The sequence below is a fragment of the Pyrus communis genome, chromosome 5 (genome assembly GCF_963583255.1).
Source record: "Pyrus communis chromosome 5, drPyrComm1.1, whole genome shotgun sequence".
Lineage (NCBI taxonomy): Eukaryota > Viridiplantae > Streptophyta > Magnoliopsida > Rosales > Rosaceae > Pyrus > Pyrus communis.
Window position 1 is genome coordinate 17,713,449 of NC_084807.1, and position 72,089 is coordinate 17,785,537.

Below are 72,089 nucleotides of genomic sequence, written 5' to 3' on the forward strand. Positions count from 1 at the left end.
GTGTTTAATGAATAATAATTCATCCACCAAAGATCTCATGAAAGTCGCATATGGGATTGGATCAATCAACATGAGCCATAGCCCAGTACGAGTGATGCAGGTTTCTTTACAATATTTAAGGAATAATGTTTTAAATTTTTTAAAAGTTTGTTTAAGGGTTTTGATTTTGAAAGTGCAATATTTATGAATATTAATTTCTGGGTTAGTATATTTTATGGCTGTTGGGTTTCTTGGCTTTTCCTGTATTTTGTGAGTTTGTGGGTTCTATGGTTGGGGTCAAATATTTCTTGGATTTGGCTTCAATTTTTCCAGAAAACTATACATTGTATGCACACAAGATGCATAAAGGAGGTCAAATTTGGGTTTGTGCTCAATTATTGTAGTCTAATTTTGATGTAATGTGATGAACAACGACACAGAATCACATCCTATACGATTCGAACCTACGACATCTGGTTTTGGAGACTTAAGCATGCTTTGTTCATGCTTTGTGTTGTGCATCTTTTCATTTAAGAAAGCAAACATTGTTAATGATACCAAAAACTTCTCCCTTTTCCATTTACTAACAAAAAGTACATGACAACTAAATTTGAAGAAAAGTAAATGAAAAGAAACAAATCTAGTCCTTATTAAAAAACATATCACAAAAAATGTTCACTTCTTGATGCCATCTACATGAATTGCAGTTATTGAATTTGTCATGGCACCTGAAATCCCAATAGGGTCAGAATGAAATGACCTTGTGCACTTCCACAGTTGCTGCATGCTTTGATTGCATCACTGTCCTCGTGAAGTTTTATTATTCTACCTCTAACTTCCCTGTCCACCTGAACTAACCAAAAAAACCACCCAGCTCTTTCTCTGCACTCCATTATGCTCACCAATTTCTGATGCTTGAGAGAATGTAGAAGGCTAAGGCCTCTATCTTTTTCATCCCCCCCCGGCACACCAAGATTGCATCGTAGATGTACGTTGATGCTTGATGACCCTTGGAGATCGCCGTCTTCAAAGGCTCAATTCCGAGTTCGGAATTATAGTATCGAAAGTACCAGCGCATCCCTTGGGTGTATAAGGCCTTAGGATTGTTGCACTCCGTGCACCGTTCCAAGAACTTGTACTCTTCTTCATGTCTCATCTGTGAAGTCAGCGGGTCGACCTTTTCAAATCTTCGAATGCTGATGTGTTCGAAGATGCAGTCATGTTGGGCGAGTTAGTTGAACTTCATGCACACCATTTTTGCTGAATATAGGGAACGAAAGGAACGAGAAGCAACCTTGGTGAGTATTTCCAGAAGAAGCTCGTCTAAAAGAGATTGTATGAAAGTTAGGGTCGTTGTGCCTTTCTTCATTGCTCTGCCTTTCTTCATAGTTCTGCTCTTCTTCACGTTCTGCAACTGAATGAGGTGGTTTGTGCTTGGACAAGCATGAATAAATACACCACTTTTCATGCAACCCAAAAGTCATTCATGCACAATTTTGTAATTAATTATCACAATTTCCTAATTATGCCTACTTTTTAAAGCTTCTTGTTTGTGTATGCACAATAACCAACTAGATGAGGTGGTTAAGACTTCACAACAGGCATTTTAGTAATTTTGGTTTGTGCATAGCCAGTTTGTCCTATTTCTGTCCCAAGATTAAGAAATGTCGTATTTTTGGGTATTTCCCAAATAAATATCACTAGACCATAATACTGAGTGACATTTGAAATAAAGTAAAAACAAACCTTTAGTTCCACATTGAAATAAAGTAAAAACAAACCTTTAGTTCCACAAGACGGGAAACAAGACCTATAATAACTTAGAAACAAACACAAAATTCTTAATTACATCCATCTAAAAAATAATTTCCCTTTTCTATTTCACTATTTGTTTTTTCAAGCATTTAGAAAGCAAGGCTTAGGAATTAGGACTATCATCAAATAATCCAACTTTTGCACTATACGGTGGCTGTTAATATGGTACCATCGATGTTCTGAACATTTGACCGTCAGCTCATGTTGATATTCGAAGAGGTGAGTTTTAGAACAACGAAAGTTATTTTCTATTTCAATCTCAAGTTCCAAGCATTAGTCATTTTCCTGGTTGCATTGCAACAATCAGTCATTTTCCACGCATTAGACATTTTCCAAGCATTAGACATTTTCCCGGTCTTGCAACAATCAGTCATTTTCCTGGTTGCATTGTCCAGGAGGCGCGTTCCTTCCTCTAATTTTGCCGCTTGGACGACATTGTTGAGCTTCAGTGACCAAGCAAATTGCTGAAAGCAAAATTACTAATAGAACAATGGACTCCATGGAAAAGAAAATCTTCATTTTCTCTCTATTTCTTTAAGTCTCTCTAGTTGTGCTAGCTGTGGGATATGCTTGATTTGATGCATAAAAGCATTTGAGGGTGGGTATTTATAGAAACTTCCCAACCAAATTATCCATGGATGTTTGTAGAAAGACAAAATTACATTCTGTCAAAGACGTAAGCTACTAGCATTTTTCTTAAATAAAAAATAAATGAAGAGGAAAACATTTTTAAAAATGTTTGACACCTCATCAACATAACGGCAAACAAGACTAATTTTAAAATGGATTCTACCCAATCATTCTAAGTTTCCGATACTTTTTTCATTTTGTAGACGTGAGTTGGACTAGTTGGCTAGGGTATTATCTCTCTTGCACCAAAGTTTAAATCTCCTTCGTAAAAATTAAAGTTGCTTAGAATATCACCTTATAAAAAAGGCAAAAATAAAAAGAGGAATGTTTTAACTACTCAAATGTCATCGACAAAAAGTTCGAATCCCAGACAATTGAAATACGTTGATATTGACAATAAATGGACACGATTGTAAGTCTTGGCTTATCTGAGCTAGAGTAATATTTTTTTTTTGTGTAATACAATTGGCGTTGCTGCTTGTTGTCTTTTGGTATTGGTGATGTGATCTTTGCCCTCTGCGCAAACCACTGGGACTTGTTTGCAATTTTAAAAATTGGCAAATTGTTGACTCTAACCATGGATTAATGTTCATGACCATGACGAATATGAGAAATAAAATACTACATATACCTTTTATTGCCTCCCATTTTGGGAAGGATTGAAATAGATAACTTTTTTTCTTGAATAATCCATTTCTACCTTCAAATTGGCCACAAATTTTGATTTCTTCTTTCGATATACCTTGAAAATAATAAGTTATCCATTCCTTCTCAACCATCCATACCAAACAAGGCCTTGGTCATTCTCCTTTCCCCAATATGCTTGTCACTAAGCTCAGCAATGTTGTCGTCCTAGCAGCAGAATTAGAGGAAGGAAAGCCCGTCCTGGACAATGCAACCAGGAGAATGATTCCGATTGCTGTAAGGCTGGCAAAATGTACCCAACCTTCACATGTTCTCCACCATTTTTTTTTTCCTTTTAATAACTTCAGTTTGACCTTTTTCAATTAGTTAAAAAGATGTTTTACCGATGGATATATATAAAGGGAATTATTTCAATTTCATTTCTTTTGCTTTTATTTCAACTCTTGTCGTCAAATTTTATTCAAGAAGCTATTGAATTTCATATATGTAGCTGATATTTACCCTCTGTCCAACGCCTAATATGTCTCAGTTAATTAAAGGATTTGTTTCAAGTGTAAGTTTAGAATTCCATTAGGCTATTGCTTGGACCCTAAGTAAAAAGTCAAAATATAAAACTAAATTCCTGCACATGCTGCTACACATAAATAAGAAAGCATCTCAATAAATTTGAGTGATCAAAAGCACAGAAGATCTTGGTTTACTTTGATCTTGGCGATGTTGACTCCAAGTTAATGATTCATTTTGTGTTTTAATATGCATGGACATGCAGGTTAACACTTAAAGCGGCTCATCTCTATATGATAGCTTTATATCATAGAGACGGAACTCAATTCCGTCTTTATATAATCGATTAGGAGGCATGATAAGAAAAAATAGTAAACAGACAAGTTTAGTCTACTTTTGTTTTATATCTTCACACAAACAAAATAAGATGATAGAAGATTTAGTATACATGCTCAGATAAACCAAAGTCAATGCTCTATATATTGGCTTCTATGATATACACATAACATATTACAAGTAAATTTCATAAACATAAACAAGAAGCAACAAGCAACATGATAGATTAAGCCCAACGTAGCTAAGCGTTGGACCATGTGATATCTAGGCCACCCCAATTGTCCTCGGACACGCCCAAGGCTTTCCAGACAGCCTTTGAGGCATCAACAATGTTATTAGGGCAAGGAGGCTGATAGTCATGGTCTGCATCACATCCCACAGTAGAGTCACACTCATCTACCATGGCCACCACACTACGCCCGTTGCTATTAATTCTGACGTGGTTATGACACCTACTTCAGTTGTTATACCATCCAGTCGACAATGCCACCGCTGGTGTGTTGTCATTATGGTAATGGTTGTCACATTCTGAAGGACCGCCACCATCACCATTTTTCTCAAAGCTGTTAAGAGTAAGGTAAGCCTTGGTGCTCCCGCCAGACAACTGCGGTGAACATGTGTAGGTTGTGTACATTTTGTTAACCTTACAACAATCAGAGTCATTTTCCTGGAGGGGCCTTTCTTCCTCTAATTTTCCTGCTTGGACGACATTGTTGAGCCTCAGTGACCAAGCAAACTGCTGAAAAGAGAACGACTAACAGGACAATGGACCTCTTTGAAAAAATGCTCTTTATTTTCCCTTAATTTGTTGTGGTAGATAGCTTTGTGTGGGATATGCTTGATGCATTACAGCAATTGGGGGTGGTATACATAGCAAACTACTCACCAAAAAAATACTAAACACTAGACAACGTATCTTTTGCTTACATTCCATCTGCGTTAGGCCACTGGCCTGAATAAATTTTATGAGAAGGGTAAATCCAACTGTCGTACTACTCAACTATGCTACGACATTCCAAACAGAAAAATTTATGCCAAGGATCAAAATCATAAACTTCCATTGGAATAGTTTATATGCGAAAGAGGTCTTATTATTATATGGGACTGCCTTGGACAGACGATTTGTTTAAACTTGAAAAAGACGTCGTACTAGTTTATAGTTCATACAGAACAGGAAGCAGCCAATTTTAGTATACATAAATATGCCAATTTTAAGATTAAACTTCGATCATACTGTGTAATATGAACTTGTAAATCAAATATTTGTACTCAGCATACAGCAGGCCGTGACAGAAATCTTAAAAGCAACTCTTGACATGCCAAAACAGAGGACCCAAAGGATGATTAGTGCCAGCAGCTTGCAACACCAAATTGTGAGTGCAGATTCTAATTCCACCATTAATATTACTTTGTCAATCCTTAATCTTCTGTCAATTGTAAGTCCAAATAAAGTCCCCATAGTTCAGCAATAAGAATCTCACCTGTGTCAAAATTGGCGCAAAATTCAGAAATCCATTTATCATCAAAATCTCTTAAAACACCACCTGCTCCAATATAATTGTTATTTTCCCTTTTTGCAACCATAAAATTAAGCTTAAATCAATCTGAAGGAGGAGCTTCCCAATGGAGCAAAGATTCAATCCTATAGGGTTTATCAATCTTGTGAGTAATAGCTTTTAACCATTTACGAAGATAAGAAAACAAGTAGGAATAACAGTGTTAGGCTCATCAGTCATTACAAAATCTTGCTCAAAAACAAATTTATTTCGTCAATACCAAATCAACCAACTTGCTCAAAAACAAATTTATTTCGCCAATACCAAATAAACCCACAAGCAACAGAAAAAACTAACATTCACTCTGACCACCCAATGTGAGTGATTTAGTAGTGAGATTAAATGAAATCAATGATGAAAATTAATGTGGTCTGACCGTTGATTATACATTTCCTAATTAAAAAATAAATAAAAAAATTTATTTGTACCAAGATATCAACTCTTTTTTGCTAATGCCGTGTTTTTGCTTTGTTTTCGATCCTTCATACAAGGAAACTCAGTTCAAAACATCTTCCTTGCGATGACAAGAAAGCAGTTTGACTATGTTTCCAATTAAATTGAACTCTCTAACACTAATGAATACAGCACATATGTTATTTTATAATTAATCGCCGTTGACATTCTAGCTGTTGAAAAGTTAAAATCGTATGTGGGAATCACATCGTATATGTCACCTAAAATTGACTACTTGTTTGCTTACTCCTACTGAGGAAACTTGTAGGTTTTATTGTTTCAACTTTCATATATTTGTCATGGCATCTCGCCATCGGCAGGCTCAGCACTCTCACCGCCATCTGATTCAGTTGTATATATGACGAAGCACAGTAAAGAGGACATAGCAAATGTCACCTTCTGATGAAAATTTAAAATCGTATACGTGGTTTTTCATTGGGATGGAATGTGTGAAAGGAACTATTGGCCGTCATGAATTTTATACCGATTTAGCATAAACAAAATGATTAGTGAATTAGAAAAATCGCCAAAAAATATAAATTTTATAGAAAAACACTTCAAAGTCAAATATTGGAGAAAAATATCCCTCGTCTATCCAATGGTCATGTACCATAATTGGTTGTTGCTTGTGAAATTCATTTTGCGTTATATAATTAGGTTTTTCTCTACAGAGTTTAAAGTGTTTTTCTCTAAATTGTGATATTATTGCATGTGAAAAGCCCTAAAATAAGAATATAACCTTTGAAGTGTTTTTACCATTGGGACTTTTCTGACTATCCTATCAATACGGGTACTATTAATCCATTGTGACTTTTCTGACTATCCTATCACCACGGGTACTATTAATCCAATTAATCCAATTATTTATTCATTCAAAGATATCATATAAGTAGACGATTCACCATTCATATTTTACTTGATACCTACACGATTGATTTATTTGAAAGTGGGTACCAAGAAGCAAGAGGTTTTCAATTGGCTACTTCTACAACATCAAGTTCAATATCCATGTATTCTTCTATATATTATTAAAACGAAAATAAATTACATTAATTGGACGGAAATCAAAAGATCCGATTTTTATTACTAAACTTAGAACTGCATTTTGGAAGCCTAAAAAATTATTTTTGGTCTTAAATGTGTGAGCCTCATGGTTTATCATGAGTTCTGTTTGATTCGTAATTCTCTTCGAAATCAACATATAATAGGCCGAATTCTAACACTAGTATATATGGAGCAAAAAATAATCAAGAAAATTATGGAGGCGGCACATGTACTTTTGGGTAAAAATGACAAAATTACTCTCGAGACAAACCGGGATTCCCACGCGCATGCAACGGGCAATAACGGCTTAATCAAGTAAGAGTCAAAGGTGATAAAAAAGAGTCAAAGGTGATCAAAATGGTATTTATATTCAAAACCCTCTCATCACTCCTCATCAAATCCTCACTCAAAAGGTAACTCCCAGTTTTCCTATTCAATTTGGGATTAATTGCCAAGTTAATTGCAAGATATTATTTCACATAATATCTTGCAATTACACCCACAATTTGACCATATGTGGCCAACCCCTATTCTCAAAATAGGGCCGGTCACTCCCTTATAAATAACCATGTTTTTCCACTAAAATGCGAGGCCATTCTTTCCCCAAAAAATTCCTATACATTTTCTCTCTCAAATTCTAACTTTAGCATTGGAGATTCTTCGACCAAAGCCTCCCCCATTCATCGTGGGCACGTGAAGCTTTTGGCCTTAATCTTAGGTGTTATTATTTTGTAGGTGCATTTTCATTAAAGGAGAAGATGGCGGAAATTTGCATTCACAAATTGGTTTCATTGAGAATTTAATTCACACGCTTGAAGAAGATTTTCGCATTCAAAGTTTCTCATTTCTTGTTCGTTCGTAAATTTTTCATACTTTCTTATTCCTAGAATTTTTTTTAATTCTTTGAATATAGGTAAGGGAAAAAATATAATGACAGGAAATTTGGAAACCATGACGAACAGAACTTCCTACGTTCAAAGATCTGGATCAAATGATGGAGGACGAGACGTAGCCCTACCACGACGATCCACGAGGCTCAATGCGATGGCAAAAAGAGCAACTTTGCCACCACGAAGCACCACCACCATGGCAGCCACGGGGACCACTGTGGCAGTGGGGAGTGAACCAGCTTTATGGCAGTAGAACCATCAGGCCACGACCTAAAAGGTGTAAACCTTGGAGGCAGCACAGCTTGCTGCCACTTCAGCAACCTAGGCCTAGACTCCAGCAGTAGCCTGGCAAGCCTAGGCCCACACCACAGAGCAGCGCCAAGCCCAAGCCTACGTTACACAACAGCCAGCCCAAGCCACACCGAAGAGAAATGAGGCCTAGTGCACGCGCGCTTCAGCGACCTAGCCCACGTTAGCGATCCGGCCCGCTCCCTCAACCTAACCCGTTTCCATGGTCCAGCCCACTCCCGTGGCCCACTAAGCAATCCGAACCAGTGTAAGACCGGTTCAACTATCCCAGCTTCAGATTTCAGGATCGACAATTGAACCGGGGGTATTTTCACCTCATTTCTCCGCAGATTTGACATATTCCAACTCAAACCTCACGCTCAGAGTCTATTACACTTCCACTACTGAAAGAGACATACACCATCCAAGTTTCTCAACCCCAAATGGCAAACAACACTTGTCTTGACAAGTCATAGAGTTGACAAACGCCCTCGTGCATCAGACTACTTTGTGAATTAGCTTTTGCAACGTATCGAGATGCAGCGTGCCCTAGACGAGGTGTCCCAAAGTAGGACAAGGACAGACGACGAATCTCTCCAGTAGTGTCCCAGCAAGCAACCACTCGACCAGTCACGAACCAAGCGTTCTGGCAGTGTACACTCTCGAATGGGCCCTCAAGATAGCGTATACTCTCTTCTTTGTGCGCAGAGGAGCGTGTACTCTAGGTTAAGCCCACGGACGAGCATACATTCACTGTTGGGGCTAGACTCCGATAATCAAAATGAGCAACCTTCCAGGCGAAATGTTCATTCGCGTCTAAGCCCACCAGGGGCATCTTTCACCTCACATCGAAGTAGGTAACACGACGGAACAAATGCACCGCAGTCGCAAATAGACGAGCTAAGCATATGAAAGAGAAGCCTAGACCAACATGTCACGATCGGGTGCAGTGGAGCTTAGAGGAAAATTTAGGAAGAAGTTGAGAGGCTCCTAATTGAATGATTACGCGACTTCCAGCGCAACGAAGCTACTAACAAGGCGCTCCAACAAGACATGGCCAACATAAGCGAGTCACCTTTCATTGACAAGATCGAGCAGACAGAACTATCCCACATAGATTGTCAGATATAAATATTACTTATGTTCTGACAAACACAGCAGCTTAACCTAATGATGTGTAGGGGCATATGAGTATCAAAATGAATATCAGCCTAACTACCAAGAATCGGGGGCAGGTCTTGTTCTCAACACTCTAGACAATACAGTACTGAAGTAGCACATCACTAGTAGCCGAGCATCACGGACCTAGTGGTCCAATTCCTCCTGCTGTGCATAACCTAGCCCCAGCTAAACCCAACTTTGTGCTCACAACCGTGCCTACCTACTTCATGGTTCCCGACAACTTTTGATTTGTCACCATGGCTTCTAACTATGCCGATCTTGAGATGTGGCTCGCGCCTACCAAGCCCATGACACTCCAAACTTCAAAGCATCCAATGACGGAGCAGAAGAAAATGCTTTATTAGCACTCCTGCTAGTGAATGACTTAGCGGTGAAGAAGCTTGCAGTCTATTTAGATTCTTAGCTGATGACCAACCAAGCCTCAAAATGGCACACAACGAAACATCTAATGATAGTGCTGAAGAAAGTCTGGCAGCAGCTTACCGCGCTTCCTACGTACACATTTACACTGGTTTCATAAGCAGTTCGAAGTCTCAAGAAGATTGCCGAACAAGACCTCACAGGTTGAGGATTATTTCAGTTATCTAGCAATCTAATTTTCCTCAGCTGCGCTCATAATAACTTCTATGCTCTCTAGTGTGAGAGGGTAAAATAATTCCCCGACACCCATATGGGTCTGCTCTCCAGTACAAGAAGATAAACTAATTGTTTTCCAGTGCAAAAGGGTAAACTAAATCCCTGACACCCATCTGGGTTTGCTCTTTAGTGCAAGAGGATAAACTAATTGCTCTCCAGTGCGAGAGGGTAAACTAATTCCCCGACACCCATCTAGGTCTGCTCTCCAGTGTAAGAGGATAAACTAATTGCTCTCTAGTGCGAGAAGGCCACACAACTCAAAAAATCGAATACTCGAAGACCAGCTAAGTAGTAAATGGTTAGGGGGCAGCATCCACTTCGCACTCAACAGTTCACTCATCTGACACTTCATCCTTAGCAGCTCCATCCTTGATTGCTCCATCTACAGCAGCTAAGAATTCAAATTCAAGCATTTTCCTCATTCTTGGCAAGCAGCCTAGATGTGGCAGCCCAAACCATAGCCCATGCCACGCCACTTCCTTGGCCCATGCCGAGCCAGCCCTTGGCTTTAGTCAAGCTAAGCAACACAAGTTGTGGCCCTTGCCACACCATTTCCTCGGCTCATGCCAAATCGACTTCTGGCCCTTGCCAATCGACGTGTGGCACCATCCCGACAACTGCCTCGTGGTAGCATCACCCAAGAAGAAGATAAAGAAAATTAATTTTTTTACATTGGTGCAGATAAGACAAAGAAATCAAAGAAAGACGGTTCTTTGTACGGGCAAGCAAATAAGAGTGCTAGGGAAGGGGGAGCAAATATCCTCTAGCTTTCTCTGTTTCTTTTAGGGATAAATAATTGCTCTTCGAAGTTGATTTAATCCCCTACTGAAGGTAGGCTTAAATAGGCTTTAAAGGCGATTTATTTCCCTTTCATAGAAGAATCTAATTCCAAGTCCAAGTAGGAATCAGCATCAAAGTTAGAGATTTCTACACCTGCTGCACTTTCCTACGAGTAGCCTAACAAGTGTCAGGGCATTTTTGGAGCCAAAAATAATCAAGAAAATTATGGAGGCAACACATGTTCTTTTGGGTGAAAATGACAAAATTACTCTCAAGGCGCACCGGGATTCCCACGCGCATGCAATGGACAATAACGACTCAATCAAAGAAGAGTCAAAGGTGATCAAAATGGTATTTATTCAACCCTCTCATTACTCCTCATCAAATCCTCACTCAAAAGGTAACTCCCAATTGTCCTATTCAATTTGGGATTAATTGCCAAGTTAATTGCAATATATTATTTCACATAATATCATACAATTACACCCATAATTTGACCATATGTGGCCGGCCCCTATTCTCCAAATAGGGTTGGTCACTCCCCTATAAATAGCCATGTTTTCCCACTAAAATGCAAGGCCATTCTCTCCTAAAAAAATTCCTAAACATTTTCTCTCTCAAATTCTAACTTTGGCATCGGAGATTCTTCGGCCAAAGGCCCCTCCCTCCAATTCATCGTGGGCGCGTGAGGCTTTTGGCCTTAATCTTAGGTGTTATTATTTTGCAAGTGCATTTTCATCAAAGGAGAAAACAGCGAAAATTTGCATCCATAGTATATTTCTTGCTACTTTTTTATAGCCATATCGATTGAATGCGATATTTCCCAACTTTAATTCTTCTTTTCTGAAATTTGAAACATTTTATTTTCTTCATCGTGCTTTGTTGGAATTGACCAATATCTTGTCCTACATCATACTCCTCCACTTGAAAGGAACTCGACCTGTGTTTGTCTGCAAACGATCTTGATAACTAGTAGACAACTCCCTTGTTAAGCAAATAAATTCTTTAACTCAAGAAGCAAAAATTTCAGTGTACTTAGGTGGAATAATCATGAAGTTAATTCCATACAAATTAAAATATGCCAAAAATAACTGATTTATTAGATTGATGATTCTCCAAGGTCATAACAGTTTCCGAATCACTCATACCTTAAATTTCTTGAGCCTCCACTTATGAAGGGTCTTCTTCAATGAGACTGTCAACAAGCAAAATTTCTTGTTCTTTTTCTTCCACCTTGGACATCCACCGTTTTTTGGCATATAATGAAATATTAGTCTCCGTCATTTTAGCTTGTTTTCTAATAGTTGCTTGATCTGTCTTTTCCAGTTACAATTTGTAGAAATCAGAAAAAATTTCTTTACCACTTAGTCGCTTCAACCAATACCAAGTTTGAACGGGAATTTTTCCTTGTTGTCGCCTAAACTCTTGCAATTGATCACACAATAAACGCATATCACCTTGTTGTCGTTTACTATTTTGGTTTTAAGATTTATACACTTTTTATCATGGTCTCTTAGGGAAAAAAATTTAAACAAAATTGTGAAGTCCTTTACACTCGAGGCAAAGAAAATAATTTAGACCGAACCAATCCTAGTCATGGCACAATCTCTTGGTCCATAAATTGATTAAATGCACAAAACACAATCTAGCACTCAATCACTCTATCTGTTGGAAGCATCAAATAATAAAACGCTTGCCTTTTCTCTCAAGCCCTTTTTTTTTTTTTTTTTTTTTTTTTTTTTGGGGAAACATCTCAACCCTTTTTTTAGCACTGTGAGCAAAAACGGATTCAGGGAAAATAGTTCATAGAGTAGACCTCATAAGCTGCATATTTTGGCATCCAACATAATTTTTGGCACATTTTGCACATCTGTCTGTCCAAGGTTAAGCGGTGTAAGGAATCCAAGGATCTTTCTACCTAGTATTAATTTTTATTTTTTTTAATTGATGGATCTTTTAGTATTTCACATTGATAATCCTTATGTATTGGAATCACCTAAGCCCTCTAACACAGATTGGATACCGAACGAATTAACAATAAGTACAAAACTGATACTTAATTCTTGTATGTGGTGATATTCTTTAAAAAGCAGATACGGTCAGCAGATAATCATTTTGAATGTTTAAGAAGTATACTTTACAAAGTCAAAGAGTATAAAGAATTTGGTAATTTAGCCAAATGTCAATAAAAATTTTACTATTAAGCCATATATCAATGACATACTTTTGTTTTGAACTTAATCAATGATATATTTGTACTAATTCGATATAGGTCAATGATGAATGCCACATAGGCTTTAAGTCATTATAAATAGTTAGAATTTGAATATTTTATTATTCACTCTCTCTTTCTCTCTCTATAAATGTTATATGAGCTTAAACTATTATAAATATAGATTTAGATCATCTCTTGATCAATTTGTGGAGATCTTCCGGCCGATGGATCTCATTCATTGATACAAATCCAACGGCCAAAATCTCTTATCCTTCTCTTTCTCCCTCACTTCGAAGCTCTCAACCTCGAACCACCAACTCCTCAAATTCCAAATTAAATTCAACCCTACCTCAAAATCAACTCCACCACTACCACAACTCACCCAACCCATAACCACCAATTGCAAGCCCCTCACCTTACCATCTCCAAAATCAGCCCCACCACCACCACATCCCACGATTGCAAGTCCCTTGACCTTAAAATCTCAACCGATGTTAATGAAACAACAAAGAGAGGGGTCGTCCAAACCAATGTCTTTTGGTTGTAGAGATCTTTTTCATATACGGAAGAATAAGAGTGAGAGAAATCTCAAAGATGAAGAAGAAGAAAGAGATGACAAATAAAAAACTAAAACAGTAAGGGATAGTGAAAAAATAAATCAGACTTAGAGCACAGATGACATGCAATTGAATTTGGGGTTTGTTAACAACGATGGGGTGTGGGGTGAGAGGGAGAAATAGGAGTTGAGGGGGAAGAGAGGCAGGGGAAGAGGATATGGCCGTTGGATTTCTATTCCTATAGAACTGATCTTGAGAGGATCTGAATCCAATAAATAGTTAGAATATGTATATTCTATCACTCTCTCTCGCCCTACGTTTACATGAAAGAGTCTACTCAAGTAAAAAAAAAGGGAACCAGAAAACAGACACTGCATTGCAATGTTCGAATCCAAATGTAAAAAATAGAACCAAGTAACGGACACTGCATTCTAGTGTTTGAATCCAATTGTAATTAAAAAAATAAAAAATAAAAAAAACAAAAACAAAAAAACAAAAAAAGCGGACACTGCATTGCAGTGTTGAATCCAATTGTAAAAAAAAACAAAACTAGGAAACGGACACTGCATTACAGTGTATGAATCTAAATGTAAAAAACAAAGATAGGAAACGGACATTGCATTACAGTGTCTGAATCTAAATGTAAAATTGGGAGTCGTGTGACGTGTGAAGTGTAGGAGACATGTGAGTGATGGAAAAAATAGAACTAGGAAACGAACATTGCAACGCAATGTCTGAATCCAAATGCACAAAGGAACATGTAGGAGGCATGTGAGTGATGAAAAAAACGAAACCAATAAATGGACGCTGCAACTCAGTGTCTGAATCCAAATGTAAAAAATAGAGTCAGGAAACAGACACTGCATTGTCTGATCCATACTGACTTATTCCAAATATAAAACTATAAGAAAGAGAGTGTTAGTTGAAGTGGATGCCAAATGTAGTTGCAGATTTTGTAATTTTTATTTATTTTAAATGCATTTAAGTATCACAATATATGATTGACCTATTTATGATTAACATAACTATTGTTGATCTATTATTAATATTTTAACTTCTTACTGATTTTTCACAAAATCACCCTAAAAAATTTCATATATGACAAAAATGCATATATTCTGGTCTGATGCGCAATTGAGTGGTTTCCTCCAGTTTTCCAATAAAAATTAGTGTGAAAGGTTCAATGCTTTTGTTGGCCTAGCTCATACCTAATGACGCTACTGTGTTAAAAAGTGTGAAGCTGTACAACATGTTGTACTATCATCATCTCTCCTGTTTCTTCTTTCGTAGTATTCCAAGTTTTTGGGGGGATAAAGTTCACTTGAAATAGTGAAATGAGTAATCTTCTTTTGTCATATATTTGACATTGTATTTTTGTCTCTCTTTTTGGTGTCAATTGGATATTATTTTGTTAAACTATCAAATTTAACAATATGCATTAATAGACTAAATAACCAATCGTTTTTAATTTGACAGTATGACAATATATAATCTCAACATGACATTAATATTCAACTTCTGAATTATAACCATACATCATCCACGTTTAAATCTTATTTTGCATCTATATTTAGTCCCAAGTTTAATTAGAAGCCCTCTCAAGATCCAAAAAGATTTTCTTTCTAGCTATTTCTTTAGTCCATATCGTTTACTTTTAGTATCTTTTTGGGTAATTGATAAAAAACTACCTCAACTATTGGTTTGATGACACTTTCATACCTCATATGTTAAAAATGACAATGTCAAACCTCATCTTACGAATTTGTGCCAATATCAGACCTCCGTCAGTTTTTCTGTTACTTTTTCTGTTAAATGCTGACGTGGCCAGAGATGGGACCCACTCACTAGTCCAACTGGATTAAAAAAAATAAAATATATTTTTCATAATTAAATATTCAAAAATTAAAAAACTAAACTAATAAAAAAGGCCTAGGGATGCGGGCCTTCCTTTCTTCCACCCGCACCAACCCTTCTTTCTCTCTTTTCTTTATCTTCTCCCGCAGCTCTCTCCCACTCTAACTCCCTCTTCTCTCTGCAACCATCAGCGCTGAGGAGGAGAGCAGCGGAGAGAGGGAGGAGAAGAAGGGTCTAAAGGCGAAGAAAGTGGAGGTGGGAAGGAGATGAGGGTTTTGACGACCGAGAGGAGGTGGAAATCAAGAGGTCGAGAGGAAGAGAGAGGTCGGAGGAGGGACTAAGTGGAGAGAAGGTAGGAGGGTGATGGGTGTGTTGACACACCCCGACCGAGATCAGGGCGTGCTGGCCGTCACACGGAGGTGACGTAGCCATGTGCACGTGCGGAAGCTAAAGAAAGTAATGTAAAAGTACAAATAATTTAAAAACTAGCATACAAAGTACTAAGACAAGTGCTAGCATAAGTGAAACGCTAAGTTCAGAGCATAAAGTCTACAGCAGTCCAAAGAAAATGATACGACAATAGTACACCCGAAGGTGACCCTACAATGGTGAGTATCTGTCAGAAATGCCGGCACGCCCTTTGGGAAAACCACCGAACCTGCTAGACCACTAGAACCTGGAGGGGTGCAAAACAAAAGCGTGAGTGGGCAAAACAAAGCTCTTTGAAAACCATTTAGCAAAATACATTCTAACCCCTCGCCATAAAACCTGTATACTTCCCAGAAAATAAACATATATACGTATGTATAAATATGCCAAACATGCTTAAGGGTATATCAATCATGCTCAAGAATGTGCCATGTCAAAGCCTCATAATGATATGCAAGTGCTCAAGTATAAATCACATCCATAGCATAACATCTGGCAGCCGGAGTCACCTAACGTGACCTGTACGGCTGCATTTAGAGCTCAAATCTCAAATTCAATAACTGAACCTGCCCACGAGTCGGAACCACCTAAAGTGGTCTGTACGACAGGCCTGGGTGTAATACATATGTACGCTCTAGTGCTACGATCACGTGAAGGCTGTGCGAATACTCGCGGGTCACCTACGAGTCGGAACCACCTAATGTGGTCTGTACGACAGGACTGTGTACCTAACTTGGATCCAAGTTGAGCGTGTGGTGCGGGAGGTGAACATCACGTGAAGGACTGTGCCCTACTCTGGGCGGGAGCACTAACACCGGGGGTGCAGGTTATGAGCTCTTTAAGCATCTCAATCTACTACTGAACAATAATCACGAATACCACTTACCTGGCACTTACCTGCGCTTCCACAGCACCAAATACGCATATATATATATGCATGCCACTACTAATGCATGTGATGATGCATAAATGATAAGAATATGGTGCATGGCATAACATAAATAACCCTTTTTAAACATTTTCTGGGAATATAAATGTATATAGGTATATACGGAAAACCAAAAGCCCACTCACTGGTATGTGGAAGGGTCGTAGCCCCCCTGCCTCGAGTGTGCACGCTCGTCCTCGGGATACGAATCACCTATATGCGAAATAACTACGAAAATGTTAATTTAAAAGCACATAACCAACTTCTCGTAATAACTTCTCATACATTGCTCAAAATGGACAATTGAATATACCAACGTGCTCTACACAACCTCAGGATCACAACCATATTTTTAGAAAAATTTTCCTCCGCCGCACGCGCCCCCATGCGCCGGCCAAGGCACGGCCACACGCGCAGGCACGTGCGGTGCACACGGACGGCGTCAACTGACGCCGTTAGGAATATTCCGTCAGTTTTGACAGATTCTATTAACGGCGTCAGGAATATTCCGTCAGATTTGACGGAATATTCCGTCACCTTCTCCGGCGAGTCTCCGGTGCCGTCGCCGGCGCCGGAAAACTGGGAAAATTTCAAACTTAGTTTTCTCACTCGTTTCTCAACCAATTTTCATGATTTTTGAACCAAAATGAAGCTTAGGACTAGTAGAATCACGATATACCACTTTTAAAGGCTAAAAACCACGCGATCATACCTGTCTTCAAACTTAAAAAACCGGCCAACTTTGAACTAAGCTATCCCGACGTCCAAATTTGTCCAACGAAGCACTCCGAGGCTCCTTGGGACCTCACTAAGACACCTATGAGCTTCAAAAGTCCAAAAACATGCTAGATTAAGTTTGCATGAATAGTGTTCAAATCGGATTACCTTGAATCGACGTGAAAACGAATGATTTCTCACCTGAAAATAGTATGGTTGCACTCGCACGAGCTTCACGAGTTCGAAGGTGTCCTTAGTTTCCTCGATCTGGGATGGTTTGAGGGGTTTTGGGTTTGTCCGTACAAGTTTGAAGGAAGAAGAAGAATAATAGAGGACTTGGGGGGGAGAGAGAGAGAGACAGGGAAGAGACAGAGGGAGAGGGAAACACGGGAGAGAGAGACAGTGTGTGTGAGTGTGTGTGTGTGGTCCAACACATGCCACTCCACACAAAACAACCAATAACGTGACCAAAAACGAACTAGGGGGCAAAGTCGTAATTTCACACGTACGTTAATAAGAATTTTGGGACGGGATGTCACATGTGTAGGAGGGGAAGGGGATCTGGGTGTGGGTTTGGTATTTTTTTTTTTTTTTTTTTTTTTTTTTGGTGTGGGATTTAGGTGTGGGCTTTGTTTTTTTGGTTTCTTCATTGGGGTGGTGAAGATGGACGAAGAAAGGCGACGATGGGGTGGTGAAGGAAGGTTGGATATGGAGGGACTAGGGGAGGGATGGATCGCATTGGGAGGTGGTGGTGAGGGAAGGCTGAGTGCAAGTGGGGAGAAGGACGAAGAAGGGAGACCACATCCCAGAAAGAGGAGAAAGAAATGAGAGAGAGAGGGTGGTGGAGGAAGGTTGGGGGGATGGTGAAGGGTTTGGTGGCTATCGAAGAGAAGAAGAAAAAGGGTTGGTGTGCATGGAAGGGAAGGCCGGATCCCTTAGGCCATTTTTTAGATTTTTTAGTTTTTTAATTTTTTTAATTTTTGAATATTTAATTATTAAAAATATATTTAATTATTTTTTAATCCAGTTGCATTAGTGAGTGGGTTCCATCTCTGGCCACGTCAGCATTTAATAGAAAAAGTATCAGAAAAACTGACGGAGGTCTGACATTGGCACAAATTCATAAGATGAGGTATGACATTGTTATTTTTAAAAGATGAGGTATGAAAGTGTCGTTAGACCAATAATTGAGGTAGTTTTTTCTATTGTAAATAATCAGATATTGAATCAACCAAGAAATACAGAAGAAACAATAAATACTTGATTTGTATGGCGGTTATAACTAGTAGATTTCTTTTTGCATTTTCTATAGCCATATCGATTGAATGCGATATTTTTCAGCTTTAATTTTTGTTTTCCAAAATTTGTAACATTTTATTTTCTTCATCGTGCTTTGTTTGAATTGACCAATATCTTGTCCTACATCATACTCTTCCACTTGAAAGGAACTCGACCCGTGTTTGTCTTTAAATGATCTTGATAGCTAGTAGACAACTTCCTTGTTAAGCAAATAAATTCTTTAACTCGAGAAGCAGAAATTTCAGTGTACTTAATTAGGTGGAATAATCATGAAGTTAATTCCATACAAAATTAAAGTATGCCAAAATAACCAAAATATTTTTTGTCACGCCCCGACCCGCGAATAAAGACTATTCACAAGTTAGGGCGTGAGCCATATCTTAGCTATAGAAATAAATTCTACAACCAAGACAGGGTAGAAAAATTAAAATAAAATTATTTGGAGCTGATTACACAATACATGCTATAAAACTAGTTAACAACTTTTACATATTAATCGCTTGAGTTTACTACATAAATTTTTTGAATATGCAGTGGTATAACTATAGTGCACAAATTAACTCACAACAAAAAGTACCAACAAAATAATAATTAAATTGTAACAACTCTTTCGAATGCCTGAAATATATGCAAATGAGATGGATGAATATACTGTAACAACCCGTCTCCAAAAACTACAGTTTTTATAATTTTAAAATGTGAAATTTCGAAAATGCCCTTCAAGGCAAATGCGTTGACTTTTTTTGACCCCTTGTCGAGTCACGTAAGATCCATTTTCTTGGCGTATCTTCGTAGTGCTCGTTGCTACGAACGCGTGGGCACAAACGGAATGTCATTTGGAGTTATAACGAAGGATTATTAACGATGAAGTCGAGGGCAAAATTGTAAATGTATTATTTTGTAGAATGCTCCAAATTTTTGGAGCAAAATCTAGAAAGCCACGTGTGTGGCCCAGACTAAAAGGGAAGAAAAGTTGGGCAGTGGAGATGGAAGATAAAGGAGAGAAAAGAGGGAGGAACCAGACCAATTAAGAAAGGGAGAAAAGGAGGAGAACCAATGGGAAAATAGGAAAGAAGGAAAAAGGAGGGAAGAGGAGAAGGAGGGGAACCGAACCGGTTTCCCCTTAACTCGTGACCCGATGGTGACCAGTGAGTTTCTCCGACGAAATTCATCATTTTTTCGACAAATTGAGCCGATCTACCACTCCGAATCATCATCTGGACCCTTCCTCTACCATTTACATACCAAATTCGAGGAGACTGGGTTCGGGATTGTGAAGAAATACACTGGTGGGTGCAAGGGGCTTCGGGGCGGCGATCCCTCAAATCCGAAGGTAATCTTGTCAACCACCGCCACCAAAAAAAGCTTCCCTTAACCGTAGGAACAAAGCCCATGCATTGGTTGTGGCGCTGGAGTTGTTTTGGAGTCGAATTAAGAACACCCAAAGCTAAGGGTTTCCGGCGGGTTCGTGGCGATTTGAGACTTTTCCCTGCCAAATTGGCCTTAGTCACAAGTATGAAATTTTCTCTACTCAATGAGATCTTCATTTCTTCGAGAATTTTTAGAAATATTTGATTTTTCCGGCGAGTCAAGGCGGCCGACCGCCGTGTACGCGGTGCGTGGGCCGAGACCCCTTCTGACCCTCCTAGGATAAATTTGATACCTCAATTTTATATGTAAGGTCTGGTTGATGAAATATCATTGTTCAAACATAGTTTTGTTAGCAATCGCCACTTGATCTTTATATGAATTGACGATCCAACCATTAGACCATCACCAAACTTTAATACATTATAGTACGTAATATTTGAGGACAATAGGAACTTACAGATTGGGAATCCAACGTACGGATCTTCCCATTGGATTTGTAAGCTCGTAAAATAAAACGTCAGCCGCCACTTAATTTTAGCAATTGGCAGAGATCCGACCGTTGAATCATTCCAAAACTTTAGGATGTTGTTCTAGAAACATAATGTGGATCTTGGGAAGTTACGGATCGGAAATCTGAGATACGGATCTTCCCAATTGAGTTACGTAGGGTTGTGGACCCTACCGTTGATCTTTGACCGACGGTTGACTTTTGGTCAATGGGTCTCAAATCATTCTAGAATGTCCTTGAGGATGTGTTTTATGTAAGTTACGTGTTTTATTGATAAGAATTATGAGACATGATTTGATAATTGTTCTAGGCGCCGGTCCTTTGTGACGCCTCTGTATTCGTGTTAATGAGTTGTAGCGCGGACCTCAAGTGAGTGGGCATTTGTTTTCTATACACACACACATTTACAATTTCCATAAACATTTTTATATGGAATTATGCTTTGCTTGCCGTGTCACAAATGAGTTACATTTTAAGTATTGCATTATTATAAATCGTGAATTATATCGTTTGATGCTGCGGAGGCTCAGGTAAGCTTCAGGTGAGTATATTATGATGGTATTGGTTGCATGGCACATTGTTATACATTGATGCAATTAGAGCTCATCATTGCTGCACCCCGGTGTTAGTGCTCCCGCCTGAGGCCAGGGCACAGTCCTTCACATGATGTTCACCTCCTGCACCTCACGCTCACCTTGGATCTGTTGAAGTTATCCTTCCTCATGCTAGAATATGTTTAGTATAATGGCACAAGTAAGGGTGTCGAATCCACAGGGACTAATTGGACCTATACAACTACTTGTTTTGCAAGAACTCTATAAGATAAATAAAACTAATCAATTTAGGCAGATTTGTTGTTGTAACTTGAAAGCACAAGAAAATGAAGTAAACACAAATAAATGAATCAACAACTAATGAAATGAGATAGCACAAATGGAGATGAAGCTAGAGATTCGGTTTCACCATTGCTAAGCCAAGTCCATGCTTGTTAAGTCAGTTTATACTCAGCCATCTACCTATTTCTTGGGTTTGTTTCACTTAGATATGATCAACCATATGATGTGTGGACTTGATCAAATGTTCCTAATCATGAACCTAATTGTGATGTGCAACTTTGGTTCCTAATCAAGAACATGACACGCACAAGAAACTTTCATAAAACCAAAGGAAACACTCGGCAGGATGTTTGCAAAACATTCCCTTCATTCATTCACATATCCACCAAGAATATGCATGATGTGTGCTTTAATCTTGGCTAAACAACCTGTGGTTAATTCAAATGGTGATCAAGCATTACAATCAACACACAAAGTCGCAACTAAATCAGAGAATGAAACAAGAAATAGATGGATCAACTGAGCATTCTGAATTAACTACATGGCAATCTTGCAAGGCTACATCGAATCCCTAGAAAGAGATTAGTTACACTTCATGTTTACAGAATGTTTGACATAAAAATATACAACATGAATGAACATAGAATTAAGGAGAAGGAACCCTTGAAGCAAAACTGATGTCGAAATCCCTTAAGAGTTGCCTTCGGTGTTGGTGCTCCAAGTGTGTTGTAAATGAATGTGGAGCGGCTAAGGTTGAATGGTTTCTGCGAATGGGAGAGTGTATGGAATGAAGCCCCGAAGAAGTTGCTGAAATGCCTAATTCGCTTGGTTTAAATATGGAGATGAATAGATGGGAGAGGGAACATGACAGCTAGGTGAATGCATGTGCAAAGCTGGAAATGTGATGCTGGAAAGTGGAGGGGGAGTCACGGTCATGATTGTGTTTGTGTGAATGGTTATGGAGTGGGTGGATTTCTGGGATGGTGATGCACGGCATAAGGGAAATATGAATGCATGTGGCTAATTTAATTGAAGATGCATGTGGAATGGCTGCAAGGATGAAGTGGACAACCTGGAATTGGTTGTAACAAGCTGGAACAGGGGTATGAAAGTGCACGGCATGGGCATAAGGGAGCTGGAAATGCAAAGGTGAACTGGAAAGGCCAGGGAATGCACGGCCAGGTGTGTGGAAATGCATGTGAGTGCATGTATTGGTGTTGGAAATGCATAAGTGAGCTGGAAGTGCATATGAGTCCACGGCAATGTGTGTGGAACCACCCAACATGGCCGAATTGCACCACTTTCCTTCCACATCTTTTCCTGAAATTCCAGCAGCCAAATTAGTCCTAGATTCCTCATTTGGACTTCAAATTAACTCCCCAGAATCCTCTCCACGTTTGGAATAATGCTCAGCTACCAAAAGGAGTGTTTTTACTTCATTTGCCTTCCAATTGATCCTATTACACACTTGGCTGCACACTAACACCAAATAATGTAAAATGCAACCATTTTAATCCAAAAACATCACAAAGACACCAAATATGGAAGATATAAACGCATGCAAAATGTGAACTATCAAATACCCCCAAACCTGGTTTTTGCTAGCCCTCGAGCAAACTTAAAACTAAAACACACAAAACACTATCATCTAACTAAACCACTTTCGCTGGTCAAACGATTGCACTGAGCGTGTGCAACAAGCCTTTGAACCCCTAGGTGTCCCTAGTTGGAGGAGTTGTGTCTCCTGAGGGTTTACAGTGATGACACCCACAAACATTTACAACATCTGCAAACAATTTGGTTAAAACATACTTTAAACAAACTAATAAGAACTAATGAAAACTATGTCATAAATTCAACTCAAAAGTTTGCCACTTCAAAGAATCGTATCAATTGTAACGTATAAAGCTATTTCTCCATTTTCTTACAACTTCAACATAGGTCACCATACCCAAATGCTTAAGATAGAATTCGCTTCAACTCTACTCTTCACAGATTTCACTCAAATTTTCACTCAGATCCTAAGGTTTAGTCTCTCCACAACCATATATGAGTGAAATTATGTGAAGGGAATCAAAAGTCTCACATATGAATTCTGAAATGAAAGCACAATTTCTGAGTAGATCTCATGAAATGAATCAAATGCTAAGAATATAGATAACACACACACTTACCATCACCCATGAATACATCCTCAATGATCAGCTAGGTCTTTCTCAAGATTGTAATGTAAGGCATAGGTTATAGGTTACGAAAGAAGTGATATGAAATACTAGAGCTTGGGGCATACCAAAGTGTCCTTGAGGATCATGCTCTTCACTTGCATTTGTCTTCTTTCTTCTTTGTTTTTGGCGTCCAGGCCCTATGCATTATAATGAGGAGATTTGGAACTTGTATCCACTTTGATTCTCTTTTTTTTTTTATATAGCTTTATTTTTAGAAACAACTTCAACATAGGTGCCCTCGGTACATGCCACAATCTTGTTCTAAAGCTCAATTTACCTTTAGTCTTCATCACATTGGTATTCCCCAAACTATAACGTATGGCTTGTAATGGGCTAGAATGGGTAGAGTATGGTGTGGGTGATGAAAGAATTAGGCTAAAGTGTTTGGCTGCAACAAGGATGAATGGAGCACACAAAGGGATAGGATTTAAGCCTTTTAGTAGTTAAAACATGCATAGCCTAACATCGTCTCATTGAGTTCATTCATGAATGATACTAAACACATGGTATCTGCAAAAGAGAGTAATTCTTAGTATCCAATCAAAATAGAAGTAATGAGATCATTTAAAGTGAAATTGAAAGAAAAAGATAGGAGTAGAAACCCTTTAAACCCTCTCAAAGACGCAATTAGGCTCAAAATAACTCACTAGGGTAGTCTCCACAATTCTTCTTCCAGAATTTGAGTATGGTACCTCTATCATCATAATTTCAAAAGTTACAGCTTTATAAATGACAACAAGATGCAACCCTTTTTCATAGCAACCCAATAGTTTGTTTGCAAACATAGCCCTCATATACATTCGTATTAGTAAGCAAAAACACACTTAACCAAAACTAACACAACTAACACAAAAAAAAACAAACCTTCCATCCCACACCCCCAAACCTAATCAAATCATTGTCCTCGATGCTTAAACTTGTATTTAATGCAAGTAGGCAAAGAATATGGAATGGTGACAACATAAACACAAAATAAGGAAAGAACACAAACCACACTAGGTTGCCTCCTAGTAAGCGCTTTATTTAATGTCTAGGCAAGACATGGTAGCTTGTTCACGGTGTTGTAAACTTAAGAAAATCTACAACTTGATAAACTTGCTCTTCCTCCACTTTCTCCAAATATGGTTTCAATCGCTGCCCATTGACTTTAAAAGAGGTGCCATTCTTCATGTTCTCTATCTCCACAGCTCCGTGGGGAAATGTTTGCAGCACCTTAAATGGTCCCACCCACCTAGACTTCAATTTACCTGGAAAAAGTCTCAAACGTGAGTCATACAACAGTACTTTCATACCTTGGTGAAACTCCTTCCGTAGGATGGCCTTGTCATGATAGAGCTTAGTCCGTTCCTTGTAGATTTTGGCATTCTCATATGCTTCATTTCTGAGTTCTTCCAACTCATTAAGTTGGAGCTTCCTTGCTATTCCAGCATCCTTGTAATCAAAGTTGAACTTCTTGATGGCCCAATATGCACGGTGTTCAAGCTCCATTGGCAAATGACAAGCTTTCCCAAACACAAGGCGATAAGGACTCATGCCAATGGGGGTCTTGTATGCTGTTCTATATGCCCATAGTGCATCATTCAACCTCAGTGACCAATCCTTCCTTGTAGGGTTTACGGTCTTCATCAAAATGTTCTTGATCTCCCTATTGCTAATCTCCACTTGTCCTGAGGTTTGAGGATGGTACGGGGTTGCCACTTTGTGGTTGATGTTGTACTTCTTCATCAAGGATTCAAAGGGTTTGTTGCAGAAATGGCTGCCACCATCACTAATAATAGCTCTTGGGGTTCCAAACCTACAAAAAATTATATCTTTAAGAAAATTCAAAACAACCTTATGATCATTAGTTCTTGTAGCAATGGCTTCAACCCATTTAGATACATAATCTACTGCCACTAATATGTATAAGTAGCCAAAAGAGGATGGAAATGGTCCCATGGAATCGATTCCCCAAACATCAAAGAGCTCCACCACCAAAATGTTGTTCAATGGCATCTCATTTCTTCGGCTAATGTTCCCCATTTTCTGGCATCTATCACACTTAGAACAAAAATCAAAAGCATCTTTGAATAAAGTAGGCCAAAAGAAACCAGATTGTAAAACCTTTAGAGATGTCTTTTTGGCACCAAAATGTCCTCCACATGCCAATGTATGGCTGAACGTTAGAATGCTTTGTTGCTCACTCTCTGGGACACATCTCCTAATGATTTGGTCAGGGCAATATTTAAACAAATATGGTTCGTCCCAAACGTAGTGCTTTACCATGGCAAGGAACTTCTTTCTTTCCTGAAAAGAGAGGTCATTTCTAATTACACCACAAGCAAGATAATTAACAAAATCAGCATACCATGGTTCTTTTTCTTGAATAACAAGGAGTTGTTCATCTGGAAATGATTCATTTAGAGACAAAGGTTGTTCAACTCCATGGTTTTCATTGAGCCGTGACAAATGGTCAGCCACAACATTATCACTTCCCTTCTTATCTCGAATTTCCAAGTCAAACTCTTGCAGTAAGAGTATCCATCTAATTAAGCGTGGCTTAGCATCCTTTTTTGTCATCAAGTACCTAAGGGCTGCATGATCAGAAAACACAATAACTTTAGATCCAACAAGATATGACCGAAACTTCTCTAAGGCAAAAACAATAGCAAGCAACTCCTTTTCAGTTGTGGAATAGTTAAGTTGAGCATCATTTAGAGTCCAGCTTGCATAGTAGATCACGTGTGGGAGCTTGTTCACCCTTTGCCCTAAAACTGCACCAATAGCATAGTCAGAGGCATCACACATTAATTCAAAAGGTCAAGACCAATCTGGTGCCATAATAATAGGGGCCGAGGTTAATTCATGTTTCAAAGTATTGAATGCATCCATACAAGCTTTATCAAAATGAAATACAACATCTTTAGCTAACAGATTGCATAATGGACGAGTGATCATTGAAAAGTTCTTAATGAAACGACGATAAAAGCCCGCATGTCCCAAAAAACTTCTTACTCCCTTCACGGTTGTGGGAGCTGCCATATTGGTGATGATGTCAATTTTGGCTTTGTCCACCTCCATTCCTTTGCTAGAGATTACATGCCCCAACACAATTCCTTGTTTCACCATAAATTGGCACTTTTCCCAATTGAGAACCAAATTTGTTTCCTGACATCTTTGAAGTACTAAAGAGAGATGGTTAAGACATTCATCAAAAGAGGAACCAAACACTGAAAAGTCATCCATAAATACCTCAATGAATCTTTCTACCATGTCAGAAAAGATTGCCAACATGCATCTTTGGAATGTTGCTGGAGCATTGCAAAGTCCAAAAGGCATTCTCCTATATGCAAATGTGCCAAAAGGGCAAGTAAAGGTAGTTTTCTCTTGATCCTCCGGAGCAATTGCAATTTGATTGTAACCTGAGTAACCATCAAGAAAACAATAGTGTGAGTAACCTGCCAATCTCTCAAGCATTTAATCTATGAAAGGCATAGGAAAGTAATCTTTTCTAGTGCTAGAATTCAACTTCCTGTAATCGGTGCAAACACGCCAACTAGCCGTGGGCTTTGTGGGCACAAGCTCTTTGTTTTCATTCTTCATCACCGTGATTCCCACCTTCTTAGGTACCACCTGAATAGCACTCACCCATTTGCTATCAGAAATGGGATATATTATCCCCACATCTAACAACTTCAACACTTCATTCCTCACAACTTCCTTCATGTGTGGATTGAGCCTCCTTTGTGGTTCACGGGTTGACTTTGCTCCTTCCTCCAAAAAAATCCTATGCATGCACATGGTAGGGCTTATTCCCTTGATATCTGCAATAGACCAACCAATAACTGATTTGAACTCTTTTAACACCCTAATTAGTTTATCTTCTTCATTTGGGGTGAGGTCAGAAGTTATGATAACTGGAAGAGTTTCAAATTCAGCTAGATATGCATACTTTAGATGTGGTGGAAGTGGTTTAAGTTCAAGTTTTGGTGCCTTAACAGTGGAAGGGGTTAAATGTGACCTCGATGGTTCTAAAGGCTCTAAAAAAGGTGAAATATTCAAAGGATACGGTGCCAATGCTTCCAAGGCAGCTACCTCTTCCATGAGTGCATCTTCTTCATCAAACTCATCTTGAGATTGACTCAAAATAGTTTGTAATGGTTCATTAGATTGTGCCTGCAAGAACTTAGAGAAAACAAGCGAATCAAGCACATCAATAGCATAACAATCAAGAGATGAAGAAGGATGTGAAAGAGACTCAAACACTTTGAATTGAACGGTCTCTCCTAGCACTGTCATAGTGAGGAGTCCATTTTGCACATCAATGATGGTCTTGGCCGTGGCCATAAACGGTCTCCCAAGCAAAATAGGCAACTCTCGGTCATGTATAGGAGCTTCTTCCATGTCCAACACTACAAAATCCGCAGGCAAGATTAGTTTATCAATTTGAACTAGAATGTCCTCTACTATACCTCTTGGATATTTCACGGATCTGTCCGCAAGTTGTAATGAGATGGTGGTGGCTTTCAATTCCCCCAAACCTAGTTGAAGGTACATGGAATAAGGCATTAAGTTGATGCTAGCACCTAAGTCAAGCATCGCCTTCTCTACCTTCTTGTCCCCTATGGTGATGTTGATAGAAAAACTTCCTGGATCCTTGAGCTTTGGTGGAAGTTTTCTTTGCAACACGGCACTTACATTCTCGGACACCACTACCTTCTCATGTGGTCCATACTTCCTTTTGTAGTTGCTTAACTCTTTGAAGAACTTCCCATAAGCTGGCATGTTCCTAATGACATCAAGCAAAGGTAAGTTAACATTCACCTTACTTAGAATATCAAAAATCTCCTTAAATGACTTATCCTGCTTGCTCTTGGCAAGTCTTCCAGGGAATGGTATTGGTGGAGTGTAAGGTTTCTCGGCCTTGTGAAGATTTGGGGCTTCCAACGAGGAAGTAGCATGGCTTGGTTCCTCATTTGGTTTCTCATTTTCTCCTTGAGTAACCCCTGCATTCACATGATCAGATTCATTAGTAACTTCATTGCCAACTCTATTATTGATAACCTTACCACTTCTAAGTGTAGTGATTGCTTTGGCTTGCTCTTGGTTCCTTTGGAGTATCACGGGTTGGCTTGGAAACTTTCCAACCTCTCTTTGGTTCAAGGCATCTGCAATCTGCCCCAATTGTGTCTCCATTTTGGTTAGAGTCGCCGAATGTTGTTGGAGAGTGCTATTGGTGGTTTGTTGGAATTGCAAGGTATTTTGGGCTAACAATTTAACCGTATCCTCAAGTGTAGGTTTTGGTTGGAAGTTTTGGAATTGATTGTTGTTCTTCCACGAAAGATTGGGATGATCTCTCCAACTTGAGTTATATGTATTGGAATACACATCATTCCTTGGCCTTTGATTGTAAGAATTCATGAGGTTCACTTGCTCTTGGACAAACTCGGGATAAGCCTCCCTAGATGGACATTGATGAGTAGGATGGCTTGGTATGTTGCAAATGGCACACACTTCATTTGCTTTTGGCACCATGTTGAGCACGGATTCAAGCTTCTTTTCTAGGTTAGCTACCTGCAAAGAAAGATCATGATTAGAACTTGTTTCATATACTCCAACTCTCTTACCCCTTAAATCTTTGTGTTGAGCATTAGATCCCAACATCTCATAAATGTTATATGACTCTTGAGCATTCTTTTTCTTCAAAGCTCCACCTGCTGCATTATCAACAGTTGATTGACATGTTTGGGTTAGTCCATCATAGAAAATTTGCATTTGTAAGTGAATAGGTAACCCATGGTGTGGACATTGCAGCAAAAGGCCTTTAAAGCGCTCCCAACACTCATTGAAAGGTTCTCCATCATCTTGTTTGAAGTTGAAGATTTGTCCCCTTAATGTGGCTGTCTTTTGAGTGGAAAAGAACTTCTCCAAAAACTTCTTAGCCACGGCATCCCATGTGGTGAGGGAACCAGGTGCTAGAGTCATCAACCAACCCTTGGCCTTATCTTTCAAGGTGTAAGGAAACACTCTCATTCTCAAATTTGCTTCACTTACTCCCTACAAAGGTAAACCACTCACCACATTGTAAAATTCTTTAATATGAGCCAAAGGATCTTCATTATGTAAGCCATAAAAAGAAGGAAACATATGGAAATGTGAAGATTTAAGATCATAGTTTCTAGCTTCTGTGGGCAGCAAGATGCATGAAGGTGAATTTGGTATGATTGGTTGAGCAAAGTCCTCCAAAGCTCGAAGATCATCTTGGTTGCCCGCCATCTCTTCTTCTCTTTCCCAATTAAAGTGCTCAGATCCTTCACTTGTTGGACTAGACGGTTTCCCTTCCTCTTCTTCACGGACAATGGAGGAACTTGTTGGCACAAAGCTTTCCAAAGTGTTGCCCTTTAACCGTTCAATTATTTGGCCTAATTCAGCAAGTCTATTTGACATATACTACCTAAAACAAGATAAAACAAGTTTGAATAAAAATCAGAAGTCTACTTAAAATGAAAAGAACAAGGTTTAATATCAAAACAAGCAATTATAAGGGACTGAAATCAGTCCCCGGCAACGGCGCCATTTTTGTTGAAGTTATCCTTCCTCATGCTAGAATATGTTTAGTATAATGGCACAAGTAAGGGTGTCGAATCCACAGGGACTAATTGGACCTATACAACTACTTGTTTTGCAAGAACTCTATAAGATAAATAAAACTAATCAATTTAGGCAGATTTGTTGTTGTAACTTGAAAGCACAAGAAAATGAAGTAGACACAAATAAATGAATCAACAACTAATGAAATGAGATAGCACAAATGGAGATGAAGCTAGAGATTCGGTTTCACCATTGCTAAGCCAAGTCCATGCTTGTTAAGTCAGTTTATACTCAGCCATCTACCTATTTCTTGGGTTTGTTTCACTTAGATATGATCAACCATATGATGTGTGGACTTGATCAAATGTTCCTAATCATGAACCTAATTGTGATGTGCAACTTTGGTTCCTAATCAAGAACATGACACGCACAAGAAACTTTCATAAAACCAAAGGAAACACTCGGCAGGATGTTTGCAAAACATTCCCTTCATTCATTCACATATCCACCAAGAATATGCATGATGTGTGCTTTAATCTTGGCTAAACAACCTGTGGTTAATTCAAATGGTGATCAAGCATTACAATCAACACACAAAGTCGCAATTAAATCAAAGAATGAAACAAGAAATAGATGGATCAACTGAGCATTTTGAATTAACTACATGGCAATCTTGCAAGGCTACATCGAATCCCTAGAAAGAGATTAGTTACACTTCATGTTTACAGAATGTTTGACATAAAAATATACAACATGAATGAACATAGAATTAAGGAGAAAGAACCCTTGAAGCAAAACTGATGTCGAAATCCCTTAAGAGTTGCCTTCGGTGTTGGTGCTCCAAGTGTGTTGTAAATGAATGTGGAGCGGCTAAGGTTGAATGGTTTCTGCGAATGGGAGAGTGTATGGAATGAAGCCCCGAAGAAGTTGCTGAAATGCCTAATTCGCTTGGTTTAAATATAGAGATGAATGGATGGGAGAAGGAACATGACAGCTAGGTGAATGCATGTGCAAAGCTGGAAATGTGATGCTGGAAAGTGGAGGGGGAGTCACGGTCATGATTGTGTTTGTGTGAATGGTTATGGAGTGGGTGGATTTCTGGGATGGTGATGCACGGCATAAGGGAAATATGAATGCATGTGGCTAATTTAATTGAAGATGTATGTGGAATGGCTGCAAGGATGAAGTGGACACCTGGAATTGGTTGTAACAAGCTGGAACAGGGGTATGAAAGTGCACGGCATGGGCATGAGGGAGCTGGAAATGCAAAGGTGAACTGGAAAGGCCAGGGAATGCACGGCCAGGTGTGTGGAAATGCATGTGAGTGCATGTATTGGTGTTGGAAATGCATAAGTGAGCTGGAAGTGCATGTGAGTCCACGGCAATGTGTGTGGAACCACCCAACATGGCCGAATTGCACCACTTTCCTTCCACATCTTTTCCTGAAATTCCAGCAGCCAAATTAGTCCTAGATTCCTCATTTGGACTTCAAATTAACTCCCCAGAATCCTCTCCACATTTGGAATAATGCTCAGCTACCAAAAGGAGTGTTTTTACTTCATTTGCCTTCCAATTGATCCTATTACACACTTGGCTGCACACTAACACCAAATAATGTAAAATGCAACCATTTTAATCCAAAAACATCACAAAGACACCAAATATGGAAGATATAAACGCATGCAAAATGTGAACTATCAGGATCTAAGTTTGGTGCCAGACCTGTCGTACAGACCACAATAGGTGGTTCTGACTTGTAGGTGACCCACGATTATTCGCACAACCTTCACGTGATCATAGCACTTGAGCGTACATATTTATGCCCAGCCCTGTCATAAAAACCACAATAGCTGGTTCTAACACATGTGCTAGCATATATTGATGAGATATAGATCCAGTCGTACATGTCACATTAGGTGACTCCAACTGGCATATTATTTTATATTGATTTCACCTAGCTTACATCTTTTAGTGAGGAAACGTTATGGCATGGCATACTTCAGTTTTTACTGGCCTTGTGCATTGGTATTCGTATGTATATACGTAGTCTTATTTTCTAAAAACTATACGAGTTTTATAGTAAGGGGTTATTACTTTCAGAAAAGAGAAATGTGTTTTCTAAAGCTTTGTTTTTGCCCACTCACCCTTCTGTTTTTCGCTCCTCCAGGTTTTAGTAGCTGAGCTTCTGTATCGACGAGGATTCTTAGCATATCTCAATATAGGTGGCTACCTATGATGGTATAATCCTTATCTTACCTTACTGTACTTTACTTATACTCTGTAATCACATGTGAAATGGGTTCATTCCTACTCACAGCACACTCTTATAATTAGGCACTTTTAGGTTTAAATTTATTCACATTTTCCACATCACTACACTTTATGGCTTCATCACCTTTTAGGAGTCGGCCAACATAACTCGATCCAGGTGTCGGCCAGCACAGATCGATTCGGCTAATCATTAGACATAAAATGTGTTCCAATAACATGGCAACAAGTGTTGTCCTAATCATTAGCAATGAAATGTGGTCCGATAGAAAAACAACAAATTTTAAGCTAATCCTTAGCCCTAATATGTGTTCCAATAGAAACACATCAAATGTGAAGTTAATCATTGACAATGGTATGTATTCAAATGGCAAAGAGACATGTGTTAAGTTAATCATGAACTAATGAATATAATGCATGATGGATGCAAGCATCAAAGGCCACGTAAAGGTTTATCTCAAGGTAAGCTTGTTGGATCAAAACACATAGTAAGTCTACAAAGAAATAGGCTAGCCAAATGGTGATGTAATAAAAGATCCAATCAATGAAAAGCCTAGCAAAACAATCTAATCTACGTGAAGCTACCAACTTAATGCATATTGCATTACAATTTATAAAGAGATGCTAATTAGTATAACCATCTCTAATTGGAAAAATTTAAGTATAAAAGTACTTGCTAGACAAAAATATATTCTTGTAGTGAAATCATTGCATAAAATCATACGATTTTTCTACTCAATAAAATCATTGCATAAAAATATATTTTTGTAGTGAAAGAATCTCTACTAACTTATATGCCAAAAATATGAGTTTTTTGTACTCATAGCGTATATAAAGAAACTCAATAAAATCATTGCATAAAAATAATTATTTATACACACACACGCACATATATATATATATATATATATATATATATTGTCATTTTTTTATACGGGGTATTACATTTTTTCCTTTCTCAAATTTCTTGTTTGGTCAACAATGGAATTTAACTCCAATTTATTAGATTGATGATTATCCAAAGTCATAATAGTTTCCAAATCACTCATACCTTGAATTTCCTGAGCCTCCACTTGTGAGAGGTCTTCTTCAATGAGACTATCAACAAGCAAAATTTCTTGTTCTTTTTCTTTCACCTTGACATCCACCATTTTTTGGCATGATGAAATATTCGTCTCCATCATTTTAGCTTCTTTTCTAATAGTAACTTGATCCATCTTTTCCAAATACAATTTGTAGACATCGGGAAAAAAAAAAATTGCTTAATAATTAGTCGCTTCAACCAAGATCAAGTTTGAATTGGATTTTCCCTTCTTGTTACTTAAACTCTTGCATTTCATCACACAACCTTCTTGTCGTTTACTATTTTGGTTTTATGATTTGTACACTTTTTATCCATGGAATGTTTAAAACCAGTTGTAATTCATTTCGCCTTTCGCTTCTCTTTGGAAAAAAAAAAAAAAATGAACGAAAATTGTGAAATCCTTTGCACTCGAGGCAAAGAAAAGAATTTAGACTGAACCAATCTCACTCATGGCACAGTCTCTTGGTACATAAATTGATTAAATGCACAAAACACACACACTAACACTCAATCACTCTGTATATTGAAATCATCAAATAATAGAACGCTCACATGCGCCTTTTCTCTCAAGCCTTGTTTTAGTACTGTGAGCAAAAAATGGATTCAGGGAAAATAGTTCATCGAGGAGACCTCATAAGCTGCATATTTTGGCATCCAACATAATTTTTGGCACATTTTGCACAAGGAATCCAAGGATCCTTCTACCTAGTTTTTTTCTTTTTTTTTTTTTTTAATGGATGGATCTTTTAGTATTTCACATTGATAATCCTTATGTATTGGAATCACCTAAGCCCTCTCACACAGCTTGGATACCGAACGAACTAACAATAAGTACAAAGCTGAAACTTAATTCTTGTATGTGGTGATATTCTTTAGAAAGTAAATACTGTGCAGATAATCATTTTGAATGTACAAGACAGTATACTTTACAAAGTCAAAGAGTAAAAAATTCATAATTTAACATAAAAATCCCCGCTGTTTGAGGCACTTCAAAGTATCCAAGAAAAAAAAAAAAAAAACCAAACAAACACACACTTCATGCATGTTCTCTATATATATCCAACAAAAGGATCCGACTTCTTCAAACCAACGTAAACCAAGGCAAGAGAAAGAAAGAGAAGATGAATAACAAGATGTTTTCAGGTTCTTTTTTCTTCATCTTAATCATTCTTGCTACGAACTGGTTGAGCATTGAAGCTCAAAAATGCAAGCCTAGTGGCAAGCTTAGGGGGAAAGAGCCTCCCCTAGGACAATGTAACCAAGGGAAAGACTCCGAGTGCTGCCAAAAAGGCAAGCTTTACCCCACCTACACGTGCTCACCTCAGGTGTCTAAGAAAACGAAAGCAACCTTGACCATCAACAGCTTTCAAAAGGGTGGTGATGGTGGCAGTCCATCAGCATGTGACAATAAGTTCCACTCGGATAAGACTCCTGTTGTGGCATTGTCGACGGGCTGGTACAACAAGGGGAGCCGGTGTTTAGGCCATATTACCATCCATGGTAATGGAAGGAGTGTCAAAGCGATGGTTGTCGACGAGTGCGACTCCACAGTAGGATGTGATGCAGAGCACGATTACCAGCCTCCGTGTGCTAACAATTTGGTTGACGCCTCTAAAGCTGTTTGGAAGGCCTTGGGAGTGTCAGAAAGTGACCCAAAATGGGGTTTTATGGATATATTCTGGTCTGATGCGTAATTGAGTGGTTTCCTCCATTTTTCCAATAAAAATTAGTGTGAAAGGTTCAATGCTTTTGTTGGGCTAGCTCATGCCTAATACTGCGACTCTGTCAAGAGTGTGAAGCTGTACAACATGTTGTACTATCATCATCTCTCTTGTTTCTTCTTTCCTATTTCCACGTTTATGGTGAATAAAGTTCACTTGAATAGTGAAATGAGTAAACTTCTTTTGTCGTATAATTGACATTGTATGTTTGTCTTTCTCTTTCTGGTGTCTTATTTTGTTAAACTGTCAATTTAACACCATGCATTAATTCAAACAATAGTCCAAAAAACCAATCGTTTTTAATTTGACAGTATGATATAATAATCAACATGACATTAATATTCAACGTCTGAATTACAAGAAGACGTTATCATCACGTGTAAATCTTATTTTGCATCTATATTTAGTCCTAAGTTTAATCAGAAGCCCTCTCAAGATCCAAAAGGATTTTCTTTCTGGCTATTTCTTTAGTTGATATATTTTAGTATCTTTTTTAGCTGTACATCATCAGATAATTGAATCAACAAAGAAATACAGAAGAAACCATAAATACATGAATTGTATGATGGTGATAAAATAAAGACAGAGAAGCTTTTCGATGTTTTCGTTACTGTCTGCCGATCATCAGATAGTGTTTATGATAAATTTTAATTCATTTACCTCACTAATTGTATTACAAAACACCACGTGTTTGAAGCAGTATACTCTATCTGAAGAGAAGATTACAAACATGTCATAATTTGACATGAAAAAACAGCTGTTTCAGACAGTATTAGGCATCAGAAGGAAGATTGAAGAAGATCACGAAGGCTTAGATTTATATCTGCAGGTGATTTTCTCTTCATCTTACTCGTTCTTGTAACAAACTGTTTGAGCATCGAAGCTCATACATGAACCCTACTGGAAATATTACGGGGGGGAAAAGCCTCCTCCAGGACAATACAACCAAGAGAATGACTTTGACGGCTACAAGAAAGGAAAGGTTCATGTGTTTGTAAGATATTTGTCATGTTATATTGTTAGTTTCATTCAAACAACAGTGACATAAACTAATAGTTTTATGTCGACAAGTCCAACAACATAACATACAATTATGTCTGGCAAAAGAACATTTTCATTCTTATATGTCGAAAAGAAAAGAAAATGACTGGAAGCCAAGCCACTGATGCTTAACCTGTCCATCAATCTTTGAATGTCAAGCTTCCTTAATAGCTTTGATAAAGTTAGGAGGTTTGATTTAACCATTTATAGATGCTTGAAAATGCAGAACAAAACATCAATACTTCTAACCATGATTACAACAGTTTGCACACATCTGTGTACACTTCAATGATTGACAATAAACATTAAACAGAACACCAGCAGATACGTCTTACGATTTACAAGTACTGCTATGAAAATCCAAAACCGGATACATTGGCAGGACAAACTTTACCACATCCAAGTAGACCTATTACAACATACTATCCGTTCTTGCTGGCAGCCTTCTGAAGAAGTTAATCGGGGCTGATGGCATCTTACCCCTGAACCTCGGGTGCCTCATGAGGTAAACGCCACCGAGAAGAACCAGGACCTGAAAAGGGGTCACGTATAACACAATAGCAGCCACGAGACAGAAAGTAATGTATAAAGTAGTGGCACGAGGATCGCGCCAACTGAGAAGTGCCTGAAGCCTCTCCCCTTGGGTTGCAACATCACCCACCACGGTTTGAATTCTTCCAGCAACACTCCTCAAGCGGTCATACCTCATTCGAACTATATCTGAACCCCGTGATGTTGGGAATGTGTCAAATTCCTCATCAAGCTCGTCAGGGTGCACAGCATCTGCATATGAGATTCTTGTGTTCATGTGAGGAGGGTACCTTGGGCGGTACCGCCAGTTCCAAATCCCTATCAGAAACATGTATAGGAACACAGTCGGTAAAATCAGTTCTGGGAAGCACACGAGCATCACGAACAGAACATGTACCAGTACTGTTGTGATGGGGTTTTTCCATTTGCAGACTTCTCCAAACCATTTTGCAACAGCAAACAACCCTGAAAAAACTGACATCAGTCTGAAAAAGTTTGCCTTGCTGCGCCTCATGCTCCAAAGATGAGAGTCTGCATCCGACATGTATTCTACTACTTCCTTCCTGAGAGGTGGTTCTGCCCGACTAAGACGAGCTGCCACTATGTTGACAGCTTGATGACGTAACATATCTTGCTGCATCACACTCAATGGCCTTGCATAATGCATCTTTGGCAAAAGGGGTTTCGAGTATTTAAACATCATGTTAACGAATGATGTGCATGAAAATCTGATTGCAAGATGCAATTCACCCATCTTTTTTACACCTGAAGGATGAAGGACTAGTAATGGGTAATTGTGTGTGTAGACACGGCCAGTCTCAAGGGTAGAGATTCGAATCCGGACCTTGCCAATTTTCACATCCCTGCCACTGCCATTTGTATTACCAATCTGACTGTTATCAAAAACCCCCACAGTGAGAACCGTGGCAGGATCATAAACCTCCCAAGTGTACTGCTCATTGTATTTTGGGCTCACGCTGTTATTTATAGTTCGAGTACGAACCCATTTGTGCCCATACTTTGCTACACAATATGTGTCTGATACACCCTTCCCATCCCTTGTTTTCATCGGGTGTAGCCCTTCAGCATTTAGAATTCCGAGCTCCAACATACCAATATGTGACTTCCACAGCTGCTTAGCAGTAGGTCGAAGGTCGCTGCTGTAGTGAGTTGACTCATCAAGCACGTGGTACCCTCCATCAAGGCAAACACGGAGATGGATTCTACTGGAAAACTTATCTTTATCTTTCTTCCGCTGCTCCCCCTCCATGGCATCTGACATATGCTTTTCAAGGTTATACCACCGGCCACGAATTAATCGATCATCAGCACGCCTCTCAACAGTGTTCAATGGTATAACAACCCTTCCTAGGATCTCGTCTTTGCTTGCACCTACGCGATCTTCAACTGAAATGACCAGATGATCGTCAAAGGGTTCAGCAGCAACAAACATCAGGTCCTCGTTCCACATTGGGTTCATAGCTCGAGATTGAACTGGTTTTGTCTTTAAAACCTGATTACCGATCTGTACTTTTGCATATGCATCTGGAAAGCGGGACCTGTCAGATGGAACCAAGTCCTGTGCCTCAATCACATTTACTCGAACATACCATAGTCTTGGTGAATGGTAAACTTTTGAACGGATGTGTCCATAAGCAACCGAAGAACCATCATCAGGACCAATTGCATCAGAATGCCAGGCCTCTGGAAAAGCCTCATCAGCTTGTGTGCCAATCCATACAGCAAGCATCAGCTCTCCTTTGTCCTTCCTCCCATCCTTATCTGCAAGCCGATACCATTCTGGAGCCAATGGGCTGTCTGGTGGAAATCGACGAGGAACTTCATGGATCTCAAACCGCACAAGCCCAACAAAGTCATCTTTCAAAAGATCCTTGTCTTTGACTACAACGTCCAAAACAGATGATTGCAGATTATCCTTTGCAAAAGCAAATACCTGGTTCCATTCAGGGTTCTGCCTTTTCTCAAAATGCCTTGTAATTCCTTTGTAGTTCCCAACTCTTACTTCAACATATGGGTCAAGGCTACCTGTTATATCCATGTGAGGGAGGTCACGTGCTTTCACAACTCGTACAAACAGGTATTCCATCTTTTCAACAAGGTCATAGGTGCCGGATGGCCTGTCTCCAGGTATGACTCGCCCTCCAACAATTCGCCCCCCTCCAAGGTAAGGACTTGTCTCTTTAAGGGAATAATCAGGAGCTTGAGCTGATGAACCTGGGTACATGCTGCGAACAACTGGAGGCTGTGGTTGAGACCTCATTTCCTGCATCCCATAGTTCACCGACTGCATTGCTGCTGAAGGAATATTCTGCTGCTGTGCTACGTTGGGGTTTGGAAGGTGGTGAAATGTACGTCTCAACTCAGATTTGTCATTGGACATCATGTTTGAGATAACATTTGGAACTTGTTGCGATTGTAATTGAACACGTGCAGAGCGTGAATCTCTGTCCAGAGGTGAATCCAGTGCGGGAAGAGGATTTGAGGATCTTATAGACGGGTCATCAGTAACAAAAACTTTTAGACCAAGCTCTCCTTTAACACGTGAGAAAAGGCCTCGCTTCTCCAGAGGGTAGTGCAAAACAACAGCATCAGAATATGGAACAAATGATGTCCCAGTAAGACAAACCTTTCCGAGGAAAGAATTGGAGTTGTCCTTACCACGGTGATATATATAGGCTTCAAGACTGAGGTTAGAGAGATCGTTTGGATCAGAGATGTTGAAGTAGAAGCTCTCGTTCCAAACGGGATTGAGATCTTTTTCTTTTATGGTGGTTCGGAATCTCTGATGATCAAAGCGGAGCTCCACAAATGCATTGGCAGCGCCCTGCCCATCTTTGGGCATAAGGTCATGGGCAGCCACAACCTCCACCCCTAACTTGAGGTTCATTGAACTTTGATAATCGAAGTAATACTGCTGAAAGAAATAAATCTAGTTGTTTAACGGAATTGGTAAGACCGATCAGAGTACCTGAGAATGAACCAAAAATGTAACTCAAAATTTACAGATGACACCTCAAATGCCGAAATTAATAGCAAGATAATCACAAAGAACCTGTATATATGGAACTGTGTAATCATTAAAAAAATACTGGTGTTTGAATGATCAATAAAATTAACGACTGATAATCCCAATTTGCTTAGTACAACTGCAACTAATCACTTGTTTTCTGGAATCTAATTCTATAAAAATCCGTTTACAAATTACAGTCACCTTTTTTCCCTCAGATATTTCAGCAACCAAACAGAACATAAATCTGTTCTAAAGGAAATCAGGAGGTATACGTCTCATTTTATATGTCCCAGAAAATTGATATTCCAAAAGCAATTAAGAAATCAGAAGGGTGATGAGAATCTACAAGTCCTTGTCTTCGACACAAGTTAGATTCTCGCAAACAATCTTCAATGCTTTACCTTTTTATCAAGTACATGATCTGTAATACCAAGATATTCCGAAACCAAAAGAAAAGAAGAAACAAACAGGAAAAAGCCCTGCACCTTTCTAAGATTCCAGAGAGTAGAATCTTCCTAAATCATTATTTTTCACTTTCCCCAGAGCATAAATTTCTTGTTCTGTTCTTTGGAATTACTAAAAAAAAAAACTAATTAATTGAAAAGTAAGGTATCCAGGAAGATATGTATATACCATGTCCCCTTATTCAGCTAAAGGAGAAGCAACCTCCATCAAAACACACAGCGCAAACATAATATTTCATCCGATTACACAAAATTTGGAGGGAAAAAAGTTGCTGAAGACCCAGATAGAGGAAATATATAATCTGAAATAGGTATATTGAGGAATCAATTATCATGGTAAAAGCTAAAAACTTTCACAAGAAACAACCAGATAGAGGAAATATATAATCTGAAACAGGCATATATTCAAACTTATAACCTGATTATTTTTTTTTTTTTAAACTTGAGGAAGTTATACAAAACCCACCTCCCCTTTGGACCAAACTTCATAAATTTTCTCAATGATCTTAAACCAATTAGCTTTAATAACCATCATTTACCAACCAGAGAAATAGTATATACCATGTCAACTTCTGTCTAATCACACAGAGAAAAGATTAAGTTTTCCATCCGATTAAACAAAATTGGAGACATGAAAAATTACTGGAGATCAGATACATGAAAGATAAGAAACAACAATCATGGTACAAGATAAAAACTTTCTTAAGAACAAACAGACATATATCCACACAAACAATCATCTTATTATAAATTTCAAAAAATATTAAAACCCCAGAAGAGATTATCTCAAATTTTCACCAAACTTCAATTCCAAACTCCAAATTTCTCATATTTCCTCAATGGTCAAAAACCCCATCAGTTCAAGTAACCATAATCTACCATCCAACACAAAAGTACCCAACAAAGTACATAACATTAAAAAGAAGCTCACCTTGTTTTTGAGCTTGACAGGCTGAGTTCAGAAGCACACAGATTTTGGGAGACAGATTGAATTGAACCCAAAAACAGAGACGAGAAGGAGGGTACTTATGAACAAACAGAAAACTGAAAAACGGAGGAAAAAAAAAAGATGACAGAGTTTCTGGGATGGTTCCAAGAGAAAGAAAGTCGTCGAAAACGAGTTAAAAATGGACTTTGATTGGCTATATAGAGAGAGAGAGGGTTGGGGGGGGGGTGGTGGGGTCTACTCTGGCATACGACTGAGAGGAGGGTCGTTGTGATTTGTATTTTAGCCGAGGCGCGTTTAGAGCAGATCCACCCCACAGAAATCTGCCCAGCACCCAGTCCACACCCTCCAGCCCGTGAAACAGCCCGGCACCCAGCCCACGCCAGGCAGCAGCCCAGCCCAAAATGGACAGACCCAGAGGCCGATCCGTTTGTTGGCGCGTGCACAACACGCGGGAGAGATGGCGAGTAGCCGACAGCTACTGCAGGCAGTGGGGCCCGCGGTGCAGGGCAAGTGGGTGAGTCTATCACAGGGCTACGTGGCCCTCCTCAGAGCCGTTGGATTTCCAACGGTAAAAAAAATTTAAATTTAAATTTTAAATTGGACCGTCCGATCACAGATCAACAGTCCACGTTTATTTGACCAAAAATTAAAAAAAAAAAAAAAAAAAAAGGCCCAACAGTCAGAAATTTGACCGTTGGCCACGTGGCAGCGTGTTGGCTGTTGGATTTGATTATTTTTCAAATCCAACGGTCCAGATTAATTACAACATTAAAATTTATTAAAAATTAATTAAAAAATGTCAAAAAATTTTAAAAAAATACAGAAAAATTTTAAAAAATTAATTTTTTTTCTATAAATACCTAACCCTCATCTTCCACCTTACACCACATTTCAATATTTTCTACACTTTCTACACTTTCTACATTTGAATATTTTGTACACTTTGAGAGAAAAAAATGACTTCGTAGAAACTCATTGAAGATGTTAAGTTGTGTGAATGTTGGGTTAAAAATCTTATCGACATCTTGCCTAAATTATTGTAAACAGGAAGTGACACGTGGGTTGTCGGGATTGGTTGAAAATCTTAGCGGAAATCTATTCAAAAAATAGTACGTTCGGATAATGACACGTGGCGTGACGAGATTGGTTAAAAATCCTATCCGAAATTAAAACTATTTTTTTTTAATTTTATAAAAAAATTATTTAATATTTTAAATGGACTGGGTGCCAGCGCATTTTGTAGGGGTGGAGATCGTTTGTGCCAGCGCATTTTTTAGACTGGGTGCCAGCACATTTTTTTTTGGGTGGAGATGCTTTGGCCTATTACTGTTCATTGGGTCTATTACTGTTCAATTAAGTGGATAAATGCGCTGGGTGCTGGCGCAAAGTGGATAGGGGTGGAGTTGCTCTTATGGCAAGAGACCGGAAAGACCAATACTCGTTAAAGACAAGAAGTAAAGTAGCACTTGTGCGTTTAAAGGACAATCTCTGCACTCGCCGGTTGCGTGCACCACGTGGCCTCCAACTACAGCGTCTCCTTTTTTTTCATTGAATTTTTGTGTTTTGTTTGACCAACTCACTCGAGCATATATAAATACCCCAGCTAAACGAGGCTAATTTTTTTGCCACTTAATATTATAGATCAGTAATATTCATTTGTATTTGTAACTGAAATATTATAAGTTTGATTTTTATCAAAAGTAAATTTGAACTACATTAATGCTAACCAATTGTGAGGCTAAGTCCACCTCATCCCTCCGTAGTGTAGATAATATCGTCCAGTGATATTCATTTTTATTTGTAACTGAAATATCATAGGTTTGATTCTTGTCAAAAGCGAATTTGAACTACATTAATGATAGCCAATTGTGAGGCTAAGTCCACCTCATCCCTCCTTAGTGTAGATAATATCGCTTGCTCAAAAGAAAAAATAGGCTACTTTGATAAAAAAAAAAATGCAAATCAACATTCAGGTTATTTGGGTAGCCACAATAACAAAAATGTAGCTAATATTGTTCGTTTCAGTCTTACGCTCATAATTCTGAGTTTCATATTATTTATATAAAAAAAAAGAATCAGCTGGTGAGTTCGTCATGGCATTTCACCTTTCCATGGGCCTGGAAAACTCACATGTGCATTTCAGTCTCTCTTTGACCACCATAGTGTGATTTATCAGTGCCATGAACCAATCACAAGACGTTTTATGTGAGATATGGGCCTGGAATTTATCCCTAACCATTAGAGCACCCCATGGTGATTAATTTAGCTAGTATTGTTAGAGATGCTCTAAGTTTATACATCATGTCTTGGTTGTTTATTAGTTTTGAAGGTAATAAAAAAAGGGAAATACCCAGAAATAAGACAATTTCATAATCTTGGGACAAAAATAGGACATTTTGAATATGCACACAACATGCACACGCCATGCACAAACAATCGAACATAAATAGGATTTTTCCTACACCTTGAAATGACTTAATTACCCTTGTATATAAATGAGTTATTTCTTCCCATTTTCTGATTTCTCTCTTTACTCTCTCTCCCTCCCTTTCTCTTCTCTCACTTTCTCCCTCACACACTCTTTCCCCTTCTCACTGTGCACACACGGTGCACAGTCATCCCGATCAACACTGTCCAAATGGAAGCCACCATCAATTTCATTTCGTCCTCACAAGTCCAAAACACCTAGCCTTGTCACGAATCTCATCCCCAATCGTCGGGATCGAAACTCAAGCAAGCTGCGAGTTTTTTGGCCATTTTCTAGCAACACAGCAAACAACCGAGGCTCGAGACCACCACCACTAGACTCGCGTCAAGGGTGGGAACAAAGCCTAGTGATTAAATGCTGGTTTTTTGTTGGATGAATTTTTCAGGATTTGCTCACTGTATGTACACAACATGCATATGATATGCTCACAAATTAAGCCAACCCAAAAACTTAGAAGTTAAATTAGGGTTTGTGTTTCATGTTGGGGCCTATGGGTTGTGGAATAAATTTCAAGTTTTGACGTGCTACAAGACTAGGAAGGAACAATTTCTGGTTCAAGTGTCCAATTGCAGAAATTTGTGAAAATGTTTCCACAATGTGCATGTAGTGTGCAAGGCTACATATTAATATGAAAAGTGAGAATGTTCACTAGTTATGATGCATGTATGTTGTGGCCCGAAATTTAGTGAGTATGACTACAACCTAGTTGGCCTCACCGAAAAAAAAATTAAGAAAAAGATTAGAGAACATTAAGGATCATGCGTGTTCATGAAATAACAACAACGAGTATCATGTTTTCCACTTGCACGGTTAAGCGGTGATTGATATATGTAAAAAGACATTTCAAACTGCCATTGTAATCTTATATACGTAACAATTTTAATTGTATCCACTATACCAATAGGTTGCCGTTAAAGTTTCTTATTAATGTGAAAAACAGCTCGTTGCTCGATCTCGAGTTCTGTGCATATCATATGCATGTGGTGTGCATTTAGTGTATATGGTGGTGACGTCATAGGTGATGATGTTATTTTTTTATTTCAAAAAGAGGGTTGTGAGCTCTGGATTTTTGGGTTGGCTCAGATCTGTGAGTATATCATGTGCATATTGTGTACATACAGTGAGCAAATCTTAAAAAATTCATCCAACAAAACACCAGCATTTAATGATTGGGTTTTGTTCCCACCCTCAATGCAAGTCTAGGGGTGGTGGTCTCAAGCCTCGGTTGTTTGCCGTGTTGCCGAAAAATGGCTGGAAAACTCGCCACATGCTTGAGTTTCGATCACAACGATCGGGGATGAGATTCATGACAAGGCTAGGTGTTTTGGACTCATGAGGACGAGATGAAATTGGTGGTGGCTTCGATTTGGACGGTGTTGGTCGGGATGAGAGTGCACCGTGTGTGAACAGTGAGAAGGGGAGAGAGAGTGCGTGAGGAAGAAAGTGAGAAGAAAGAGAGGAAGGGAGACAAAGAGTAGAGAGAGAGAGAGATCAGAAAATGGGAGGACATAACCCATTTACAAGTGGGTATTTTAGTAATTTAAGTTTTATGCATGGTGTACATAGCTTATGCATTATCGGTTTGTCCTATTTTTGTCCAAATATTAAGAAATTGTCCAATTTTGAAGTATTTCCCAAAAAAAAAAAAACAACCTGTCTCTTAATGATGCTATCTGGCATTTGCAAAATCCCTCTTGCATACATTTGAATGATTATAAAGTACATTTCTAAATCTCAAATCTAAAATTTTTGTAGTGTATCTCTTGGCCTAAATTTTTGAGGCATTGATAGTTATCAACAAACCTAAAGGATTCGGAACCATGATCAGAATAATACGGAGTGGTACAGTTCGAGCAAAATATGTATGTCTTCGGAAACTTTGCTAAAAACATATTTTGAAAACTTTGGCCATTTTTTTTAAATTTTAATATTTATTTAATTAAAATATTATTTATTGAATAATATGTTGAAAATACGTAAATTTTATATGTATTATTAAAAATAGATGAAAATAATGTGCTTTAAACATAAAAACTATGTACGTGTATATTGCATTTATTATGCGTTGGAGTTGTAAATAACATACAATTTAAAGAATATTAATAGGTGTAAGGAAAACGATAGTTAAAAATAAAAATAAAAAATATGTACATAATCGTACATGTGCAATACACAAATTTATTAACTATGCCCAAAACTTGAATTCTGGCTTGGCTTTCAACTTTAGCATTTGGAAATCTCTCACTCAAACGTATATAGTCAGAAAAAAAAGAAAAAAAATTAATCATCACAAGTACAATGGAAGTCCGCATGATTATCATTATCATTACCACTGTCACGTAGAATTTGAAGCATATGTGCCAGATGACTTGGCAACATCAACTGTGTTTTGCTGCAAACTGAAGCATGCATATTTTGCATGTAAGTGATGCGACCAACGTGGTTAGGTAATGCCTTATCACAGAAATTAAGGATAAATTATAGTCAATTTGTCCATTATTCCGAATTTATTAAAAATTAAAAGATTTTGATAAGTATATATACCTAACATTCAACAAATTGCGGTCTTGCAGATTATTAGGGATCCAAGCTGGAGGTGCCAACAACACAAGACTTGTTATTTTTTAAAGTCATCCCCTTGGCTAATTCAACCACGAGAGAATCACGCCTTTTTAATGGAGAAATTGTTTTAGGAGAAGAAAAGTAACCGAAACTACATTGAATAAGATATATATGTCCAAAAAAAAAAGCTCTTTGACTAAATGAAGCGATGTCGTGCAATAAAACCCTTTTTCAAATTTTTATCTTTGTACAAATTTGGGATATGTTGAGAGTAGAATTTTATACAAGGAGAAGAAACATTACAATAGTAAATGACCTGACTCGATTTGGGAAAGCGTTGGATTAATTCTCAAATTCATGCAAATTCATGAGAGGTTTAGGGAATGATAGAAGTTAGGCTATAAGGGATTTTTATATTTTTAACATGTTGTTATCTTTCAATTTGGTTAATGATAAGAAACGTTTATCTTCTAGGTCACCTTTTAAGATCATTTTAGAGAAGAAAAAATAAACAAACAAAATAGAAATTAAGTGGAAAACTCAACAAACTGTTGTGAACAACTATACTTGTGTGCCAAAGTCTGCAACGTTCCTCTAAGTTAAATTAAACGTAAAGACTATAGAGGTATGAGTTTCTTTAGTTTCATTAATAAATCATGCATCCTTATATCAATTGTAACAGCTCTCTACTCTCACCGTTTTATTTCAACGAACAAAGAAATATCTGAAGAGTTAAGCTTTTAACCAGAGCTTTGATTATGTGGAAAAGAAATTTGTTTGTTTTGGACGTTGATGTATGGATAAATATTGCTTTTCCAACACAAAAGTTATAGATGGGGACTTTGGGGGGAATATTCCTTGGTAGCTTTCTTCCTCCGATGATGCATGTATAATTAAAAATGAAACTTTAACGAAAAACTTCTGATACTATTTACTTCAACGAAAAATTACATTTTAACATTAAAAAATCAATCATGATACTATTTATTTTAATCTTTAGTTTGTCCTTTTCGTTAAACTCAAAGTTTTCAAACCTTTTTCATTAGTTTTCCTATTATTAAATGCATGACTATGAGTTCCCAAAGAATAGAGACCACATAATCCACGCGCAGTGGATAATTTGTAAGGCACATTTTGTTCCTATGTTGTTGACTGCTAGCAGCGTTTAGATTCTTCATGACAAAAATAAATTGGCCCCTTAACGAAATACATAACTTGGCATAATCCCACTCTAATATTTCTTATATGTCATAATCCCATCAAAAAATATTTTATTGAGAGAGAGAGAGAGAGAGAGCTCGTTATGTTTGACCTTCTCTGTGTTGGAAAATATTCATACGCTTGAGAGGAAAATGTGTTTTGCTTTCAAATATTTATAAAGCTTAATTATATATGCTGGTGGTACACATCCTTGTTGATCTTTAAAATTTAAAAAAAAAAAAAAAATCCAATATCTTCGTAATGGTATTGTTGAAACTTGAAATATCGATGTGTATTATGTATTAATACTGTTTTTAATTTCTTTTTTTTAACAAATAAAGTAGGATTCAATTTAAAACCCCTTTTTTTTTTAAAAAAAAAGAAAAAAGAAAAGCAATAAGCAATACCTGGTTTAGTCGGGTGACTTCACCTTCTGCACCCAAACTTGAGATTAATGAATTTAACATCGTTATCTGTTAAAAAATAGTATAAGATGAAGAGCTGGTTGAAAATTAACAATTTTTTTTAGTGTAATTTAGGTATATATGGAGTTTATCTTCAAAGACTTCGAATCAACTTGAGCATAAATCATAATATTAGGTTATTACTCATGTATGGTGAAACCAACTATTTGATCCACAATTTTCAACAAAAAGATATGAAAATAGCACTTTCAACCTTTCATTAATTTAAATAGAATTTAACCATAAAAATTTTTACAACACATTTTTTAATAAAATATTGTCATCTAGTCAAACTCCACAAGCACTTTGTACTTATCTACTAGTTGTACATAAAGAAAATGTGAAGGAATATTTGGTTTAAGTCTATCAACGGGGGCCTGCAGAAAGATCGCAAAAATCTTTCTAATGGTGAGCACAAAGCATTGCAACGTTACCACTTCTCTAGAAAATTCCAATATGAGCACATTATCCACAAGAAAATAATAACAATGTCTGATTGTATATTAATTATTATCGTGTGAGCAATATTTGCAAGTATTAAAATGACACAACACAATTAACTACCATAAAAATAGTTTATTAGCCTTAACATACATCACCTATATGGATTATGGAGGCATCTGGATTTGATAATCGAAAATTAGGCATCTGCAGACTGCATCTTAATAATTAAAATGCGTTTAGAAAAGGTTGATCTCTTATTATATTAATTTCATGAAAGTGACAATCATGCATACCACAAGCTTCACGTTCTAAAGTTGATCATTTTGCTAGTGTGATTCCTTGAAAGTTGAAACTCATCCATACGGACTTTGCTAGACATTGCCCAACTTTGATTAAATTTTAAGGTGGGCTGAAACCTGAACAATTTTTAAGCTAAGTTTTTGGGCTTCCATTTGATCTTTGGGTGAGCTTGTAATTAACTTTCAATCTACGTAGAGAGAGAAAAAAAAATCCATGAGAATCATATGACTATAGGTTAAATCTAAACATTGTAAATAGTAGTGACAGATTCAAGAATTTTGCTTGCGGGAGACAAGATGAAGAATGCATGCCACTTGTTTCTTGTTTCCCGTGTTCGTCTCCATGTTTTTTAAGTATTTCGTGTGAGGTAGTAATGTCAAACTGGGGACAATATTGTTCTTCTTGGCCTAATTAGTATATCCGCGAGATGTACATAGTGCCTCTTTTAACGTCACTAGTTATAAAACAAATGAACTTATATCTTGAGTTTGTGACACATAATTCATATTGAAAACCCAGTAACATTAAGAAAGGTAAATCATACATGTCCATGTATGTCATGACTCACGAGTAAATTTTACACTCAAATATGATATATTATAATCTTAGATTATCAACCAAGATCTTAATTTTGTCAAAATACATTGTCCAAACGTGAGGTTTTTATTGACTATGTAATATTACAATGTGTTGGACTATTTGGAAAAAAATAACATGTACACACACGATGGGAACTAGTCTTCAATTCTATGATCAATTTGTAGCTTGTTTGGTTTTAACACAAGCCCTTAAAGAAATTGAGTGGTTTTAACACAAGCCCTAAGAAATTGAGGTTTCACAGTAAGCCAATTATCAATAGGGGAATAGCTAGTCTAACTCCTTATTCCAACTCTTTATAAGTATATGTAAGGTCTCTTAACTTTTCGATGTGAGACCACATTCTACATTCTCACGTCTTTTCATGTGTGGTGACGCTTTGATAGGAGCATATTTATGCGACTTAGTTAGCTTGTTTTCTTGCATTTATGTTGTTAGTTTCTATTTATTATAGTGATTTAAGCTATTTTCATGTGTTTGTAGGTTCAATTGGCTAAAGTGGCAAGAAAAGGCAATTTTGAGCATTTTAGAGCAGTTTTGGGCTTGGAATGGATCGCACATGCATGGAGCAGGGTGGATGGACGAAATTAAAGTTCAAGAAGGGCTAGGAATATGCTAAGGAGTTGAAGAAATTAATTCAAGACTTGGAAGACAAGAAATCAGCAAGAAAGAAGGAAGCATGAGTCAAACTTCCTTATTTTGACTTAGTCAATCCTAATCCTTCACTACCTAGGTTCCAGCTACAAGGAGGATCCCTAATTATTTTAGGACCCTTAAATAATGATTCTAGAAGACCTTTTCCTATTTCCTATTCCTTGCCGCACCACTTTGCCCTTTCCCTTTCCCTTGCCGTGCAAGGCACCACCTTTCCCCTTTTCTTTTCCTTGCCGTTATCCTTTTCTCTCTTGGATTCTGATTTAATTACATTTTTTTCCTTGAGTATTTGGGGTCCAAATCTTTCCCAAAACATTTAATTAATGCTATGCTTTTCTCCCTAAAATAAATACATTCTGCCACAAGAAAAGACATTCATTCATTCAGCCATCCATCCCTCACACACACAAGCCGCACCACCTGTCCATCTCACACCATCACCCAATTTCATACACACACACCTTGTGCGCAACTTTTCAAGGAGAAAAGAGAGAAGACCCTTGGAGCCATGCTTGCCATTCAAGTTTTGGATTCTTGGAACGTTCTTAGGTGTATTCTATCTTTTGTTTTCAATGTTTAATTTAAGTTTTCTTTGTTTAAGTGCAAATATGAGGAACTAATTTCGTTTTGGCTAGAAGAGAATTCAAAGCCATGAACATATATGTGATATGAATTGATTTTATCCAATTATTGTTTCATAAATCGTGAAAGCAATTTGCTTAATTGCTTGATTGATAACTTATTTTTGTATGTTGATTAAGGAGGCCTACTTAGTTTGCATGCATGAATTTGATGCTAAAATATAAGGCATTTTCACCTAATCGTTATGAACTTATATTTGCAAGTAGTGGAGGTTGCTAGTCACAATCATGTTAAGTAAATTCCTGGCAAGAGTATCATGCTTTTCATAGTTACGAATGCCTAGTCAATGCTTATGATTTTCCCAAAGCTTAATGATCTCTGATTGTATCTCTATTATGTTGTTCATGTAGGGAACTATTAAAGAATAATTTGGTTGCCGATGCGTATTCCATCCAATTCAATGACTTAAGGAAAATCTGAGGGTTAATTAGTGCTGTTCACGGTTAATCTAGGGCATTGAGGTTCATGGTTTATTCGAATAATAATTGAAAATCGATTTGTATGCATATGTGTCATGTGTGGAGAATAACCCTCTAGCTAGCCTATCACCCATCAATTCACCCAAATTAGTATCCCTTTACTTAGTTTCTGCAATTTGTTTGTTTAAGTTTTAAATTCGTCAAAAACCCAATCCCCTTTACTTTGTTATGTCAAATTAGTTAGAATCTGTCCAAACTTGTGCTTTTAAGTGTTTTGAGTCAAGTTAAAATCAATTTTCGTCCAAATCAACCTTTAGTGTCTAGTTTGAGTCTATTTGATTATTTTGTGTTGTTTTGAGTCTCTTTAGTTTGTTTTGAGTTCTTTGAGTCTAGTTAAGTGTTTTTAAGCTTAGTTTTGTGTTTTTGAGTCAGTTTTAAGTACATTAGCAATCCCTCCTAATCCCCGGCCTAGAACGATCCCTACTTACATCTTTACTACAATTGTCAATAAGAGGATTTAATTTGAGTGCTAGTTTATAACACATCACGCTTAAGCCAAACACATAGACAACACATAATTAAGTGACGTTCATGTGTGTAGGCACCGGACTTTACACGTATAGCAATCTGCTTTGATATAAAAATGGAGAAATTAGGTTTTCATCCCTCTTTTTTAAACTCCATTGAATGAAACCTTATTCCTTTTTAATTTTTAATCAAGGTCATTGGTTTTAATAAACATCATTAATTATTTCAATAATAAAATATTTTACATATCAAGATAATTAAATTTTAATTATAAATTATTCATTTAGTGTTAGAAACGTTACATTTGATATATTTATATTTATGGCTAAATTTTGTATCATATATCTTTATTTTTATTTGGTACCCATTTTAATTTGCAACCCTTTTTTTAAATTGTGCCAATTTTCTATTTAGTTTTAGTTTGTATCCATATATTAATTTCTTTTTGTATCCATATTTTTCAAACGTTTATTTGTACTCATATTTTTTGACCTTTTATTTGTACCCATAATTTATTAATAATGTACCTATTTGTCTTTAAAAATGTACTACTTTGTTATATGTAAAATGTACCCATTTGTTTTTGTAAGTACCATCTCTTTTTTCGTGTAAAATGTACCCATAGTTTTTTTTATTTTTTTTTATTTTTTATTTTATATATATATATATATATATATATATTAAATGTACCCATTATATAAAACGTATCACCTTTATTTTGTATAAAATGTACCAACTTTTTGTATGTAAAATGTATCGTATAAAAATTACCAATTTTTCGTATGTAAAATGTCATTAATACATGTCACATCCCGGCCCGGGGTGGATCACTTCCCGGGCCGGGATGTGACATTTGGTATCAGAGCCTAACCCTGGCCGTGGTGTGCCGACGAAGACGTCGGACCCCTAAGTGGGGTAGATTGTAACATCCCACATCGCGCAGGGGAGTGATCCTTAAATGTATATTTCCATCCCTACCTAGCACGGGGCCTTTTGGGAGCTCACTAGCTTCGGGTTCCGTAGGAACTCCGAAGTTAAGCGAGAGGGGGGCTAGAGCAATCCCATGATGGGTGACCCATTGGGAAGTTGCTCGTGAGTTCCCAAAAACAAAACCGTGAGAGAATGGTAAGCCCAAAACGGACAATATCGTGCTACGGTGGTGGAGTCGGGCCCAGGAAGTGGTCCTGCCCGGGCCGGGATGTGACAATTTGGTATCATGACACACCCCGATCGAGATCAGGGCATGTTGGCCGTCACGTGAAAGTGACGTAACCATGTGCACAGTGCGGAAGCTAATAAAATAATAATAAAAATAGTACGAATAAATAAAAACCGGCTTTACACAAGGTAATAACAAACATGTGCAAGTGCAAGTGGGAATGCAAAGTTCAGAGCACGAAGACCTAATGCAGTCCGGAAGAAAACGACACTACAAAAGCACACCCGAAGGTGGTCCTACACTGGTAGTAGTCTGTCAGATATGTCGAGGAAAACCTCAGGGAAGCCACCAAACGTGCTAGCCAACTAGAACCTGGAGAGGCGCAAAACAAAAGCGTGAGTGGGCAAAAACAAGCTTTTCAAAACCATTTCATAAATAAGTTCTAACCCCTCGCCGTAAAACCTGTATACTTCCCAGAAAATAGAATATAGATATATATATATATATATATATATATATATATATATATATATATATAAGTCATGCTCAGAAATATGCTATGCCAAAATCTCGAAGTATAATGCAAGTGCTCAGGTACTATCACATCAATGTCATATAACCTGTCAGCCGGAGTCACCTAACGTGACCTGTACGGCTGAATCTAGAGCTCAAATCTCACTCTCACTCTCACTAACTAGACCTGCACACGAGTCGGAACCACCTAAAGTGGTCTGTACGACAAGCTTGGGTGTAATATAAGTACGCTCAAGTGCTACGATCACGTGAAGGTTGGGCGAATAATCGCGGGTCACCTACGAGTCAGAACCACCTAAAGTGGTCTGTACGACAGGACTGTGCACCTAACTTGGATCCAAGATGAGCATGTGGTGCGGGAGGTGAACATCACGTGAAGGATTGTGCCTAACTCTGGGCGGGAGCACTGACACCAGGGGTGCAAGTTATGAGCTCTCTATACATCTCAAATCACTACTGAAAGTAAACATACATCATACTCACCTGACACTTACCTGTGCGTCCGCAACACCAAACATACATATATTTATATGCAACTAACAATGCATAAACAAATGGCAATATAATGCATGGCATATAAACGAATAAACGTTTCAAATCAATTTCTGGGAAAAACATAAGTATATAGGTATATACGGAAAATCAAAAGCCCACTCACTGGTATGTGGAAGGGTCGTAACCCCCTTGCCTCGAGTGACCACGCTCGTCCTCGGGATAGGTATCACCTATATGCGAAACAACTATAAAAACGTTAATTTTAAAGCACATAACCAACCTTAAGAACTAACTTCTCATACAATGCTCAAATGGGGTGTATGAATACACCAACATGATCTACTCAACCTCAGGAACATCCCCATATTTTTAGAAAAAATTTTCACCGTCGCACGTGCCTGGCACGCTGACGGCGTCAGTTAACGCCGTCAAGAATATTCCGTTAATTTTAACGGATTCTGTCAACGGCGTTAGGAATATTCCGTCCAAACTGACGGAATATTCCGTCGTCTTCTCCAGCGAGGCTTCGGCGCCGGAAAATCGGGAAAACTTCAAATCGTCCTATCTTCTTTGTTTTTCAACCAAATTTCACAAAATTGGTACCAAAATGAAGCTTACAACGAGAGGAACAAAATCATACCACTTTCAAGTGCTAAAATCCACGGAATCTCGCCGGGAAAATACCCCCAACTCCGGCCAACCTCGAAACTCACGATCCCGACGTCCAAAACCTTCAAACGAACCACCCCGGGCCTCCTAAGGACCTCACCAAGCTTCCTACAAGCTTGAAATTCCCAAAAACATAAGAATTTACGTGTGCATGAACAGTGACAAAAATCGGGTATCCCGAGTTTGACGTGAAAACGAAGGTATCCTTACCTGAAATTGGTATGGTTGAACTTCTACGGACCTCACGAGCATGAATATGTACTTTGTTCCTTCGATCTGTGAAGATTACAAGGGTTTTGGGGTATGTCCGTACAAATGGAAGTGAAATGGGGAGGGGAAATGGCACAGGACAGGTGCAGGGACAGGGAAAGGGTGAAGGGAATGTGTGGGGGAAAATGTGTGGTGCAAAACTAGCCACACCAAGCTCAAAACAACCACACAACGTAAAAATTCACACTAGGGGCAAAATCGTCTTTTCACGCGTACGTTTTAAAATTTTCAGAACGGGCTGTCACAATACAAGTAATGACAAATCATGGGTTTTATTTAAGTATATATTTTTTTAAACACTTTCAACAAATTATGGATTTTATTTAAAATCTCATTAATATAAATAACTACAAATATCAATTTTTAATTTACAAATTATAATAACCTACATAGAAATGCATTATTGCATTAATTTCAAAGACTTCAATAAAAAAACGAAAATCAACATTTTTCCAATCAAAGAATGTTGATAAATAGGGACCGCATTCAAAATTACCCTATAAAAATATATAATTTCATCATAAAACTAATCGACAATTTAAGAAGTACCCCCCAACTTTTCCTAAGTACATACAAAGCTTCTCACGAGAACATTACACATCCTCATAGCCCCCACATGAAATGGGTATCATATGCAAGCGCCTTAAACTTAAAGTTAATAAGTCATGCAGCTTCAAACCCTAGTTGGATCCCCATAGTGGCCACCTCTAACAACATAACTGAATTGCGAAGTACATGGAAGACCAAGGTTTGGGAAATCTTAATATGGGAGATGAAAACATGGTCAAAACGCCCAAACAATGTACCCCTTTGATTACAAAATCTTAATCACATTTAATTATTGGCCAAAAAGACATCCAAATGCTCCCCTTAACGTGGCAACTATTTGACGTAATCAGCCTAACTAATTAAGATTAAAAAAAAAATCCCAAGAAAATACCAACCCCCATTTTCTCCCACAAAAATCTCTCCTCCCCTGCCTTTCTTTTCCTTCCAAACTCACTTTCTCATGCAGTTATCAAAATCAGAGATTTTGCAAATCTGTCGCATCTATCTCTTTTTACTGCATTTTCTTTTTCTCATTCCACAAGGTTCATCTTCTATAGAGGAGCACCATGGTAAGCATGCCTCATTCTCCTCTCTAGCTACAAGTTTTTTTATTTGTCTGTGAAGATATAGGATGAGGGAGAATCTATCATAATTATGAAAATGCATACGTGATTAAATCATAAATGTTATCGGATTGAGTTACTAATGTAGTAATCTGAGTTTAATTATCATTTGTTTTCTTAATATTTATGATCATATAACATTTCGAGTCTATTTCTACCTTCGAATTTGATGCTACGGAACTGTTCTCCTGTGCTACCTTGTTTTCCAATCATCATGGTGTTTGGGATGTGTAACACTTTGAGCATGCGTCTCTCGCCAGATAGCATGACATGTTATGTTGTTAAACTGTTTTATGACCACTAGATGGCCTGACATGTTATGTGGTTAGACTGTTTTAATTTTATGATCACATTATACTTTTCGGTGACATTGATGGGTAGGCAAACGCAGCGTCTGGAATGGCTGTGCACGATGATTGTAAGCTCAAATTCTTGGAACTAAAAGCGAAGAGAAATTTCCGATTTATTGTGTTCAAGATCGAGGAGAAGATACAACAGGTGATTGTAGAGAAGCTTGGAGGTCCTGATGAAAGCTACGATGATTTCAGTGCCTCCTTGCCTGCCGATGAGTGCCGCTATGCCGTTTATGATTTTGATTTTACAACCAATGAGAACTGCCAGAAAAGCAAAATATTCTTCATTGCATGGTTAGTAATTATATAAATTGGCTATTTTCTTTCAAACAAAAGTATACAAATTGATTTTAATTAAGTTGTTTGTGTTATATATGCATGGTTCATTATTTATTTATTTTTTTGCGCATATAACACGACGTAATCAAAGATGTTTTCTTATCAAACGACATATATATATATATATATATATATATATATATATATCATGTATATATGATAGGCCAAAAGTTAATTAAGAAGAATTGGTAGAACGTAAGGCTCTGAGCGATATCAATTCGCTAGCGTAACATGCCAGAGATATCTAATAAGAGAAACTTTCTCTTCAAACACCTGTGCATTGTTGACAATCAAAGTCCTTCAAAGTAAAGAAAAACTACTAGAATTGATTAATGCAAGCTATAGACCATTTTATTGCTTCTTGTGGATGTACATATATAGGGCACCTGATACATCAAGGGTCAGAAGTAAGATGCTTTATGCAAGCTCCAAGGACAGATTCAAGAGGGAGTTGGAAGGCATTCAAGTGGAGTTGCAGGCAACAGATCCTAGTGAGATGAGCTTGGATATCATAAAAGGCCGGGCACTCTAAACATTCCTGTAGAGCATTGATCCATCACTTCGTAATATGATCTATCTTCCAATTTTCCTAGTCGTGTGAGTTATTTTAAATTAATTATTAATTACTTTATTTTTCAGGTCAGCTATGTATTCAGATCTAAAACTTAATTTGATTGATACATTCCTCTGCTATATCGGTGTAAAACTTAAGTTTATCTTGGCATTTTTCGTATTGGAGATTTGAAGAAAATATTGTTAGAACGTGTTTCAAATTTCCTGTCAACTTTAAGAGAGTGTTGTTTAGCTAAAATGAAGGATAAAACCTTATTTGGATCCAACAAAGTGAAGACTGTCAGTCACTAAATGGTCGTGTGCAAATAACGATAAAACTCTAAGTACGTATTAATCAGCAAAGTTGCTTTGAATTTTAAGTTCAAATCTCTTCATTCTAGCCTAGGACATGAAATTACAAGTCTTAGCCTATGGAACACATAGAAAACACTACTATTATCATCTAGTTGTATCACCATTTTTACCATCTCTCTAATAGAGAAGGGACCCACGAACAAAAGTCATATGGAAAGCGCGTGATTTAGTTTGAAAAATGTGTATAAGTTCATAAGACCGGTAAAAAAATTCCCTATTTAGTGCAAAATCCTTGCTTTTTTGCCCTCCTAATCCCAATCAAGGTTAAAAACGCTATCATTAATAATAAATGTTGACAACTAAATGCGGGCAAAGCTGTAATTATAAGGAGATAGTGTTGTATTGACAGAATTAGAACAGCACAAATTACAGATTAAAAGCTCAACATAATATTCTTAGGCTCCGCTAATTTTTCGTCTGTTCAAATAGTCATTCTAACAGATAAAATAAAAGTTTAAAACCAGAAGAGGAACTCTCATCAAGGGCCACAATAAAAAGTTCATGAAAAAAGTTGCGCAGCAGTTGCAGGCAGAAGCATTCACACAATTAGCAGTAGTAAGCAATAGAACCTAAGCATTAACTGCGAGCCTACTATCGACATGTTTCAAGAGGCGAGGATGTGCAGATCGGTCATTTAAAAGCAGCGACGGGTGATGCAATGGCCGCTCCTCTGTTGGTTAACACAAAGCACTCCATCTATATTACGCCCCTGAAGTGCAGAAGCTATCAATATCTAACCACAGTGATATCCTGAAAAACCCTAATTAGTGCGAAATTCACTCGGCCACAAAGACTAGTATACTCAAATGACAGACCACTATTGATTTTCAATATGCACTGACCTTACTGTACCATGGCTGAGAATGCCTCAAAATGTGGCGGTTTCAATGGCCAATTACTAAAGGGATGTCTTGTTTTTAGAAATTTTGAGGTCAAATTGTATTCCTGCACCCTTTCCTGCATAAGTTAACCAGGTGAAATTAGCTGATGGTTCAAAAAAAGTGTTATCCAGTTATTCACACCTTGCTACAAGTTAATAACGAACCACTTCATTTTCTTTCTCTATTTTCTGGCTGTCCCACAATATAAATATACGTGTAATAGTTGCATAAGTAATTCATGAACTTTGTACTAAAAGATGTCGAGCATAACGTGACGTCTACAGATATCTGAAATTATGTAGGACAATCATTTTACTAAACAAGCAACGAAAAAAATTTCGGTTACACACAAATAAAAAAATTCCTATATTTTCTATACATATTTTGAAGTACGTTTGTCAGTTTAAGCACAAAGACCTCTAACTGTTGATGAAAATAAGCCACTTGTGCTACTTAGCTGGTAGATCATTTACTGTCATGAACATTAGTTATCACATTGTGATAATATTCTTACAACTATGTTATCACCTAGATCAATAAAATATAATAAAAAGAAGTCTGCAAATTGGTATCTGTAGTATTCACCATACCTTGATTTCCCGGTAAGAAATCTCATTCACAGGGATTTTGGTAGGGCATTCCTGTCTTAGGGACAAGAAAATCTCCAAAAGCCGCTTTCTGTCAAACAATGAGACAATATGAAAATGCTAATCGATGGCTTTCTAAATAAAGGTTGTATCATACTTATCACCCTACTTGCATAATAATGACTCAGTAGATGGATAACGTGCCCCTTTGGCAGCGGTTCCTTGCTTTCTTCCAGTGGTTCCAAGAATGACTTCATGCAGACCAGATTTATTCCAACATATCGAATACCTGTGATTTAAAGCATTAGAGCATCATGTACCAAAAACGTAAAGCATCATAAAATTAGTACTGACCAAATAATTGCTCAGATTAGATAACAAAATACCCGCATGTTAAAGTGGTCAAAGCTGTCTCAGAATGCTGAAACTCCTTTGGTGGTGTTGGAGCTGCCCATAGAAGTGGCTGCCAGTAGCATTAGCATACACATGTGATAACCTTCTCTATAATATCACAAAGTACACATTTCACAGACCTGCTTCACTTGAAAGGGACTCATCAGCTCATTTGATAACGGTATGATGCGATCGTGCAACGCTTTTTTCAAGTAATCAACCACGACAACGGTTTCTGAGCTGTTAGGGGATTGTCCAACGGTAATGGAAGAAAGGTATACAGGTTTTAGAAAGAATGAAAGCAGGGCTCCTGAAATAAGAATACGAAATGACCTCGTCAACTTATTTACAATTACAATTAGTAGTGGCCAGTCAAGCATGCATTTTACAACAAAGTGTCACTATCCAGGATTGACTGAATGAATGACTACATTGGGTACATGATAGATCAAATGATAAACCTTGAACTCCAACAACATTCCAGCGGGCTATCTTGTCAGAGCAACTAACTGATAATGTTGTATCACCACGACCAGGCTTTCTTTGTACTGAGCCAACCAGTTGTGAAGCATCACCTGAAAATGAAGTAACATACAAATGCTCCATGACTCTGAGACTCGTGTCAAGTGACGATTCTTTTCCAAAAAAGACACGGTGAGAAACAACTATTGAAATACTCAACCCACCACATTAGGGGTAAGAAATGGAAACAAAGTAGAGAATAGTTCTAATTCCACTACCCTTAGTCTTTGGCAGAACCTCTTCTGCAATGGAAGTGTTAAGCTCGTACAAAGATGAACCCCGTTCTCTTGGTCCAATAATTTTTGGAGGAGACAACAGTGAACTCGGAGAAGCAACCCCACCTGCAAGAACCATAAACAACTGCAACTGAGGTACCTACTGACATAAGTTAACAATCTAATTAGAGCAAAAACAAGAGAAAGAAATAAAAAGTACATTTTATTCTCCTCAGATATGAACAGAAAATTACATGGTAGTTGTGATATGTACAAATGCAAATTCCAATTCTTCTTCATTGAGTATTTTCTTTCGCCATCACCATCCGGGCCCAATTCAAAAATCAAGTTTTTGGCATCGCCATTTTGAAACTGCGTGCTTCCGTTGTTATCACTTTGCTCACTATACATTTGAGCAAGACACTGAATCTGTGCATAGAGGAACCTAGGTCCACCAAACCCACATATACGAAAAAACATCATACATCACAAACATCAGGTACATGTATAGTTAACCAAATATAGTTACGAACAAGGGTAAATGCAGATTCCCCCTAAAAATGGTAACTTTTCAGCTAAGCATAGAAAACCAGCAGAACATATTATTAGCACAATGTTCCACTGTATTCTTATAATCTTGCACACGAATAATTTTGATGTATTTCTTGTAACATGAAGCATTTTCTATAAATTAGCAACTAAACATTAATTAAATATACAAACGAAATTAAAATAGTAAAAAATAATAAATTTGAGGAAAAGCAAAAACCTGAGTAAAGCTCTTCGAGCTATAATCTCGGCGTGGGAATCATTGACGACATCGCCGTGGGGACTCCTCAGTGACCGCCCGATGCATTTGGTCCCAGTTCCGAATGCGACGACTTCAAGTTCTGAGGCAATTGAGCATGGTTACTTAAAGCACTGTTTGGTGTCCAGGAAAATGCAGGAAACTTGAATTCGCGAAAAGAAAAGGAGGGGTTTAGGGTAGGACCTTGAGAAGGGGAGGAGACGAGGAAAGCGGCCAAGACGGTGACTTCGCGGCCCTGAGGCTTGCCTTTCTTTTGAAGAGAGTTGTAGAGTGACAGCACTTTGTCTGAGACTGTAGTTCCCCAGTCTGTTTCTGAGGAAGAAGGAGAAGGAGACGACGGCGTTTCGGAGCAGGGCGGCGACGCCATGGTTTGGAAAGTGGCGGGTAGGGGGGTCAGTGACTCGGTGATAGACGAGAGGCTCCGTTACCAAATTTCTTTCATTGGTTGAGACGGTGTCGTTTCGAACTTCATCTGCTGTGTTTAGTAATCTGGTGCGTTTTGCAAGGTAATTGCGGAAAACAATCATGCTTATAGATGGATTATAATCTTGATTTAATCTTAATAATTCTCATTCGCTCTAATAAATAAATATTTAGTACCGCTATCGGTCATTTGTTAAAAAAAAAATAAACATAAATATGATATCTTGATCCTGATCCTAAAATCTCATGCATTGGATCAGATTGCCAAAAGATGCATCCCACCCTTCCCCCTATCAAGGTGCGCCTCCATTTAGTCCACGTGATTGCAATACGTTAACGGAAAGAAATTATGTTTATGCGTGTTGCAACGAGTTTAATCCCTATTAATTTTTTTTTTCCTTAACAACTAACTATTTAACTTATTAACATTATGGTTCAATTAGGAGAAAAATGTGGTGTAATAAGTTGGTGTCTCTTGTAACATCTCACATTGTCCAGGAGAGTGATCCTTAAATGTATATTCTCATCCCTACCTAGCACGAGGCATTTTAGGAGCTCACTGGCTTCGGGTTCCGTAGGAACTTCAAAGTTAAGCGAGAAGGGGGCTGGAGCAATCCCATGATGAATGACCCATTGGGAAGTTGCTCCTGAGTTCCCAAAAACAAAATCGTGAGAGAATGTGCTACGGTGGTACAGCGAGCCCGAGAAGTAATTCACCCCGGGTTGGGATGTGACAATATGGTATCAGAGCCTAACCCTAGCCATGGTTTGCCGATGAGGACGTCGGGCCCCTAAGGGGGATGGATTGTAACATCCCACATCGCACAAGGGAGTGATCCTTAAATGTATATTCTCATCCCTACCTAGCACGAGACCTTTTGGGAGCTCACTGGCTTCGAGTTCCGTAGGAACTTCAAAGTTAAGCGAGAAGGGGGCTAGAGCAATCCCATGATGGGATATTGTCACATCCCCGTCTGGGACGGATCACTTCCCAGGCCCGCTCCACCACCGTAGCACGATATTGTCCGCTTTGGGCTTACTATTCCCTCACGGTTTTGTTTTTGGGAACTCACGAGCAACTTTCCAGTGGATCATCCATCATGGGATTGCTCCAGCCCCTTTCTCGCTTAACTTCGAAGTTCCTACAAAACCCGAAGCCAGTGAGCTCCCAAAATGCCTCGTGCTAGGTAGGGTTGGGAATATACATTTAAGGATCACTCCCCTGGACGATGTGGGATGTTACAATCCATCCCCTTTAGGGGTCCGACGTCCTCGTCGGCACACCACGGCCAGGGTTAGGCTCTGATACCAAATTGTAACATCCCGGCCGGGGGCTCCACCACCGTAGCACGATATTGTCCACTTTGGGCTTACCATTCCTTCACGGTTTTATTTTTGGGAACTCACGAGCAACTTCACAATGGGTTACCCATCATGGGATTACTCTAGCCCCCTTCTTGCTTAACTTCGAAGTTCCTACGAAACCCGAAGCCAGTGAGCTCCCAAAAGGCCTCATGCTAGGTAGGGATGGGAATATACATTTAAGGATCACTCCCCTGGACGATGTGGGATGTTACATCTCTAGTACTATTGATTCTTTATTTAAAAAAGGGGAAATAAGAATCCCCTGCACTTTTCTAATACTCTTTAGATTAAACATTGATTCTATTTTGAAATTTGATTAGGACGCCTAAATAATAGTAATGTCAGCATTTTTATATTGGGGAAACTTGAAATAAGTCCAAATTTGTAAGCAATTACTAGATATGATCCCATTTTAGTTAATTATTGATTTAAGTCTAGTGACTCATTGTCCACGTCATTTTATTTTCATTTTTTTGTCAAAATTACCCCTCTATTAACATTATCCTTTAATTCTAGATTTACTTGTATTATGAAATTAATTATTTATCTTTAAATAATCCCCTACTTGTAGAATTAGTTTTAAAATATATCTTTTCTTCCATAACTCGCATATACAATTTGTGTTGTGTTCTCCGATCCCCTTCCTTCTTGTTTAGTTTCTTCTTTCAAGTTTTAAAATTTCCAGAAAAACGTTCTCTTCCCAGGATAAATTAAACAGCCACAGCCCACAGGCATAAGGAAATTGAAACCAACATCCTGCTCGATAAGAATGTCTCAATTCAAAAGGAATGAAAAGGCCAAGCCTAACGTAACAGAGACTCAACTACTCTAAAATCAGAAACAATAAAACTTGTCAACACTGAAACAACCGGTGACTTCGGGCTGAACAAATTCCAAACCACGCAGATGGATCCGAGTCAACATCCAGGATTCTAAACCAACTCATTCGCCTTATGAAATTCAAGTATAGCGGTTGTCAAGATGTATAAAATGTACACTGTTGGGATCTAGCATATAGAAACTAGAACGAGCAAAAAAAAAAAAGTTTCACCCTTTCTATAACCAGAACAAAGAAGATCCTAGTTATGTAGAAATCGATAACATTACATAAGATTATGTAAAGGAAAACTCGTGTCCATAGCCCATCTTCAAAATACAGAACCGCAAGATAGATGTTGTATATTTTGTTTATCTACCTGTATTATATATTTTTGTAATGAATCTATTTGTATATTTTGTTTATTCTACCTATGTTATAGATTAATTGTATTTTATCTACATATACGATATGTTTTTGCTCATTAGTCTATCTATATCACATTATTTTGTGTTATCTATCTATACGATAGGTTTTTATTCATAGTTTACCTATATCATAGATTAATTAATATTATCTACCTACATCACAAATTTTTTATCTACCTCAACAAAGTTTCTTTTAATTTTTGATAAACTTATAAGATTGGTTGTAATGTGTTTTTAAAATGTTTTTAATTAGAAAATGGGTAGATAAAGATATTTGAATATTCAAATTTTAAATTTTTTAAATTCAAAATTAAAGAATATAAATATTTTTTATTTTCAAAGGGCAATGTGACAACCCGTTCCAAATTTTACGTTTTTATTTTATTTTAAAAGCGTGAATTTACGAAATTGCCCTAGAGGCAAGGACTTTGACTTCCGTTGACCATCGACTTGAGAGATGTGAGACTTATTCTTTTAGCATATCCTCGTAGTACTCATTGGTACGAACGTATAGGCGAAAGCCGTTTGCGAGTCCGGATTATAACGGTATAGTTACGGACGTTCGAAATTGGTTATTCAAAGTTTAGTGTTTATTTAAATTAAATCCCCACTTTGTGGGGGAAACCCAATCAGAAATGGAGGGAGGAAAGAAGAAAAAAAAAAAAGGAAGTGGTTCCCGTCCACCCGCACCCACCGCGGGTCCATTTTCCAAGGCCGATTCCGGCCAACTCCGGTGGAGTTTTTCGATGCCACCACCACCATCTTGAAGCTCTCATTCCCCTCTAAAAACCCACCAAAGAACCACCTTGATTAACCATGGTATGTGGCGGTTTGAGGCCACGAAAGTTGACGAAAATCAATGGTGCTCCGGCCACCCTTTTCAATTTTCCGGCAAATCAGCAAAGCGATGGCCGATGCCACCACTTGGGCTTTGTAGCCCATCATCCCAGGAGCAAAACCCAACCAACCTTGACCCCGTTGGACCACCGTAGACGACGAATCGACGTCGGGAAGTTTTAGGCACCGGCCGGCTTTGTGGGCAAAATTGACCATCTTCCGTCCACTTTTGGACTTCGTGACAGGTATGAAAGTTGCTCCACTCACTGAGATCTTCATTTCTGTGAAGTTTGAGAATTTTTGGAAATAGTTGGATTTTCCGGCGAGTCGGGGCGGCCGACCGCCACCCGCGGCGGCGCGTGAGGCGGTGCGTAGCCAGTGGGCCGCCAATGCTATTTTTAGGCTATGTCAAATGTCTTGAATTCAGTTTTGTCATTTGAATGGCGTAGGTTGATAGTGGGAACCTAAATTCGTTACGATACGTTACTTGATAAAAATGTAAATCGATGATCTGACCGTTGGATCGTCACCAAAACTGGATACATTATTATACGTAATATTTAAAGATCATAGGAATTTATGGATCGGGAATCCGACTTACGGATCTTCCTGAATTGGATTTGTAAGTTAGTAAAATAAATGTTCACGGCCACTTGTTTTAGGCAATTGGCGGAGATCTGACCGTTGGATCGTAATGAAATTTTAATATGTTATTCTAGAAACATATTGTGGATCGTTGGGAGTTGCGGATTGGAAATCTGATATGCGGATCTTCTGGGTCAAGTTATACAGGGTTGTAAACCCTACCGTCGATCTTTGATCGACGGTTGACTTGTGGTCAATGGGTCTCAAACTATTTTAGAATGTCGTTGAGGTTGTGTTTTATGTGAATTACATATTCTACGGATAAAATTTCTGAGATGTGATTTGATAATTGGTCACAGGGACCAATCATTCAGGACGCCTCGATGCGTGCGCTAGAGAATCATAGCGTGGACTCCAGGTGAGTGCATCTTTTCCTTTTTATCGTACATATTATTGAGAGTTCTATCGACACTTTTAAATTGATTAGGCATATTACTTTCTCATATAATTATTGTGAATGCTTGAAGTACTATATGAACTACGAATGGCTTGATCCCTATTTAGGGTACGTAGGCAGTCTAACGAGACGTTAGATGCAGCCATAAAATATTTGAGACAAAAGCCTTGCTTGGGAAATTGAGTAATGCGAAGGAAATTGGTAAAGGCAAGTTTTAGTTTTATGAATTAGTTAGCTAAATTAGTGTTAATTGGGTCGTCATGGATAATTATCCCTGAAAATAAGTAGTTCGGGAGTAGGGCGTTATTGATTGTACACTTCACACCGTATTGTTTATAATTGAGAATGTTACGACATGGTTAAGTATTAGATTGCATCATGGTATATCAATATGTATATTACTTGCATATAATTATTGGGAATGCTTTCAAGTGCAAAGGTGAACTCAGGACACCCAGATAAGTTCAGGTGAGTTTATGGTACTAGTTGAATCGATTGCATTATAGCATGACTACAGTTATGTGTTAGGCAACTTCGATACTGTCGTACTGGTTGCCATGAGTTGCACATATTATATTGAGATGCATTGAGAGCTCATAAACCTGCACCCCGGTGTTAGTGCTCCCGCCCGTGGCCAGGGCACAGTCCTTCACGTGATGTTCACCTCCCGCACCTTAAGCTCACCTTGGATTCAAGGTAGGTGCACAGTCCTGTCGTACAGACCACTTTAGGTGGTTCCGACTCGTAGGTGACCCACGATTATTCGCCCAGTCTTCACGTGATCGTAGCACTTTAGCGTATTTATTTACACCCAGTCCTGTCGTACAGACCACTTTAGGTGGTTCCGACTCGTGTGCATGTATACTTATTGAGCTATTGGCTAGCCAGGATTGATGAGATATGGATAAGTCGTATAGGTCACTATAGGTGACTCCGACTTATATGCTAGCCATGATTGATGAGATATGGATAAGTCGTACATGTCACTATAGGTGACTCCGACTTATATGCTAGCCATGATTGATGAGATATGGATAAGTTGTACATGTCATTTAGATGACTCTGACTGATATATCACTTTGTATTGATTTAGTTCATTTGGCCTACTTATTAATGTATGGTGGAGTTGATGGCAAACCGTGGTTTTGGTCATTTCTGAGTATGGTTTAGATATATGTATATATGTTGTACTGTCTTATGGAAAACGATACGGGTTTTACATTTAGGGCATTACTTTTAGAGAGGTAATAACTTTGGGAAGCTTGGTTTTATTGCTTACTCACACCTTCTGTTTGGTGCCTTCAGGTTTTAGCTGCTGAGTTTGTATCGACAAGAATCTATGGCGAATCTTAGTATTGATGGATATTTCTGAGAGTATGATTCTTACCCACACTACTGTACCTTACCTATGCTCTGACATCGCGTGTGAAAATGGGTTTGCTCCTACTCGTAGCGCACTCTGGCACTTAGACACTTTTAGATTCAAATTTATTCACTTTTTATACACTATCACATGTTATGGCTTCGTCACCTTCCAAGTGTCGGCCAGCATAGCTCGATTCAGGGTCCAAGTGGACTTTCTGGGTCGGGGTGTGTCAGCAAAATAGGTGTAATAAAAAATCAAATAAAATTGGACCCAATCCGAAAATAGGTGAATTTTTTGGACCTGGATCAAACTGCCCCTTTTATATTTATTTAGATGACATGTAATTATTGTGTTTTTTTTTTAATTTAAAATGTTAATTATTACCCTTTAATGTTGATATATTTTTGTATGTGGCCTTTTTTTTAGGAAGCCAGTTTCTTCTCCCACATTAGAATTCTGTGATCCTCATTTTTGAATTTTGAATGGACTTATCCATTTCAATTAGTAGTTGTTTTCACTATTTTATATTGATATTATGTGAGATAATTACACGTATTCTCTATTTTCGGAGGCTTGAGGCTGGTACGTTCATATAATGTATTTAAACATACCGAATACGTACCAAGAAGATATATAAAGTAACTTACCAAATATGTTTTTTTTAAAATAAATATAAACGTACCAAAATAATATATAAATGTACCAAATACATACAAAAAAGAAATATGAACGTACCAAATGCGTACCAAGAAGATATATAAAGTAATGTACCAAATATGTACCAAGGAGAAATATATGTACCAAAGATGTTTTTTTTTTTTTAAATAAATATAAATGTACCAAATACATACAAAAAAGAAAACAAACATACCAAATATGTACCAAGAAGATATATTAAGTAACGTATCAAATATGTACCAAGAAGAAATCTATGTTTCATGTGTAATTGGAAGGACTTTTTATTAAAATTGAATACTACAATATTTATCTACAAGATTTTAGGAGTTTTGAGATATTATCTCAGAAAATTAAAAGGTATATTAAATATAATGGCAAGTCACAGTCATGGGTATTTTGAAAGACTTTTTATTGGAATTAAATTCTACAATATTTATGTAAAAGATTTTAGGAGTTTTGATGTATTATCTAGGAATTAAAAAGGTATATTTATATAATGGCAAGTTGTGTAATTTAAATTATAAAAGAGGCTACTTCTAATCTATGTGACACCTAAATTGTAGGAAAATGTTTAATCAAAACTTTATAAGGCATAAATGTCTAATCTCAAAATTTTAAAACCTGGGCATTTGTATCAAAACCCCCCTTTAAAAAATAAAAGATAATGCTTGTGTCCCACATGGGAGGACTTACTTGTCCCCTCACTTACGATTAACGATCATTTATCGCCTGATTATCATAATTGAAACTGTTCTTTTTCTTTATCAATTATTCAATTTGAAGATCTTTTAGTCATTCATATGCAAAAACAAATAGACGGTTCATTGTCACATCCCGGCCCGGGGCGGATCACTTCCCGGGCCCGCTCCACCACCATAGCACGATATTGTCCGCTTTGGGCTTACCATTCACTCACGGTTTTATTTTTGGGAACTCACGAGCAACTTCTTAGTGGGTCACCCATCATGGGATTGCTCTAGCCCCCTTCTCGCTTAACTTCGGAGTTCCTACGGAACCCGAAGCCAGTGAGCTCCCAAAAGGCCTCGTGCTAGGTAGGGATGGGAATATGCATTTAAGGATCACTCCCCTGGGCGATGTGGGATGTCACAATCCACCCCCCTTAGGGGCCCGACGTCCTCGTCGGCACACCACGGCCAGGGTTAGGCTCTGATACCAAATTGTCACATCCCGACCCGGGGCGGATCACTTCCCCGACCCGCTCCACCACCGTAGCACGATATTGTCCGCTTTGGGCTTACCATTCCCTCACGGTTTTGTTTTTGGGAACTCACGAGCAACTTCCCAGTGGGTCACCCATCATGGGATTGCTCTAGCCCCCTTCTCGCTTAACTTCGGAGTTCCTACGGAACCCGAAGCCAGTGAGCTCCCAAAAGGCCTCGTGCTAGGTAGGGATGGGAATATGCATTTAAGGATCACTCCCCTGGGCGATGTGGGATGTCACATTCATCATGAGAATGCTACTTGTTAGCAAAACTGTTGATTGATTTTACACGTATAGATGACTAAAAAATTATTTAATTTGAAGATCTTTTTGTTATTCATATGCAAAAACAAATGGACGGTTCATCATGAAGATGCTACTTGTTAGCAAAATCGTTGACTGGTTTAACAAGTATAGATGACTAAACAATCTCCAAATTAAATGATTTTTTTTTTATTTTTTTATTTGCAAATATGATGCTTAGATGATGATAAAGATAATGGATGGTTGCAATTATGAAATTCGGACAGTAAAGGTTTGTTAATCGTAAGTGGGGGCACAAGCATTAAAATAAATAAATAAATAAATATAAAAAAAAAAACCAAAGACACTTCAAATTTGGTTTAGTTTTTCTTTGTTGGGTATGGAGCTTCAGTTTTGATACAATCAAGAGAATTTTTTAAGGGAATTAATATGATATTATCTATACTACATGAATAGGAAGTAGGTTAGGCATCCTAATAGGCCAACCATAATATGTTGGTTTTCGAATTCGTCCTTAGAAAGAATCGAACCTAAGACCTCTAATTTATAAGTGAAGAGAACTACTAGAAAACTGTAGTACTAACTGGTCAACCTTACCTGTAATCAAGCAAAGAGGAACACCAATCCAGTGATCTTTAGAGTGGGAGAATTGAACTCAACCTCGCCTTCCATAATAAATATTATTAATTTTTTTGGTGTCAAAATAACAAATGTTATTAATCAACTGAGTGTTTTTTTTTTTTTTTTTGAACAAACGATATTGCCTACCCTAAGAGTTAACAATGATTTGGTTTAGACTCGTCCTTGGCGAGAATCGAATGTATGATCTCTATCACTTACAAGTGAAAAGGAATATCACTAGATCGTAATCTAAGTGGCATTAATCAACTGAGTTAATAAAAGAGGTTTTTATTCCTCCCTATTGTTTATCCTTGCTGCAATCATAATAGTTTAGAAATATAATCGTGTAAATTCTATATTATCTTAGGATATCCTTGTGGGATTATGTTATATCTTATCTTTATATTGTCCTATTAGAGTTACAATTCTATTAGGGGTAAAAAAAACTGAATATCTCTACTACTATAAATAAAGGTATGATGGAATGAAAAATCACATCTCAGAATTTCACCAATTCTCTCTACTCTTTGCCGCACCCTCTCTCTATCTCTCTATAACTCTCGAGTTAAATAGGCCCAACCTCCTCCATAGTATTTGAGTGCGAAATTGTCTAGGTGAAGTGGACAAGAAGTAGTAGATGCTCCGGCAACCATAATCGTTGGAAAGTTGGGACTTGGTGTGCTTTCTCATTTCATAACAAATGTTTCATTTTCAAAACTTGTTGATGCTTGATCAGTAGGTTGCTTTGTGCTGGAAAAGGCTGATTAATCATTTTAAACAAAAAAAAAAAAACACAGAGTGAATTACTGAGGTGTAAAGAGCCTTCATTATTCTAGCTTGGGATAAAGGCAATATTATAAAAGTCCTCCATCATACTATTGTTGATTTTTCCATTAATTTAATAAAAGAACTGAGAATAAAGACACCGGTTGAGATATTAAGCAAGGATTAAGATGCCGCAGAGGTAAAGGAATGACAAGTTCTCAATATAGGAGAAAAGGTCTTCAATGATTGAAAAATTATATTATATTTAGATGTGTATGCAGTTATAGTGGAGTTGTGATGTTGTTTTGACATGTATAGTCTTTTAAGTTGTTTAAGATACACATTTAATGTTGTTATTTAACATTACCATCTAGCGATATTCTCTTCACTTGTAAGTGAGACATCTTAGGTTCAATTCTCGTTAAAGACGAATTTGAATCATAATACTGCTAGCTTATTGCGATATTAAATTTCTTTAGTGTAGATATTATCGTTTGTTAAAAAAAAAAAAAAACACATTTAATGTTCGACTTTTATAATGGATTCTTTCACTCAAAAATATATAATGGAAAATTTGGGCCACCAAATTCAACTTTCTTCGGTGCAAAACAGCTTTCATGCCGAAATTTGGTTGGAAGTCGACTATTTCGAATAAGACAAAGAAAATTGGTTGATACGTAAAAAATACAAGGGCAAAGTTGGGTGTAGAAACTGAATTCATGGGTTGTAGTAAGGTGAAAATATTTGGTTTGTGCAGAGCGGGGAAGGACAGGATGGAGAGGGTGGAGAGCTCTAACCGAGACGGGGACCGGTTTGGGGGTTTTGATAGAATTGTTAGGTATGAAAGGTATTTGGTTGTCGCAACCTTTAACTCACCAAGTCATCAACGCTGTCGTCCGAAGTGTTGTTTATGTGTTAGATTTAAAAATTCGCTACATGTGATGAGGCATATTGAGAATGAATTTCATATTAATGGGAGAAGAGATCATTGCATGAGTTTATAAGTAAGTTTGAAGTTCCACCGTAAAACCAATTGGCAATATGGAGAGTAGCCAACTTACTTATAAGCTTATGCAAGTACCCTCATTCTATCAATGTGAGATTTATTATCAACACGTCAATTTTTAAGCTTAACAAGCGAACAACAAAACGAGGTCACGTAGAGCGCGTATGGCCGTTCGACTTCACACGTGGGACAACTTGCTCTGATACTATGAGGAAAGTTGGGTTCCATCATAAAAATTAGCAATATAGGGAATAATCCAACTTACTTATAAGTCCATGCAAAATTTTTCCTCTCATC

The 72,089-nt window shown here is 37.9% G+C and overlaps 4 protein-coding genes, 1 non-coding gene and 1 pseudogene across 9 annotated transcripts; 3 read left to right on the forward strand and 3 right to left on the reverse strand.

Annotated features, from left to right (window-relative positions):
* Positions 1–4,150: 4,150 nt before the first annotated feature.
* Positions 4,151–4,843, reverse strand: LOC137734332 (putative ripening-related protein 1; annotated as a pseudogene).
* A 24,604-nt stretch (positions 4,844–29,447) lies between these two features.
* On the forward strand, positions 29,448–29,558 carry LOC137735822 (small nucleolar RNA R71). The gene has a single exon (XR_011068725.1). It is a non-coding gene; the product is annotated as a small nucleolar RNA R71 (small nucleolar RNA).
* A 5,162-nt stretch (positions 29,559–34,720) lies between these two features.
* Positions 34,721–35,440, forward strand: LOC137733404 (kiwellin-1-like). Its single transcript, XM_068472556.1, has one exon. The coding sequence runs from the start codon at positions 34,721–34,723 to the stop codon at positions 35,291–35,293; it is 573 nt and encodes a 190-aa protein (XP_068328657.1). The 3' UTR covers positions 35,294–35,440.
* A 1,132-nt stretch (positions 35,441–36,572) lies between these two features.
* Positions 36,573–41,508, reverse strand: LOC137733872 (FT-interacting protein 7-like). 3 transcript variants are annotated; one of them, XM_068473072.1, is made up of 2 exons: positions 41,319–41,508; positions 36,573–39,881 (listed from the first exon to the last, which is right to left on the reverse strand). In XM_068473072.1, the coding sequence occupies exon 2, from the start codon at positions 39,798–39,800 to the stop codon at positions 36,774–36,776; it is 3,027 nt and encodes a 1,008-aa protein (XP_068329173.1). In that variant the 5' UTR covers positions 39,801–39,881; positions 41,319–41,508; the 3' UTR covers positions 36,573–36,773. The 3 variants fall into 3 exon arrangements, with proteins under 3 accessions (XP_068329173.1, XP_068329174.1, XP_068329175.1); XM_068473073.1 differs by having other exon boundaries at positions 36,573–40,689; XM_068473074.1 differs by lacking the exon at positions 41,319–41,508 and adding an exon at positions 40,557–40,751.
* A 14,284-nt stretch (positions 41,509–55,792) lies between these two features.
* On the forward strand, positions 55,793–57,410 carry LOC137735552 (actin-depolymerizing factor 1). Its single transcript, XM_068474977.1, has 3 exons — positions 55,793–55,879; positions 56,315–56,580; positions 57,007–57,410. Exons 1-3 carry the CDS (start codon positions 55,877–55,879, stop codon positions 57,155–57,157), a joined length of 420 nt encoding a protein of 139 aa, XP_068331078.1. The 5' UTR covers positions 55,793–55,876; the 3' UTR covers positions 57,158–57,410.
* A 453-nt stretch (positions 57,411–57,863) lies between these two features.
* Positions 57,864–61,457, reverse strand: LOC137734944 (tRNA-specific adenosine deaminase TAD1-like). 3 transcript variants are annotated; one of them, XM_068474281.1, is made up of 11 exons: positions 61,142–61,457; positions 60,920–61,040; positions 60,405–60,595; positions 60,154–60,276; positions 59,875–59,988; positions 59,554–59,723; positions 59,407–59,483; positions 59,190–59,309; positions 59,024–59,111; positions 58,395–58,509; positions 57,864–58,261 (listed from the first exon to the last, which is right to left on the reverse strand). In XM_068474281.1, the coding sequence occupies exons 1-10, from the start codon at positions 61,323–61,325 to the stop codon at positions 58,396–58,398; spliced, it is 1,302 nt and encodes a 433-aa protein (XP_068330382.1). In that variant the 5' UTR covers positions 61,326–61,457; the 3' UTR covers positions 57,864–58,261; position 58,395. The 3 variants fall into 3 exon arrangements, with proteins under 3 accessions (XP_068330382.1, XP_068330383.1, XP_068330381.1); XM_068474282.1 differs by having other exon boundaries at positions 57,864–58,285; XM_068474280.1 differs by having other exon boundaries at positions 57,864–58,302.
* Between the last annotated feature and the right edge of the window lie 10,632 nt (positions 61,458–72,089).

Bases quoted from the DNA above. Each gene is read 5' to 3' on its own strand.
- LOC137733404 (XM_068472556.1), top strand. From the start codon at position 34,721: ATGAATAACAAGATGTTTTCAGGTTCTTTTTTCTTCATCTTAATCATT.
- LOC137735552 (XM_068474977.1), top strand. The intron at 56,581-57,006 runs GTTAGTAATTAT...GTACATATATAG, and splicing joins AAAATATTCTTCATTGCATG to GGCACCTGATACATCAAGGG.
- LOC137734944 (XM_068474281.1), bottom strand. From the start codon at position 61,325: ATGGCGTCGCCGCCCTGCTCCGAAACGCCGTCGTCTCCTTCTCCTTCT. The intron at 59,112-59,189 runs GTAGGGTGATAA...ATTGTTTGACAG, and splicing joins ACTGAGTCATTATTATGCAA to AAAGCGGCTTTTGGAGATTT. The intron at 58,510-59,023 runs GTATGGTGAATA...TAACTTATGCAG, and splicing joins TTTCTTACCGGGAAATCAAG to GAAAGGGTGCAGGAATACAA.
- LOC137733872 (XM_068473072.1), bottom strand. From the start codon at position 39,800: ATGAACCTCAAGTTAGGGGTGGAGGTTGTGGCTGCCCATGACCTTATG.